This window comes from Falco rusticolus, chromosome 7, assembly GCF_015220075.1.
Source record: "Falco rusticolus isolate bFalRus1 chromosome 7, bFalRus1.pri, whole genome shotgun sequence".
Classification (NCBI taxonomy): Eukaryota; Metazoa; Chordata; class Aves; order Falconiformes; family Falconidae; genus Falco; species Falco rusticolus.
The window spans coordinates 33,367,221-33,439,309 of record NC_051193.1 but is presented as its reverse complement, the minus strand read 5'-3'; the positions used below and the strand labels follow the sequence as shown (position 1 = coordinate 33,439,309).

General features: G+C 40.5%; 2 protein-coding genes across 3 annotated transcripts; one reads left to right on the top strand and one right to left on the bottom strand.

Moving 5' to 3' along the window:
• Positions 1-32,066: 32,066 nt before the first annotated feature.
• On the bottom strand, positions 32,067-61,892 carry EXOC5 (exocyst complex component 5). Of its 2 annotated transcripts, XM_037394003.1 has the most exons (18): positions 61,752-61,892; positions 56,743-56,834; positions 52,296-52,443; positions 51,698-51,892; positions 47,536-47,600; positions 47,083-47,111; positions 46,820-46,929; positions 46,295-46,339; positions 46,055-46,195; positions 44,901-44,983; positions 44,244-44,453; positions 42,907-43,054; positions 40,623-40,731; positions 39,736-39,856; positions 38,881-38,967; positions 36,051-36,159; positions 34,795-35,010; positions 32,067-34,351 (listed from the first exon to the last, which is right to left on the bottom strand). In XM_037394003.1, exons 1-18 carry the CDS (start codon positions 61,776-61,778, stop codon positions 34,163-34,165), a joined length of 2,124 nt encoding a protein of 707 aa, XP_037249900.1. In that variant the 5' UTR covers positions 61,779-61,892; the 3' UTR covers positions 32,067-34,162. The 2 variants fall into 2 exon arrangements, with proteins under 2 accessions (XP_037249900.1, XP_037249899.1); XM_037394002.1 differs by lacking the exon at positions 38,881-38,967.
• A 42-nt stretch (positions 61,893-61,934) lies between these two features.
• AP5M1 (adaptor related protein complex 5 subunit mu 1) lies at positions 61,935-71,509 on the top strand. The gene is made up of 8 exons (XM_037394004.1): positions 61,935-62,071; positions 65,830-66,475; positions 68,000-68,227; positions 68,671-68,810; positions 69,565-69,650; positions 69,754-69,869; positions 70,132-70,228; positions 71,336-71,509. The coding sequence occupies exons 1-8, from the start codon at positions 62,004-62,006 to the stop codon at positions 71,416-71,418; spliced, it is 1,464 nt and encodes a 487-aa protein (XP_037249901.1). The 5' UTR covers positions 61,935-62,003; the 3' UTR covers positions 71,419-71,509.
• The last annotated feature ends 580 nt before the right edge of the window (positions 71,510-72,089 follow it).

Below are 72,089 nucleotides of genomic sequence, written 5' to 3'. Positions count from 1 at the left end.
CCATCCCAACTGGATATTTACAGTCCAGCAGAATGTGCCATAAATATTTTTAGAGCACTTTGGTCACTTTGGAGGGACTTGAAAGAGATTATACTCTTTGCTGCTTGAACCCCACAGGAACTGCTTGATATGATACAGACTTTAGAAGGTGGTTGATGTCTTGGTGTGCAAGACTGAATATCTATTTTTTCCATCTGATTAATATAAGGAATCCACACCTACCCCATCCATCTACAGAGTCTCTCCCTCCAGTTCAGTTAGTGATAACCACAAAAATGCTAAACAGAACAAACAAGGATTTACCCTAAAGTAATCTGCAGGTGCCACATCAGCCAATCTTCCCTTCAGAAACACATACAGAAAAGATAACACACAATATTTAGCAATCCATTTTTCCATTCTGTTTCATTACCACCTCAATGGAAAATATACATATATGGAATATATATATATAAAAATATGTGTGTGTGTGTATATATATATACACACACACGTATGGAATGGAGTGAGGGCAGGAAGAGTGAAGATACAGGAAAACATAACATTTAAGTCCCTATAGTCAAGCTTATTGCTGCATAATCAGAAAGAGAAGTAAATCCAAGAATGTGCAGAAATTCCGAGCTGAGATCAAAACTAGAACTTGTTTTCCTTCCCTAAACATTGTTTGACTTCAGGGCATTGTAGTCTTCCACCTTCTATGTGTCCTCAAAAAACGAATACAAAATTGAACTGTGTAATGGGAACAGGTGTCAGTAATAAAGCTTAGAAACTCTATTTGTCCTCATAAGAAATTGTCATCTCACTACATAAGTACAGCCTGGTACTGTCGATAAATATGAACAGCATTTTGATAAAGATAAATTATAAAGCAGTTCTTTGGTCTTCTAAAGAGACTGGGTATTGTGGGCAGCTGTTTGGCTGCCGCAGCTATGTTTAATGAGATTTATGCACAAAATTGTTTGCACGTTTGAGTGATATATTTCACAATGGCACTGAAAACAATTGGGTGTTGTGGGATAAGTACCTTTTACAGTATATCAAGGTCAAACCTTTTACTTGATGTACTTAACTAACCATGTAAAATATTACATCAGCAAGCCTATGAGGCACTTAGAGATATATTCATATTTGCATAATGTCCTCTGTAAGTTAGTCTGCGGTCCTTAAGGGTGTTTAGAATAACTGCATGCAAGAATATACTTAATCCAATCTCATTTTAGCTTTTGCTCTTTTAAGATTTCAAAATTAATAAATCCTCCTGATACTCCAAATTACCATGAGCTTTTATAAGCATAACTTTGTAACTTTAACCCATTTATGAACATACCCTACAGGCATATGTACTAATGAATAAGAAATAACATTAGAAGTTTAAAGATGGTCTCTTTATGAAGTAATGTAAGAAAATCCTGTTAGCTGGATCAAGTACAAAAGTGTGATTTCTTAAAAATAGAAAATCCTTCACAAAATTACTTGTAATTACAATAACCAAAGGATAAAAAGTAAGAATAGTTTAAGTATTGTGCATTATTTAACTTGGTACATGAAATATGTTTTATGTATATGTATGAAGCATGCAAATAGAAATCTGATCTAAAGTGTGCTTCCATGGCTATGGGATTTTAATTTATTTATTTATTTTCTATTGTGCTTGATTGCTGTCAAGAATACTGACAGATAAAGGATTTCAAATTACCTTAAACACTTGGTGTTTCTTTAAGTGAATTAAGCTCTTCTCTTGTTTGCCTGTAAGACATTTGGAAGAGATGGGGAAAATCTCCCTGGTCAAAGGCTCTCTCAGCATCACACAAGTTCTCCAGGATCCACAAGCTAAACACCTTCTTTGGAGAACTGAAAAAATGAAAACTCATCACAATAAATGGGTCAGGAAGTGACATTTCTCCTGCTTGCCATGGGGTTGAAGCAGCAACCGCTGCCTGCGCACCACCAGGAGTCATTACAACCCATTGAATGAAATAGCCTGGTGACCACATGCCACGAGTAGGAGAAGGGGACTGAGTCCCAGACACTGATTCTGGTGGCTTAGGGGAAAAAAAAGGCCATCTGGGAACTACATGGAAGCGGGAAATAAAGGTTCATTTTGCCCACCACCTACTTAAAATGGGCAGAAAAAGCCCAGAGCATCTCTTGCTTCCCCCCACCCCTTCCCACTTCAAGTTAAACATTAAGTGGCCAAACTACAGGGACCCTCCCCTCTCCCAGTTATTACTTATTATGATAATCCATTTTGTTCTGTTCCCCGATCAGCCTTAATCACTATTCTCCTAGCACAAAATAACTAAAAAAGGGATTTTATCTGGTATGAGCAGTCAGTGTGTATCATCAGAGCTGCTTTAGATCAATGGAGCTATGATACTAAGAAAAGCTGAACAGCTGGCCCTGAGACCTTAGTGTTCCCAATAGATTAACTCTGTTGATTTCCTAAGAGTGGCATTTCAGCATATCGAGAATGTATTGCTTTCAGAAGGAGGACAGGTGCAAGTCCCAGACGTCAAAGGAGTCACCCTTTTATTGTAAGGAAGCTGAAGTGTATTGACAAGTCTCACAACGAAAGCCATTTCATTCATCACATGTTGACTTTGGCAAGTTTTTGCCCTGCTCAGTGGAGCAAGAACAAAATAAATTTAAAGCAATGACAACCAAGATATTGCCAGGTGGGTGTGCTGTAGAGATGCTCTACCCCTCTTCCACTGGATGTCACTCTGACATTGAGCCGAATTCTAGACTTTCCACAGACCAAAGTGGCTTTGTTCAGGGAATAATGCAAGAGCTGAAGGAGAGAAAAGCTAAGTGACTTCTTATTAAAGCAGCTTCAGATACCCAATAACTCTTTGAGAAGTGGGATCGTGCTTTGTCACAGGGATTGACGGGGCAAGACAGCACATAAACAATAATTGTTCAGCCTTAGCAAAACAAGGCTGGGAGGGGATAGATCTGCTGTAAATAAATATGTAGATGTAATGCCTGGAGGGAGAAACTACTGAAGCTAAAGGACAGCAAGGCACATGAGTGTAGGAGAACCTTGATCTTATTGAGACTGGAAATTAGAGGAAGGTTTCGAAGTGTAAGATCAGAGAGGGCATGGAATTGCCTAGCTAAGTGGACAGTTCTCCCTCTCCACTCAAGAAAACAAACCACAGATAGGATTAAAATGGACCTTGATCTGTTTATGAATGGCATTTCATCACTGTATGGGACACGAGATGACCTAACTCTATGACCCAGGAGGTCTCTTCCATTCTTCCGTTAGCAGCAGCACCTCAGCCACTACCCACCTCTACTGCATTCTAAGGCAAAGGATTTTGTATGAGGGACAGTTCACAGCTGGGAATGACTGGAGCTATTTCTGCCTCCTGGTGTTCCCCTGCCTCCTCTACACTTTCTCCGTCACACACAACATGAGGGGACAGTCAAACAGGACTAAAAGGCGTTCTGAACTGGGCAGGTTTCATAGCAACATAGACAAAATCACCAGGAACTGTATTTATCTCAAGTCGTTAATATTTGATCTAGTCATAGGACTGAAAGTGAAGACATGCATTGTACAACACTGTTAGAGATGTTACCTGTGATATCCCAGCAGATTCTTTAATAGGGGCAAGTTTGTTTCCAGAATGATTTCAGATCACTTCCCTCGTGAAGACTCAGAGGTTCTTGGAGGTGATGGTTTAGATGCTCTCCACACTCCTCTTCCCCATCTGCCATGAGACAACTGAGTCTGAGCACACAGGGTCAGAGGTCTTCAGGCCACCTTCTGCTTTCCTTGTGCAAGGCTGCACTGGACTCTGGCAAAGCTCCTCTGCAACAGAAACATCTGGATTCCCACATCTTTGGCCTCTGGCAGTGCATCTCATCTGCTCTGACAGCATGAATGGCCAGTGCCCTTACAGCTCCTGTCCTCCACAGCAATTGCACAAGGGATCCCTGATGTACCTCCCCCTGGTTCTCCACCTTTCCAGGCAGGCTATTGGAAAGACAACCAACTAAATTGTTACCCTAGTAATGAAGAGAAGTCCCATTCACAGAGAAATTCACGCCATATCATTAGAACTATAATTAAGAGTCTAGTCACCTAGACCACCATGTCTCTGCTCTTGTAACCTACATTATCATCATCAGAAGTCTTCTCCTGCCCTTCACAATCAGCTTCCACCAGAATGGCCTGAAGAAATGGCGGAATATGGGTCAGAGTCTGGATAAGCCTATATAGCACACTAACCAAAGGTAATAATTCAGGCAGCTTACATACCCATGCCAATAACAGTTGTGAAAGGGAATGATTTAACAAAAACACTGTTAGTTTCCTAACCACCAAGAACAAAAAATAAAAATCAACTACTCTGCCTCCCGTTTGTGATCATGGATTCTCATGGATCATTAACCCGACCTTGTAAATGGCAGTCAAGATCAGGCATCTGGAGACTACCATCACTAATGCTAGAAAAAGACCGAATTGGAATGCAGAAGGGCTTCATGTTCCTATACGGATGGTTGTATCTGGATGTATACTATGCAAACCCCACCCCTTCCCTTCAAAATACAGCATTGATAGGAATTCCAAGTTCAGGCTGTGTGCCTGTAGAAGGTCTAATAGGAAAGTATGAAAAAATGTAAGAACAGCCAAATATAGTGAGCATAATAAAACTCAAATTGTAGCAATAGAATGCAAATGCTAAGTGTGACTGAGGAATGGCCAGTTAGGTGTCTCTGGGAAGGCCATGTTACAGGTATTCATCCTAGTGAACAACCAGAAGACAAAAAAATAAAATCAAGCATTTAAAAAAATTCAGAGGTCCATGAATTTTTACAGAGAACTGCCAGTATGTCCTTGCCAGAGAGAAGGCAACAACTTTTAACAGCAAACAAAGGTTTCTAGTGTCCACAAAACCAGGAGAAAAAACACCTTGCAATAGAAAGACTATTCTTTAAATCCAACAATAATAATTACTGTCCACAGAATATACCTATTTGTGTTGACTGCGTACATAAAATTATTGTGCACTCAGTGTCAAACATACAGAGAAAAATGTCACTGAACTTCAGCCATATGACAAGTTTGCAGTTACTTTACCACCGTATTACTGAAATTATCAAGGAAAGAAGAGTCTGACATTCCTAAATTTCTTAAAGGATGAATAATTTAATTTAATTCCCATGCAGAATAACAGATTTACTTGTAAATGCTCAGACTTTCATTCTGCACTCAAGGTAAGCACCCTGGCTTTGGGGAAGAAACACTGTATTTTCTTTTATAGACAACAGTATGTTTGAGACAACCCTTCAACTGTAAATCTCAATCCCCCTCATTTATCGGGCCATCACTGATGCCTCCATAACAGCAGAAGTCAGAGATTTGAGAGTTTTGAAAGGGTTTAAACACACAAGTCCCATTAGACTCATGGGAAGTGTAAATCTTTCAGGCAGCTCTAAAATATTTGATTCTCATTTCCTTCCCCCTCCCTCTGCATATTTAAAGAGACTAGACACAGTCCTGGAGAACAGCAGCAAGCACAGAGGAGACTCCATTACCATCAGTGTAAAGCAAGGTAAAACAAGAGAATTGGCTTTGCATGGTAGGAAAGTTTAACAAAAGGCACTTGGAAGTGCCATCATGTTTGCTCTGCATGTGTAGCTGTCACACATGGTATCAAGTGATTCATGTTGCAATGCCATGTATGTACAAGGCAAAGTCAGCTGCATATAGTGGCTGGCCAGAGATGAGACTGCTTCTGAAAGACTGCAAGTTACTACTGAATATAACAAGAAAGCTAAGATTTAAAAGCTGAAGAAAGGAAAGAAATTCATCCCATTTCAATTAACTGGGAAGGCTGAATGGGAATATTTACTCCCAAGTAGCACTAACAGCTTCAAGTCTGATTCTCCTTTAGGGGACAGAAAGTTTGATAAAAATGCAACACCCTGGTGCTGATTATGATAAATGCTCATTGAAGACTTATTTTGGTGGTGATAAGGAGCTGCATGACCTTGTGGAGACCCAGTGCTCCAAGGCAGACACTTGCAGTGGCAGCAGCCACACCTCCATACAGGAGCAGCCCTTCTGCAGAGAAAGCAAATAAAGAAATGAGCTCAGCTCTGACACAAAACATCTTTTAACTCAATTACTGTTTACAAACACAGCCGTGCTCCTGTCTGGGGAAGCAGAGCCCAGTTACTGTCAAACTGGATAATGAAATGGAAAAAGGGAGGGGGGAAGAGGAAAAAAAAAAAAAAAAAAGGCAAAAAGCTTTTACCCCAGCATCCCTCCTTTTCCTAGCCCTGGTCATCCAGAGAAACGCCTCCAAATCCCACCTGGAGATGCAGAGGGGATTGGCCTCCCAAGAGGAGCAGGCAACATAAAAGTCTGGAATGTACTCTGTCCTACACCCATCACGGCACAGCATTTGAATATTGGATTTAGTGTTGTGCTTCCACAGATATAAAATTAGGCCGACAGAAGTCTGGATTCAGGCCCTTGCTCCATACTGCTAACTTGTAGAGAGCTGGTAGCCAAAAGCATTTGGAACGGTTGTCTCTCTCCAGATGCTGCCATTCATTTCTGTGGGAACAAGACCACTTACATCTAATTACAGTTTCTGCTCAAATTAACAGGACAGAAATGACAGCAAAAAACCCCCAACAAACTTCTCTGGACTAACTGGGAGACCTTTTGTCAGCAGGGCTTATAAAGCAGTTGACTTTCAAAACACACCGACTTTTAAGTAATTTAAAGTTTACATGTTTTGACTGCTCAGTTGTCTCATCAGCATATTAAAGCAATAGCAGAAGGGAGAGAAAAGAGACAGTTTTATTAAAGAGATCTCCTGCTTGTGAAAGATTTGTTGAACGACCATGTAGTCAACTGCAGAACTGGGAGCACCACGGCATAAAAGATTTTGTTTTCATTCCAGATGCCAATTGCACGTTACATTATATGATGTGGACCAGAAGTTACACAGATACATATTCTCACCGATACTGCTTATGGACTGAAACATATGTATGTAGTCTTAAACATACATACACACCTGTGGAAATCGGTCTAAATTCCACTGAAGGGTAAGAAAATCTGCAGTTTTCAGATGAGAAGCAAGCCACCCACGTACACCTCTCTTCTTTGCATTATATTTACCATTGGGATCATATTAATAGTACACTGGTCGTGGAGTATTTTTGCCCTCCCAAGTCCATAGGAATTCTGCTATTGCCTTCAGCTGGACTGTGTTATCATCATAGGCATTGACTAACCTTGCTTAGACTGGTCCAGCCACAAAGAGGATGAAAATAGAGGAAAGTGTAAGGCTATGAGGTTCCTTCCCTCTGTTTCATCAGGCAGTACTAATGCAGCAGCTACAGTCCCATAAGGGGTCTCCACATCCTGCTGATGAATCGACATCCGACTCAGGTTTCCTCCCTGCCAAACAGGCAATTTGCACATGAAAATCATTCTGTGCAATTTTTAAATCATTGTTGATTTATTTATTCTGGTCCAACCTTGGATAGCTGCTGTCTCTCTTAGATCTCAATCAATGTGTGGTAGATAAAATAATCTGTATCATTCCAAAAGAGGGGGTTACATCAACCTAGTTAATAGCTTATACGTTCGATGGAAAAGTCTGTTCTTTTTAAATGTAAATTCATCAAAAAGCAGGTTCTTTTGCAGTTCCTTGCCAGCAGTGTTACTGCATTTGGCTATTACATGGATGCCTAAGTGCAGCCCTGTTCTAAATACGAAAGAGGGACACAGAGCAACGCACAGCTGTCATAGAGTGTAGGAACACACATTGCCCCACTTACTAATAAAGACCATTTAACAATTTATAAGCTCTGAGTGAATCTACACCTGATACATGCAGCCATATACAAGCAAACACTTAGCAGCTCAGAACGAGGAAATTAGGGACTTGAAAAGGAATGGACGAATAACCATGCACAGCAGTTGCTGCTAGATATGAGCCCTTTGTCTGATGTTACAGGTAGGTAAGGGCCAAATACAAGCAATGAATTACACTTTACAGGACACCCATAACCCATCTTAAGACCCACACCACTGTCAAAAAAAAATGCAATTACTTTGTAGCTGACTTGCAACACACCAGCTCCTAAATTTTCCAAGTTATTTCTCCCCTACATTTCACAACTGTACATTTTTAAAGGATCTGATAGCCAGGTCCAGCTCCTGACTTGCCCCAAGGGGCAAAGTAAAATCACAGAAACCATCAGACATCCATTTTGTATGTGCCAGTTGTGAAGGCAGCTGATTTATGGAGCAAGAATTTACAGACTGCAATACACAGAATTTGATTTTCCTTCTATTTCAACAGCAGAGCCCTTAAGGCACACAAAACTAAAAATTCTCTAGAAATATGGACTTCACCTCACACTGGATAGACTTTAAGAAACATTTCAAACCTGAGATTAACAGAAGAAAAGGAGGAAATACTACACAACGTGGATCTAGGCCACATTCATAGGAAAAACATGGGTTAGTTTTAACTGAAGCTTTTCTCCCCTATCCCACCTTTCCTTAGTAGAAAGGAAGCCTCTCCATTTTCTCCCACTTAATCATTCCAAACACACAGACACGGTATTTCTGCACATTAAGCCTGTTTAAAAGTGATTTTAAAACAAGCATTGTAAAATCTATTGGACATGCATAGAATTCCTTGCTAAAGGTCCAGCCCAATTTCCACCTAAGTTGGTCCTTGGAGTTCAACGGCAGTTGTGTTGGACCTTTAAGATGAGATTTTCAAAAGCTTCCCAGTCTACACAGTCAGTAAAGCTTGTGTCTGAGCCTGATCCTTAACTCAGTAGTCATCTGCACAGTTGCCCTCAATGCACCTATAGTTTGATGCTTGAAGCCCTTCAGGAAGTGTAGAAGAACCACCAGCCCTTTTGGGGAGCTGCGAGGGAAGAGGATGAGAACTGCTTCCATAGGCAGTACAGTAGAAGCTCAGGCTGAATGAACAGCTTCTCAGGATGCTCCTCAGCCACCTGGCTGGTGATGTTAATTCCACTGTTAAACTTTGCACTGAGGGGGACTGCAAGTGCTCACATGGTTGGTGACAGCAAAGCAGGAACTTAAAAATTCATGAGCTTCTTCACAATGGAAGCACTGTTAACTAAAAGTACATGAGTATGGCCACTAGAGCTGAAACCACTGCATGCTTAAAATTAAGGTATGTCCACCTCTTCTGCTGAACCTAATGTCCAGAATCTCCCTAAAAGTCCTGTTTTCCACAGAATCAATATCCCAGCCTACCCTCCAGGGAGATTCCATGGAGTAAGGAACCACAGTAGTTGTTTGGAGCTGTAACTCCATTTTTATGTATTTTTTAAAACAAGTTAACATAGTTTTAGTTTCCTGGAATTAAACTCACACTGGTAGTTATAAGAAGAAACCAATTGGTATGAACCAGGTAAAAGAGAAAAGAAACCTATCCTCAATCTGCTAAAAGATTCAAAGTTATTTTGTAAGGGACTAGTTAAACATTGGGGTTTTTTTTTTTTTTCTAGTAGAAAAACCACAGAGCATTGAAGTTGTATGACAAGGAAACAGACAACCATCAATTTATGATCAGCTTGCCCCATCCCCGCCTTTCCCAGAAGAGATTTCTTTCTAGCCAAATATTAGGGATATTGTTGGCTGGTTCCAAGGATAATTTCCTGGAATAACAGCCACTAAGTTGTCAGGTTTAAAGCTTTATCTAGAGGGAACACAATAGGGAATGTGCAACCGAACAGATTTTTCACTTGAGACTCATTCCAAGAGCTGCAAAACTACAACAGTTTCCAAAATGTAGGACAGACTTCCTCAGGTTATTGCCTTACACACATGTCCACACAGCCAACAATTAAAAATTCACAAGAACATCTTGTCATACAGCTCAGCATTCAACTTGCTTTCCAGTCGCTGGACCTAATCTTACCTTGAGCATCCCTTATCTCAGAGGAAGCTAGTCTTGCAGTTAAGACTGGACTAGGCTGCAAAGTCACCAGAGTTCAAGTCCTGATCCTGCTTCTGAGTTTTGAAAAACTTGCTTAATCCCGCCAAGATACAGCTTTCCATATGCAGAATGGGGATAATACCACTTTGCTTTTGGTTGTCTGTTCAGTCTCTCCAGATACCTAGTTTTTTAGGAAAGAGTTTCTTTTTGCTTTGTGGAGCAGGACATCCAATGCCGTTGGAGCCCTTAAGAAATGTAGCAATATTAGTGAAAGCTAGTGAAATAACAAGGTAATGCCAAGGATATAAAGGCATACGCAGCTTTTAAAGCCAGCATAGACAAAAAGCTCTCCAGAATGTTTTAAACAAAATTGAGCTTGTCCTGAAGACCACAGTTCAGCTACATCATTGCTTCTCAATATGGTTCACCACTTAAGAACTGTTTCTTCTCTCACCCTGGTATAAGGCTCCTGGATCTGAAGGGATTTCATCTCTAACAACGTTTATTGCATGAACACCAGAAAGGCATCACTTCAGAAAGAAGTCAGTTTTGTGACTCCTACCCTGACAAAAGCTGAACTGTATTTCAACCTACAATTGACAGGCTGATGGAGAGACTTCAGGATGAAATTCTCTGGCTAATATAAGCCACAGCTCAGGACAGATGATCATAGTAGATCCTGCTAGTCTTACAAAAAACTGGCTAATCCACTGTGGCCAACTGTCAGCTCAGGCTTATGAGCAAGCAGTGATTTCTTACTGGATCAACACAGAGGCCACTCAAGGACTAGTCATAGGGAAGCCTCTACAATATTGACGAGCAAATATCGTCCCAAATATTGCAGGCCATTCAATGACTTTTTTTTGCATATCAGAAAAAGGGATGTGTTTGGAAGAATACAGCCTGAAAATCGTTCACCCCATTCCACTAAGCCTACTAAATCATCTGGAGGTGTCCCAGTTAAGCAGAAGTACAATACCTATTAAGTGGCACTCATTGCCACTAAGCATCGTTGGACTTACATGATTTCCCTTGTAGATGTCTGGATTAAGTGATTTTGCCAACTAAGCACCTCCTTTTTCTGATTCAGCAGAGCATACTGAATCATACTTATTTTACTGCTTTATATATTTCAAATAGCATGAAAACTGGCTGGTTTTGTGGAAATTAAAATACAGTTTATCTGTTGCACAAGTTTTCAATACACGTGAGCTCCCAATGCATGTGGAATACATTTCACCCCATCTATATATACAATCCTGCATTATGTATATAGTGGTTTTCAGAGGGCAGCGAACAGCCTTCCCATGCACTTACCCTGGTCTGATAACATTCTTATGAAACAGAAATCATATGCTGAACGTTGGAATAATGTCAGTGCACAAAGGAAGGGAAAATAAAATAAAAGCAAAATCCAGGCACCTTGAAGCAAAGCTCTGAGAAACCGTCTGTCTCAATGGAAAATCCTACGGCTGGTACATTTGGCCGCTTTCAGAGCGTAGTTCAGTGAGTAATGCCTCTTTCATTGGACACTCAAAGCTCTAGAGTCACATCTGTTTGCGCTGGCGTGAGATTGGCACGCTGCTCCCGCTGATGAAAGCTGAAGCGATGGTGCCAACCTACAGGGAAAAGCATGGCTTTCAGGATTTTTCCTTTCTTTCCTTTTGCTGCAACTATTCTCATACAGTGCCAAGGCAGCGAAAGAGGCAAGCGCACACCGGTTTTCTTTGGAGGATGAGGGGAATGGAAGGAGGAGGGGGTGAGGAGTGCGATGGGGGAGAAAGGCATCTTGCCTGAAAGCTGAACCTGTCATAGAGTTCTTTCTTTTTTGATGATAACAGAACAGGTCAACGACGAGCCGGACCATGGAAGGCAACAGAAGGTGTGCCATTAACTCCTCAAAGGCAGCTTCAGTCCCTGTGCCCCTGTGTGGTAAGCACACACAGCCCTCAGCCTTGAGTATGTATTTGCCCAATATTTAGAATACAGTCTTTAGAAATTGCTTCCTTTTCAGGTGAGGCAGATCAAGCACTCACACAGGCCTTTACACTCACAGGTTTGACCCAATGAAGCATTTAGGCACCGATGACTTAGGCAATGCAAAGCCTAACATCCAGACACCTGGCCCCAAGAGACCCTACAGCTTCGTGATGCATGCCTAGGTTCCTTTATCAACAGATGGGGATAGCTGGAGGCCTCTGAATTTGGCTGATGAGTCTTTTGCAGCTCATGCTTAAAACAGTAACTCTGTCACTTTTGTTCAGTGTGGACCAAACAACTCACACTTCCATCTTTCTCCATCCTTTCCTGAGAGTAATCAAGGAACAATACCCACACAGGCTAATCTATAGCCTGAGAGATGCAGAGTAGGTCCAGGCTGCTACCTCCACCATGGGACAGCAGGGATGTATCAGGGACATGCACTTTATTTCTAGGGAGGCTCGGATTAATAGGAATTGACACTATGGCCCCCAATTTGAGTCCTAAAATAGGGCTCATCTAGGAATAAATGTGGGACCCAGGACTCGACTCTTCTGATGAAGCAGAGGCTGCAAGTTGTTTGAAACTCAGGTTTCAAACATCAGGTGGAAAGCAGGGCCAAGAAAACACCACACACCCTACCTGTCAAAACAGCATCACCAGAAGGAAAATGGCATGATTCGTGAGGCCATATCTCAGGGAGGTTTCCAGTGTCTCCACAGGGGAAGATTAAAAGAGAACTTGGAGTTGCAACAGAACTGAGATTTCTGCTAGCTCATTCTCACGCCTTGTAAAATACCTGAGAATAATTAAATCTGTTCCTTTTCTTTAATTAGCTTTGGTTCTCATTAGAGCAGTTCACTGCCATGTCTTTATTTACTTGATTATATCTCCTCCACACCTTTGCCTTCCTTCATTCACCTAATCTTAACATCTCTCTTTTCCTTCCCTTAAAGCTCTTTATTTTAATGCTTTGATGTTATATTGGCTTCCTCCCCACACGCTTTGTTTAAAAGAAAAAGATAGAAAATCTATACACAAAACAGAAGTCAACTACGTCTTGACAAATCACGCTTTTAAAAAGTCAGAAAAAGCAGATTTAAAGATGAAAGCTCATTCTTAACCCAGCTTCCTTCTTTAGAGACCTTAATATGATCTCTTTGTGTAACTGCTTGCCAATTAATTCAAAATACAATGCAAGCTGCAATTTTGCATAGAGACATGCATTCATTAGTTTTGTGGAGAGTATATAGTTTTCAGACTTTGATTGATTTTTAAATCTCATTGAGATGTACAGAACAAGACATCTTTTAAAGACATCAATTGTCCAAACAACTACTGTTTAATTCTACAAATTTACAAGAAACAGATGTTTTTCACATGGGTGGAAAACAGAGTTACCCTAGAAGAATAGTAACAACATTTAATCTTAGAGCAGTGACAACTCCTGTTCAAGTTACGACCTACATATGGAGAAAACAGCAGTTCATCACCGCAGAGTTTGCCTTTCTCAACAGATTGCCAACGCTTATAAGCTGGGGCCATGTCCCAGGCTATGAAAGATCAGATTCCTGAATATGTAAGATTATAACCTGTAAACGTTGTAGTTATCACTTCCACCCTCTTGAAGATGCCCTTGCGTTGCACCTATGGTATAAGGACACGTGCCTTTACAGGTAGACACATACCTAAAGCCAGCCCAAACAAACACAGGAATATGAACGTTTTTCCCCACCAGTTCTGCTTGAGAAATACACATCTTAAACTGAAGAGACAGTAATTGCAGGGACAGAGGCTGAACAGGTTTGAAAGGCCTTTCTGATTTCATACCTAAATAGCGATACTACCCCAAAGTTGTTCAGCTGATCCTTCGTACAACAGCTTGCTGGCATACTCTGAAATACAAGGAAAGATAACAAGAAGCCATAAGCTGTGGAATATGTTGCTAAGATTTACTGGCATGTGTTTCAGGTACCCAGAGTATTCATTAAACAGGAAAGGGTTTAATTGAGCTCAACAGATTTAATTTTCAAGAATTCCTGGGTGGAATCAGGAGTCCAAACCCCGACGCCTTTCAGATCTTTCCAATCCTGACTTATTGAAAGTGCTTCGAAGCCACTGACCTGCTTTGCTTCCAGCCGAAGCATTGTTACTGAACAATGATACTGCAGCAATATGCTGCAGATCCAGCCTGAGGTCCCATCAAAAATGGAGTCACTGCCTGGAAAACGTGACAGATATCCAAATCCTGGTATAAACCAAAGTATTCCCTGAATTTTTAACATGTAAATGGCCTGAAGCATCAACCATGGTCCCATGGTGTCATTTTTAACAGGACCAGGTAGGAAGATGGCCAGAATCTTTCTGAGATACATCACGGTACGCATTGATTAGCTTCCAAGTGAGCCCACTTCTGAAAGCCTCGTGTTTTAAAAATTCCTAACCAGCCATTTTTGTCACATCAAATACATTAGTGTATAGAATACCAAAGCTAAAATAAACTGCTTATTGAGCATTATCACCCATACGATTTAGTTGGAGGCCATACCAGCTCTGCAGGCATAAAGACAACTCTCAGACCCTACTATGTTCTTCAAACACATAATACAGACTTTATGTTAGAAAGGGTACGATAACATGTCTGCAGATAGAGCTCTCAGAGTGTGGTAGGACTCAAACTTCTGATGCCACCGGATCTTAGATGACACGAGCCAGGTGGAAAATTAAAATTAAGCTGAGAAGCAGACTGATGAAGGAAGCGGAGTGACAATGAAAGAGGGGGAACAGTATGAACAAGAAGCAGAAAAAGGAAAACATGTTGCTAAAGTGGTCAACTTTTGGCCAACGAGTAGAAGAGAAAAGGAGCAGAAGAGAAAGTCTGTTATAAACAACTTGGAGACAAGGCACAACACAGAAGTGCTGGGCCATGGCCCAAACACACTCTCCCCTTGACCCAGGAGAGGGCCAGGGGTAATCATACATCTTTGTTGTTCTACCCAGCATTCAGGGATCAAGATCTAATAACAAACATCAAAACTGCAGACGGGTACGCTATGACCAAGTCCCCTTGCTCCTTTGGCCACGCTGTTGTTACCCCAGCACCTCGGTGTGGATGGCAAACACCATTCCATAGGCACTCACCACTTGGATCTCATCTCCTAGGAACAGACCAGACCTCTCAGGGCTTTTCCACCATATGACATCTCACTGGCTGAGTTAGAGGAACAGGAAAAGCGGAGTGCTCAGCTGCAACCCAGCAATTGTGCTTCTCTCAGGGAAGCACAAGATGCTGCAGGGACACAGGACCCAAGCCGCAGTACAGCACCATGGCGCTTCTCACAGCCCGAGACCCTTCTCTCAAGACTGCTACAGCTGGCTCACAAGGTAGGAGAGCAACTGCACTGCACTGCAAGTGTATGAGACACTGGCTTTCAATTTCAGGGGTTAGGAGCCAGCTCCGAGCTTCACATTCGATGCATGAGACCAGTAAAGTAGTAAGGAGGTGCTCTTAGCACAGGAATGAACAGATGACAGAATACAGCCTTAAACCTGGTTCAAGACAGTGTCTAGTGGTGTCCAAAAAATCTGATGCCCTTAGAGGTTATGGAGTAATAAAAAAAAAAAAAAATCAGCAAAACCTGTAACAAGATGACAATATGGATGGGTTCCTCAAGAGTCCCAGATAATCAGGATCCTGGCCCTGTTCTCTTTGCTCAGACAAAACTACTGAAGAGAGGAATTTCCTCTGCAACAGAGTGTGCTGGAAGCATGCCCAGGCCCACCACGGCTCCATCCCAGTAGTTCAGCGCAGAGCCCCTGGTGCTATTCATGATCAAGAGAGTGAATTCTATAGCCCCCTGCTTCCCCCAGCCCTGCTGGCAGCCAAATTCCTACACTGGCGTTATGCAAATCCAACTCAGCCCTCCCGCCCCCCACTCCTTAGTTCTATGCAATATTTTATTGAGCTACTGTATTTCTAGGATAGTACAGAAAACCTCATGTATTGTCCTCCACTGACAGTCTCAAGCCACAGAAGAAAATTTTTCTGCCCTCACAGATGAGTTTTGCAAGTACATAGGACATGCTTACGCCCATTCATGGCAGCACACTCTCACAATGTATGGTACGCCAGATTATAATCAAGTGCAGTCTATTTCCCCAGCTGATGCTACCCTAGGTACCGTCCCAACAGTGGGCTTCCCCCTCAGCCAACTGACGGCTTCTCCAGCATCCTCCAAGGTGCAAAACTGTGCACCCAACATCATCCACTAATTGGCTCATTGCAGTCCACAGGTATCTGCATTCCTGGCAGACGGGGTTGCACAACTAGGGTTTAAACACTATATATAGGAAGGCTCTAGAGTCAGATTGGACAGGCCAGACCAACGGGCCAAGGCAAATTGTATGAAGGTCAACAAGGCTCAGTGCAGGCCCTGCACTCGGGCCACAGCAACCCCACGCCACCCTACAGGCCTGGGGCAGAGTGGCTGGGAAGCTGCCTGGAGGAAAAGGACCTGGGGGTGTTGGTCAGCGGCCGGCTGCATATGAGCCAGCAGTGTGGCCAGGTGGCCAGGAAGGCCAAGAGCGCCCTGGCCTGTGTCAGAAATAGTGCGGCCAGCAGGGCTAGGGAATGATGGTCCCCCTGTGCTCGGCACTGCTGAGGCCGCACCTCAGAAGAAGAGCAACGAAGATTGTGAAGGTTCTGGAGAACGAGTCTGACAAGGAGCAGCTGAGGGAACTGGGGTTGTTTAGCGTGGAGAAAAGGAGGCTGAGGGGAGACCTTAGCGCTCTCTGCAGCTGCCTGAAAGGAGGGTGCAACAAGGTGGGTGTCAGTCTCTTGTCCCAAGTAACAAGTGATAGGAAAAGAGGAAAAGGCCTCAGGTTGCACCAGGGGATGTTTAGATTGGATATTGGGAAAAGCATTTTCACTGAAAGGGTTGTCAAGCCCTGGCACAGGCTGCCTAGGGCAGTGGTCGAGGCACCATCCCTGGAGGTATTTGAAAGACGTGTACATGTGGCTCTTGGGGACAGGGTTTAGCAGTGGGCTTGGCAGTGCTGGGTTAACAGCTGAACTTGATCTTAAAGGTCTTTTCCAACCTAAACGATTCTATGATTCCTACAGCATCAGGGTCTGCCGGGATCCTCTGTCGACTCGAGGAGCCAGTGTGTGCGTCCAAAGCAATTACAGAAGCATGCCTCATCGAGGCTGTTCACTGGTGTAGCAACATTTTATTTCTCCCACCTGACAAAATAAAAAGCAGGAGAGAATTATTTGTCAGCTCAATCCCTGTGTTAATCTAGTTGCAAGTATAATGTGATTTCCCTCCTGCCCCAGTAGTAGGTATTGCAACACCTTACATATGGATCATTTTAATCTAATATAATCTGGCTGGCTAGAAAGAAGGTTTCCCTCCACCACAGCTGCTTGTGATTAATGTTAAATATACATGCCAAGCTTCAGTCAGCAAGAGTGTGCATCTTAGCTAGTCTGTATTTGGTAAATCAACAGTAAACCCTATCAAATGCAGAAGAGGCTGCAAAGCTTTACATGCTTAAGTTATATCCAGCTTTTTTTTTAAATGCTTCCTCTATTTGCCATTTCTAATGTATCATGATTTGTCTTTAAGCAAAATTGATTTAAAAACGGCTGATCACAGAAGATAGGAAGTGTCACCTCATCTTTACAAATAACAAACCGTGGGCAAATACTCATTAACTGTTTCGTCCTCTTCATTTCACATTCACTTACTGCAAACTTCAGCGAATCACATTTCTTTTGAAACTAAGATCAAGCACATATGTTATAATAAAAACCACAAAGCCAATAAATGATAGCTTTTTATCATTATTAAATACAAACATGTATTCTTATTTTACTATAATTATCAAACCAGGATTAATATAATCTTGTATATTGCTTCCCTTCACGGTGAATTAAATTATGTAAAAAGTCTCCCACTAGTATTCTTACCCAGAGAGAGAAACATTTTAATTGTAAATTTGCCTTTTGGAGTCTTTAAATTATACACACACGCACATTAAAAAAAGGCCAGTACTACGGATACTGTGTACCCACTAATCTGTAAATAGACTCCCAGTCCAGGACTCATCTCTGAAATGTGGCATCAATTGCAGAGGCTCCCATTTAGTTTTAGTTGAATAAAGCCATACTAGATACGCAAATAACATCAAACTTGCCGGATTAGAAAGGGGCACCTCGTACTCTAAATCATGATTGTCAATCATCACCCAGGATTAAGGGATATAGTTTAAAAACCTAAAAGCAAGCACTTCCTTTTAACTTCTGCCTACTGTGCATTTTGGATTATCGCCCAGAAACAGCATTACTTGAAACAAGGCTGCCTCCCTTCTCCCATCTCGGGGAAGTACATCTTTGCCATCTCCTAACCTCCGTTTGGGAAAAGAAAGTCTCAGCAAAGCATACAATTTAGATTTGAGATCTACTGCTGACTGTGATTATATTTATAACTCGCTTTTCACAGAAAAATGGGGGGTTATTTTTGGCTTAATAAGTGCTTTCCAAACACAGTCACCATTCTTACCACAAAGATGTAAGGCAGTTAAAAACCAGAGCAGCTACTCTATTCTTACACAGAACTGGCAGCCTTCCGGAATCACTGCCTTTCACATGAAGAATTTTGAGAGAATTACTTGAAATGCATTTCATTGCACTCCTAAAAACAGAGCAGCATCCCATGGATAACTCTGCCTGTCCTCCTGCACATGGGACAGTCGACATTTGGCCTTCCTACTCTGTCCCCCACCTCTTCCTCTGCCATTTCCCCTAAGTTCCCCTGGTTGAGGTACAAGACACTTCGGCAAAGCTAAAGTTACCACTCTGAAAGTCTCTCCTTTGCTGTCAAAAAAAGGTCACAGGAGAGGGAGATTCACCAACCAGTGTTAGTGTTGAATGTGTATGCCAGTTCAGTGAACTGAGCTCAGGACTGGGTCATAAACTGGGAATAATTTATGGAAACAGTTAACAGACTGGCTGCTCTGTTTGGCTCCTAACTCATCACTTAGTACCTGATTTTCCAGTCAAACAGGTATGTGGTTTTCCTTATTTGATGTAAAGTTGAGGTCATTCTTGGGCTTTTGGTTATTTCTGCTCAACAACTGTCACGTTGTAGAGAATGTACCACTGAGGTACCTGCACGTGCAAGTTATAGGGACAGCTGGACACAGATGAGCAGCTGTGGGACTCAAGCGTGCCTGAATCCATGTAGAAGAGAAGGTACACAAGGAGTTGGGCAGAGGGAGTAGATGCCTACACAAATAGGACCCATCTGCTCTGAAGGCATTTTCATCTGTGGTTCTGTGCTCCCCTTTCTTTGGCTACTACCAGAGACAACAATATACACCCCGTCATTCACATCCATCCTCATGGACTCAGCTAATGCTTGCGGAGCACTAAGTTATGAGACCCATTACAGTTATTCAGGCACGTAAAGCCTCTTCAAAACCGTGGGATTTAGATACCTCAAAGCTTTTATGGATCTGAGCTTCTAAACTGGACACTGTAGTGTTGAGTCTACTCAGCTTCCCATTGCAGATACCCCAAACATCCTAGGAGGTGAAAATCCACAAGCAAAGGTTTCTTGCTGCATCTGTTTATGAGTGTGTGTGTCTCCCCTTCTCTCTCTGTACATATGATATGTTTAAAAGTGTTATACACACATGTACATATAAATTTATAAATATATGTAATATAGTCGTTATAAGAAAAAGACAAACTAAAAGAGAATAAAGGATCATCGCTGCTACCCTATTCCATAAAAATAGGATTAGATCAACTTCCACAGCTAATCAAAATCTTTTCAAAAATCAATACTTTTGGAATATCTTTAAAATTAAGATGCTCACCAGAATCTGGGGACAAGGGTCATATCCTCAGATGGTATAAACTGTCACAGCTGCACTGACTTCATCTGTACTTCCACAATCTAAATGAGTCAATGATCTTACCCCTAAGGTACAGCTTATGGCTGCATACTGATTAAAGAAAATATACACTGGTTCTTTAAGCATGAAGGGAAAAAAATACTCAGCTAAGGCTAATCTTATCAACATATAACCTTTTAATCAGATTATTGAAACATGTTAATTTATGAAAAGTTCAGCGTTCTATTAAATTGCAAACAACACAGAGAATTGCAACCCAACAGGCTGCTTCATTGAATTCATGCAGCCACTCCTGGCAAAGGCATTCCGAATTTGAACTTAATTAATATTCCTACTCCTGGTTTCCATAGTTTCTTTTTAAACATGAGTACCAGCAGAAACTGGCAGTAACTTTACCCATATTCTCAATAATAACCCCCCTATGGCTGTCAATATGTATGAAAGGAAAAATTTTTTGCATACCCCAAACAGCCTGTCATTTTCCTGTCTTTTTTCAAAAATACGTTAGCAACTTTTTGCCCCCCCCCCCCCCCCCCCCTCTTTTTTGCTTACACAGCTTAAGATACTTAACTGTTTCTCTCCTTGGGTTACGAGCAAGGTACCTTCCCTCCTTTTCTGTATTGGAAAAAGAGATCAGTAGCCACATTCCTCCAACCTCAGATGACAGCCACACTGCAAAAAAACGTATTTCACAGAGGTATGGAGCGGGGTGGGGGGAAGGTTTCCTTAAAGAATCAGGAACTGAAGTGGCTAAAATGCTTGGGGAAGTGTTTCGTATTTTCCTTCCTTGCCTAGGAACTTCAAAAATAACGAGTGTCCATCTTGGACCAAGAACTTACTATTCCAAATATGCCTTAAAGCTATTTTTCTATTCCTATATAAAAGGGCACCGCCCTTCCTACAAGCAATACCTGAGCTAGCCTGAATACCAGAAACACAGACCAGCAAAGTGTCTGTCTCACCACCTGGACTGAAAGCAGGACAGAAACTCAGCACTGGACCACACTTGCGCAAAGAGGAGGAGGGAATAGACATTTCCACCAGTGCCCCACTCCCATGGGAATCATCCTAGAGGCACAACTACTCTGCAGCTTAACAACAATTCCCCTTCTGCATGATGTGGCCCCAAAACGCATCTTTCACTGTCACGTGAGCCTGTTCACCAAGCAAACCCAGTATCCCCTGACTTTTGGGAGTATTCTTTATCTTCTGTGCTAGGACACGAAGAACATAAATACCACTGGGAAGGTACCCATAGAGCAGAAGGGCCCCATGAAGAATTTCAGGTAAAAATCTGCATAACAAATCCACCCTGAGCTCTATGCTGCTAAAGGACACCACAATAAAGATTAAGATCTCAAGCCTGGGAACCGGTTACTTCAGATTTATGCCTTTGGACTGCTGCACAGGAATAACGCCATTTCACTTGCCATGGGGAGTTCAGAGTCTCTGTTTTATCCGGCCAAGAAACCCCCAATTATTTCAGTCACTGTCTGACTGAACCTACTTACAAACGGAGCTGACCAACTAAGCTTTAAACCAGGTGCAACTGAGGTGATGTTAGCGGGCAGGTGGAAAACCTGGTGAGAACTGGGGATGGGTTGTTACCTTAGGATTCGCGATTTATTCCAGCTCATAAACCAATAGCCCTACAGACTGTGTTTTTTCTAGACTGCTTAATGGCAGCAGTTAACGCACTTTTCAGCAGTTACCTGCTAAAGGTGTAGTGGTTTGCTTAAATATACCTAAAGCTTTGTCCTAAATGGAAACTGGCATGTAAGCACAGGGTCCCACCATGGATATATCCAAACTAATTCTTCTCTCTGATTTTCTAGGGGTGGGGTTTTTTTAGCTCATTGGTCCATTTCAACCAAATGTGGCGGAGGCATAGAAGATTAAAAAAAATTATGCCCCAATAAATTTTGTGCAAAACATTCAATGCAAAGCTCAGAAATACAAATTAGTGCCTCACTATAACAAAGGCTACAGAGCAAGCTCAGCAGTAGTTTGCTGTTTATCCCATCTGTTGACTGGTCAAAATGTGTGAATTGGAGTCAGGTTCACACGTATGTCAGTATCTGAGAAATGTGTGAGATGTTAATGTATATCTCATAAGGATCCACAACACAAATGGCCACTCACCCACCCAGAAGCTGGGGGACACAGCACAGCACTGAAGGTACTCCATAGTGATTTAAGGGAGTCTTAGGAGTCTTTTGGGGGAGGAACCTGCTGGACATCATTCCCCAGGAAACCAGACTTGGTTTATTCTGCTGTTCAAAGAGCAACCCTTACATTAAAAAAAAACAATTAACATCCCCCTGACAAAAGAGGACTTAGATACACACAATACAGCAGATCAAGCTTCTGCACCTCCTTTCCAACAATGCTGCTAAAACCATCATTCTTTATGGCCCAAATTCAATGATGACCCTACTTTAAAAGCAGGGGGGGTAGACCAGATGACCTTCTGAGATCTCTTTCAACCTGAATTATCCCATGTCTGTCATACACCTAGGAATACAAGCAGTGAGACCTATACTTGCCATGCAGCTAAGTACAGCCATAGTTGAATTGGCCAGCTGTAAAGTTTAGACTACAGAAAATCCACGTTAACAAAGATTAAGCTCATATATGATAAACTGGCACAACGAGTCTATGGCATACTCTCAATGAGTACAGGAGACAGATAGTGATGCCATGAACCAACTAATCAAACATTAAACACAACAAGGCAACCTTGGGCTGGATGGGACCCATATTTCATTCCATCAAGGCCGATGACAACCACAATTTCCAAGATTTTGCAAAATATGAAGTCTGCCTTCAGGGTACCACAATGCAAAAATGTGATCTTTCATCCTGTCATTCCAAATTCTTCTGTTTTATTGAGTTGAATTGACTAGGTTCTGTTAGCAGTTGCCTCCTGTGTTGCCAGACGGGGAAGCTCAAAGCCACCTGTGAATCAGGAGGGGACAAGATGACAAGCAACTGCTTGACTGATAAAGATCCTATTCTTGGAATAGTTCCTGTCTATTCTGCCAAATATGCCTTGGCTGAAGAGTGCGTGGTGGCTTGGGAGGAGGGATGAAGAGAAGGGAGGGAGTGCTGAGGATCAAAACTGCCTCCAGGTAAGGTAGGCCCAAGGCAGAGTCATAAGAGAACGGCAGGTCAGATGGAAGCACCCTAGGAGAGACTGGGCATCTGAGAGGATGTCCAGCCAAACCCAGGATTTTCTTCAGAAGGAGATAAAAAATTTCTCCTTGATGTTGGTGGTAGCCTTCAGCTTTAGGGACTTTCAAAGTCCTCATCTGAAAAAACTGGTTTAAAAAAAAAAAAAAAAAAAGAAATAAATTGACCAGGAAGCCCAAGTGGTCCTTTGAGGAGACAAAAAGATGATTTGTGGTTCACAGTTCGTAACAGAGAAGGGCAAATATGATGGCTATAAAATACCATTCATTGTTACACATGAAAAAAATTCTCTAATTCTTCAGCTCCTGGGAAGGACAGCAGACATTGTTTCCGGTTACAACCGGACAAGCGTTAGCTAGAAGATGGATCCTGGAAAACAAGGTGAAAATAGTGAGGACATATGAGGGCAGCTCATAAACAGAGCCCTGCAGGAAGCAGACAGACATGAGGTGCACCCCAACAGACTGTCAGAGTAGCTCTGAAATGTCAAAAAGCCTGAAAGTCACTCAGACCTGGACCAGCACTGCAGCACTCCACCTATGAAGGAAAGTTCAGTGTGTTCAGTGTGGAAGAACAGATCCAGAAAAACCTTCGAGGACAACAGAAGAAAGTCCAAAAGTCCATTTCTATAAGAAGCCAGTGATGGAACAGATGGATGGCATCTGTAAATTGTCTAACTTACATTGTACCTCATTGTGCCATCTTAGACAAATGCACAATCATCAGTCGACCAAACAGTCAGACAGCAGCTGTCACTCATGCAGGCAGAGCTGGGATCCAAGGGGGAGCAAAATGAGAGGGCCTGTTCTTCTCTGCCAAGGACCAGCAGGTGTGGAAGGAGAGAGATGCCAAGCAGAAGGGAACCAAGCTAGAAGAAAACTCATTTTGTTTGAAGTTAGCCAGTGTCAGATTAAAGAAATCAAAGACTTGTTTAGAGTAAAGCAAAGAGAAATAAAGGAAGCATTCTTCAGATTTCAGTCCAAGCCTTTTGTCCAGTTTAACCTCTTTTCTCTTGTTACTTCATTTGCTTGTTTTCTTCATCAGTCACAACAGAATGGCTCCTCCAGAAGAGACTCATCTCTTGGCTTTGAGATCACCAAAGAGACCAATATCAAAGCAATTCATGAAGCAGTTTTCATGCCTGCATTGTCATGTATACTAATGTCCTTCTTCACACAACACTGTCACTGGAGATAAATCCATATACAGTGCTGTGCCATAGCAGCCAGAGTTACTGTGCAGCCTTCATACTAGACACTGAAAGGCAGTATTTGCCCGCTATCAAATTCTCTGTAGTCTACCACTAGACTTCTAAATGAAAGTCAGCTCCAGATTCTTCTGTTTCCCAGTGAAACTGAAATCCAATGAGCCAAGCAAGCTGAAAGGGCTGAAATTACAGTCAGCCTTCAGTGGTCAAAATAAGAAGTATCAGTGGGCTTGCTTGGCCTCTACAAATAGGTGAGGCCATCTTACTCTTTAGGCATCTCAATTTAGCTAGTCTAAACAAGTGGCTTGCGCCCCTTCAAAACTGACGAAGCAACCGAGTCTCTTCTTGGAAGCACATAATCTGTCCTACTTTAGTTCTATGCCAAGATGAATCAGACTTTGGAATAGCTCCCTTCCCTCTTAGTCCACGATATAGGAAGCCTACACAACTAGCACAGTACATATTTAAATTCACAGAATGGGAATTTGGTGCTATCAGTCCCCCACGATGTTACCATGCCTTAAGAACTGCTCTACTTTTGCCTCTTTTGGCTCCAGTTACATCTTGCCTGGCAGTCCAGAGTGTTGTGTTGCCTTCTACAATCTTGTTTCATTGCAGAATTGGCTCTGCTCCATTTCCCCCTTGGAATGCACATAGTTTTGACATCCAAGAATAACATCCCACTAAATTAAAATAAAAAAAAATTTAAAAAAATTACGTCACTCTCCCCTAGCTTCCTTGGCACATCTAGTTCTTAGTTCTTTCTACATCTATTATATATAGAGCAAGTTCTGCTCAAGAATGAGTGCCATTTCTCATCTTCTATGGCATGAAGCAATTTGCTGGCACTTAATTAAAGGAAAGTACACTTCACTTCAAAGTTCGAGACAAGTGTAAGACTGTATCTGACAGCACACTATATAACTCATGCAATTTTTAAAACCAAGTTGACAGATTCTTGCAAGTTTCTAAGAGTAAAGGGCAGGCATTTCCTGAGCCCGATTACCACCTTATTCAATCCTGGAAATAAAGAATCAAGATGAACTCTCTTCTTTAACTGATATTGCTGTTGATTTCTGCCCTCGCAACATGACTGAACAGTTGAACACTAAGCACTCCCATTGAATCATTATTTTCTGCCTTCTCTTTTTAAGCTAGGCCCCTAACGTTGCTAAATGTACCATTTTTACACGAAACAAAACAGAAAACTGCCCACCTTCCCGTTCGTTACCTCATACAGTGGGTCTGAATTAAAAACACCAACATGGAGAGAATTACGCGTTGCACAAAGAATAGCTTGGGTTTTCTCAACGCGCGCAGTGTCTTAAATGGGAAACAAACCACGTTTTGGATCATATCACTGCCACACGAGGCATTCTCCCTCTGGTGGTCTGATCTGAGGGTACATTTTGGAATAATTTCCTAGAGGGAAGCTGACAGCTCTTTCACACCCTTCCCCTGCTCCCTGCACACAAGCGGCAGTATTATTCTTACAAGATTGTTATTTATCAAGATCAAATAAAGCAGTTTCCTTTAAAGCAAAGTGCCTTCATAGTGTAAAGGCTTCAAAGGGATCTTTGCCCATCTTTGTAGGGACTACCACCACCTTGGACATACGTATTTTTGTCCCCCAAAAGCCACTTTAATCTACTTTTCAATTTTTAGAAAAAAAACATTCTTTGTTGCTACCAAAAGCACCACCTTCGCACCTTACTCACCAAAAAATGAAGTGCTATCAGCTAAACACGCTCCACCGTCTGCTCCGAGTTATACACCAGTCATGGTAGGTTTTAATTTGATTAGTGACTGGGCTAAAAGCAGCTAAATAAAAATTATAATGCCCAAGAGCCACTTAGACTTGTTCAGACACTTTAAATACCAAATCCCTTCAGCAATATAATACTATCTTTATAGACAAAACTGAGTTTAAAAGTACAAATCTAATTGATCTCAAGTGCATTGGAATTACTATATTTAGGCACTGGATTATGTACTACAGAAAGCCTCATGCTATGTAAGCAACAAAACTAATTGTGGAAAGACAAAGGTGTGCGTCTAACGTGCTTATGGACTTTTAAAAATTTGTATTTTCATTGAAGCTGGCAAAGTTACAGCTGCTCACACCAGCAGTGAATTTGGCACAGTGCCCTGTATGTAGAATGAACATAAGCTGGATTTCTGGTCTCCTCCAGAAGACCTGCACTTCGAGCCCTACCTCAAAATTATATTTAAGGCTCTCACTGTTGCAGGAAGAAAAAGGTAAATTAAAAATCAGCAAGTTGATTCTCAACAGCTAAGCAAGACTTTCTTTTCTTTAGTCTCAACTGTTCATGCAGGCATTTACGGCAGCTGCTCAGACACCACAGAAGGATGCCAATGCACTTTTAAAGAAGCTTTATATATGTAAAATGCTATTTCAGAATAAACAAGTTACCTAGACGAGAGGAAGGAGCAATCCATCCCCACAGCCACTTCTGCATGTCCTGAAAAAAGGACACAAAAATGGAGAGATTCACTAGTTGAACTGAACTTGTGTCTGGCTGGACAGGGAAGTGCTTTTAAAGTCTTCAGATGGATGCAAGGATTCGGGCTGCTTTGAACTCTGCTGCTGCATGCAACTCGGTCGCCTGCCTGCAGACAGACGTGCCTGGGAGGGAAAAGCAAAAAAATCCATTTTTTCCTGGAGTACAAACCCATACTTGCACCTCAGAACAAAACAACCATCAAGAAAGACTCGCAGACAACATGATTCAAAACATCCCTCTAAAACTTAGTGGCACACCCGACGCTGTGCTTTCTGCTTAACACAGGATTTTCCAGCAACAAGGCCCAGAAAGGAGTCTTCTCTCTTGATCCTCTTTTATAAGAGGAGATACATTCACTGGTTAAACAGACTAATTCGACTGTCAGAGGCTTCCAGAAAAATGCATTAAGAGGGGAAGAGCCAACATAGCAGAAGCTAAAATAGGTCTTAAAAATAAATAAAATAACAGTGATCATCAATTAATTCAGAAAAATCTATAGAAGGAATCCACCTACTAAGCAACTAAACCAAGGCTCTAACCTAGGTATTAATACAAGGGGCTGGGCTGGGTCTTGGAGGTCTTGTTTCAAGAAGTTTCCTAACAGGCTAGGAAGAGCAGGAGTGGATTTGGATCAGAAATTCCACAGAAGAGCAAAAATCTTTCTAGATTGAAGGGTGTTGTTATTTTTAGTTTTAATGAGAAGTTAGAACACACACACTGGGAAACAAAGTTAAGTTAAATCTAGCTCAGCTTTACACATTTTAACAATTCACTCTGCTGTCTGTAGAACACAGCAATATAAATATTGCTATCTCTGTTAAAATGAATTATTGACAATTTTAATACATGTTGCACAGTACATATTAATATAGAAAAATACATGTTATCAGCAGTGCAATGTTGACCATGTACTAATCCATTCCACCTGCTCAAATATTAGTGCAAATAATTATATATTTGTAATGCATCATTGCTGTCTAGTTTGAATCTCTGTCTCCAGAATAAATGTCTCTTCTGTGAAGTTGTTTGCTATTATGAGTAAAATGTTATATATTCATACTCAAATTGACTTTGGGTGGATAAGTAAAATGAGCAACCTTCAAAAATCCACTTGTCTAAGACTTAGCAAGTCATTTTAATGAATTGTTTACAGTAAAATGAATGTTATAAAAATGTTTCAAACACAAGCTCATGTTAGCTGGCTTCTCTACAACACTCAATACCACACATCAAAACAGCGTAGAGTTCAAAATGACCATCTTCAACTGGCAGCATCAACTGAGGTGCACCTTAACCATGTCTTTTAGCAGGAGCTGTCTACCCCGATACCATACAGTTTATCTACCTATGAATTGATTCTGGGGACATCTCTCCACAATCTCACCTATCTCTTCAAGGAAAGAGGTGGCCTTGATGAGGCTGGACACTTGGTAGAACAACAGCTTCTGTCTCCCACAGACTGGTGATCAAAGTGGGAAAAGCAAATGTACAACCAAGACATCGCAAGGGCTCGTTTGTGCCAGGATATATTCTTGGCTCAAAGTGACGTTGGGATGAGGTTGAGAAGGACATGGGCAGCCCTGAGAACAGACGAGGTGGGGTTAAGGTGGATAAATTGCACGGGAAGACTGTGGTGCAACAGCCAGCTGACAAAGAGGCGGGGGTCAAAAACAGTCCCAAAAACTGACAGAGCCCCGTTTTACATGCAAAGGAGAGGGATAAGAAGGACTGACATCTTAGTCCATTCTCTCCTCCATTCTTTCCAAATCCAGGTTTGAGAACAACAAAACACAGTGTGCAGAAGCTTTCAGCAACAGCTGCCGCTGCCATGATGCCTGTTTCCCAAAAAAGCGTTTATTTCTTCACATTCTGGCTCCAGCAGCCTTATGGACAATTTTGGGTTTCAGTGAAAGAAGAGAAACTTTAATACTTCAAGAAGAAAAATTTTAAAATACCAACTTTCAAAGAATAGCGCATATTAGAAGATCAGCTGAACAAGCCAGCACTTGACAGCTACGGGTCTCATGAAACATCACACACGCTCCAAAATTACATGACTAGGGTGGAACAGTTCTGCCCCTCCCAGGATGACAAACTGTAGCTCAGAACTACTGGACCCTTTTGGGCAGACCACACAGGACAAGCAAAGACATCCTCTGCAGCTCAAAGGTGATGCAAAAGCCTCACGCTATCCTATGTGGAGGCTACACAACCAGGGGAGAGTAAGTGAGAGAACACGCATGCTGACCCCTCACAGCAGCCGGAGGCAGCTGCTCGGCTGGAACCAGGGTAGGAACTGCCACAGCCTGCAGCTCAGCCAGCACTGCTGCCTCAGCTCCAAGGTTCCCTCGCTTCACAGAGGGGAAACAGCAGTGCAGATGAGCAGGATTTGGGACCACTATAAGGAAATCTCAAGTTTATTTTCAACCCATACGATGAGGATAAACTTAAGTTACAGGCAAATAAAATTTCAAGATATCTTGACCCTCAAGTGTCAAAACAATTCATTTTGGTTTGTTAAGCTGTTCTCAAAGATACTATTCAGAGATGGCTCCACTTTACATTTCACGTTACTATCCTGGCACATCACCCAAAGGATGCTGAAGCTGAGAGAACTGACGCTCTTCCCCCCATGGCTGGTCCCTTGTATGAAGTTGCAACAATGTACCTTACAGTCAGGTCACGGGAGAGTGTGTGGAAACAGACCTACAAAGATTAGACAATATGGGGAAAGTAGAGGAATAAAGGGGAAGGGAGCTAAACTCCTCCTCCTACCAGGCTACATGTGGATGAAGAACTACTAGATAATATGTAAAGCTCTCATAGAAGCCATGCTGCAAAGTTAAAGGTTTCTTTCTCTGGTAGTGTGGTAACAGAGGGGAAGGGATAGTGCAATCCTGAGATTTGGAAAGGACAACAGGGCATAGGGATGTAAAGCTAATAGAATAAAAGTAGAAACCAAGGCTTCCCCATGCACTAAGGGTTGTATTGACACAGAGTAAGCAGTGCCCCACACAAGAGAAAAGACGACAGGCAAACACAGCTGCTTCCCCACTCTAAGATAAGCAGAAGACATGGTATAGAAATCTCCTACCACCAAAAGAAATTAGAATGGAGGAAAAAAAGGCAAGCAAAGCAGTGAACACGACTGGGCAGATCTGGCTCCCTCCGTGCCTTAAAACAGGTGTGGAAACACCAGGAAAGAATAAAAAAGTGCCAGCCTTGATGTCCAGAATGAAAACACCCCAACTGCAGATAGATTTCTGTTTTGCTATCTCTACTTTCAACTAGCACAGAAGTGCTGGAAATAATGCCTGGAAGCCAATATCCAGCAGAACATCAGGACAGGAAAGGTGCTCCTACCTTTCGGTTGTCTTCTAAAAAAAGAGTAAATTTTGGTGCTGATGGCTGACTTACCCTCCCTACAGCTCCTGGGACAAGAAGCGTAAAGAAGAGCTCCTACCTGCATCTAAAATTAGACAAGCAATTATTTAGGTATCTACTTTCTTAATAAAGGAAAAATCATCGCTTCAGCCCGGTTTCCCTATCTGCAACTGGTTCAGCTCAAGTGCTAATCCAAACTAAGATAGTTATTGCCATGGAAATTTAATACAAAGAGCACCCCTCTGGTTTGGAATTTGTCATGACATCTAAAACTGAGTACATCAGGCTTACTGTCACACACACACTGGATTGAGAAACCTGGAGCAACAGGCTTCTGAAGAACAGGCCAACACATACCCAGCCTGTGAAGGAACCCAGCAGGCCTCACCCTCTTCAGGGCACTTTGTAAAATGCAGCATTTTTGCCACATTTCCTAGAGAAATGGAGCAATCTATTCAAACAACACTCAATCACAACACTGCAGCACCAGCTATATGGTGGAGGATTCCTCCTCAGGCAACTGAAATTGTGAGTTATCTGTGGCAGTTACACGCTGAAGCAACCAGTGATTTAAAATGACTGTGAAAGCTAAGAGGGGAAAAAAAACCCCAAACCCCAACCCAAATTTTCTTATTGTGATATAAACTGACCGGCCACCTGTCAATACCATGCCATTCTCAAATCAAGCAGTCACTTACCATTATCCAGATCACTGCAGGCTTAAAAATAAATAAATAAATAAATAAATAAATCAACTCAGCTCTGGTAAATTCTCCTTCCCTCCGATCAGACTGCATATTGTTGATGCACTTCTACTCCTCACAGTGGAAATAAGCAGCGGTCACATCCACAGCATTGCTACCTATCCTTCACAGCAGACATACTCATGTACGGATAGTCTCTTCCTGTTGAATCCAACGGTTTCAAGATGAATAAACAGCTCCATGGAAAAGTATTTTAGCCAGCTCCCCTTCTCTAGAGCTCACTTCATTTCAGGGTGGGAGACGTAGCTGTGGAGATTTTAATTCCTATCCTGCTGTGATGTGTACGTCGGGTTTCTATTAATCACATTTTAACCTCCTTCTATGTGTTATGCTACTTGAAAACTGCTTGTTCTCCATATCCTTTTAGTTCATGTCTTTACTCCTTACCCTCTATTTCTAAATATCTAGATTTAGTTTTTCCAAGCACTTCCATTTCCCAATTTTTTATATTTTTGTGTTGAGAGAAGTATTCTTACAGAACACCAACTCCTTCCTGCCCTCTGTGCAGATGCAAACAGAATACAATACCAAATCACGTTAATAAATTATAGGACTTGTAAAAACACAGCTTATTTTCCAGCCTACAGCAGTTTACTGCAAAGCCATTTTCAACAATTGTAGACAACATAATTACACACACATATATACACCTCCTCTCAGGCATTCATTTGGCTGCCAGCCTGTTAAATGCCTATGTTCTAGGAGTGAACATTAGAAAAGCAATACTTTAACTCAGTACATGAACATTAAAAGGTGTATTTGTATTTTGGATAGTACTCTATTGTACTCAAAAGCCACTGGAAGTATTTTCCCAGATTACATGCTATAAGAACTCTAAACTTACAAATGTATGAAAATTATAGTTCCCCAGCCCATCCCATTCCAACTTGCAAAGTAAAGTTATGACAACATAGTCTTCTCTAGAAATAGTAACTATTTCAGTGTGCACATGGGGAGGTTTTGTAAAGGAAAGGGAAAGCTCACACCAGTTATAAATTTGGTCAGTAAAATTACATTTTATTCTTTTTTCTTCCCCCACCCCCCACCCGCCACCCCCCCCAGAAGGGCTTATACAATTGAGTATAAAGGTATTTGAAAAACATGGAAATGAAATAAAAAAAAAGTGTCTAGAGGGAATTCTTTTTATTGAGGAAGAGTTTACATATCTAAGTTTAAGTATTCACCTACTTTTTGCTGCCTCCTGTTAACAGGCATAATGAAAATATTGCACTGAGCATATGCATGGAAAACACAGCTAATAAAGCAAGAAATATGGTAAATACACATTTCATACAACCTTAAAAAATTCCAGCAATCATACAAGTTCTGAAGCACTTTTGTGATCTGCAATCTTAAGACGATGTTCACTGTTCTGAAGTGTTTACAAATTGACACTTTTTTGTAGAAAGATTTTGTATTAATAAAACCACAGCCTTAAAATTGTTGGCTTTCAGTTACAGAGGTAACAGAGAGGTATCATCTGAATTCACACCAGAGCTTTTGAAAAACAATGGCAGCAGTACAGCCATGTGCCTCCTCCAGTGTCCAAAACTCTTTGTGGCTTTGCCATGGCCAAGGCATAGAGCTACGCAGCTCAGCAAAGCAGCCAGTCTTCCCAAATACTTTGAGACAGTCTGGCATCTGTTCTCTTTGTTTGCTGATGTAATGCTCTGCTAAATATAAAATGAAGCAGAAGAACATCAACTAACCAAGAGAAGTTCTGCACAAGCCTGTCAATATTGACTACACCTGTGAATTGATTTTAACAAAAGCAGAAAGTAGTTTGATTTGATCAACCCATAAAGTAAATTTATAGAAATGCTGCTCTGAAGATGGGAGTGAAAGAAGTTTCCATAACATATGCTGAGCTCAGAGTAGAAATAAAGTGGTACAGATGATTTGTTCAGGCATGATGTAAGTCAGATTGAAGACACAAACCACAGCAGTTCCAACCTGTTTTCCACAACAGCTCACCCTGAACAAAAGTCTATTTACAGAAATTTCCAACTGCTTGTGGAAAAGCTACCCCAAATATTTCAAACATCACTGTTGCTTCAATTCACTATATGCACACTATGGGTCCATCTCAGAAACACCTTGAAAAAACACTGGAGCGTAATGGACAAAAATAGCCTGTCTCCAATATTAAAATTATGATCGGTCAAAGAGCAGCATTTGCACACTTCAACATTTTATATTGCTCAGGCACTGAGGATCAATTATCTTCAGCACAGGAATTTTCAACTCTAGGTTTTGGCTAGAGCTGCTGTCCATTCCTTTCATATATGAAACACTGGGCTGCATTTTATCCTTTCACTTTGTTATAATTTGAATTTATTTACATACAAAACAGAGACAGAAGAAAGTTCTCATATTAATCCAACAATGGGCACCTTCACCTTGTTATACAAATGCCTTAGGCAAGGCCGCTGCATTTACTTTAGGAGTATATATAAAATTCAGTGTGCCAGTATCAAACAGAAACAATAATGTCAGGTCATACAATGCCAGTATGTTCTGGTAGGCCCTTGACTATTAGGTACGAAAAAAACCCCAAAGCCAAAAGAACCAAAAAAACCCCAAAACTTTTCACCACTTAGTCCTGTTTAGAATGCTACACAATGAATAAATTACATCTTTCTGGGATAATGTTGCTTTTACTCCTACATCTGAAAGAAATTCCAAGCTAATTAATTAGAGCAAGAAATTACATTGAGCAGGATAATGTTTTAAATGAAAGAAATTACTTAGAAACACCAATCAAAGATAATTTGATTATGATTAGCTGTGCTGAAGTCTAAGTCATTGAAATTGATGAAGAATGTTTCTACGCCGGTCTATTCTACGTAATCCATTACCTATGCTATGCTCTGTAGTTCAAGTCTAACAAATGGTATCTGATAATTCAATATTGAAGACTAAAATAATTTCGATGCACCACTTGCTTTCCTATGCCGACATGGTTCCAATAAAAAAAGGAAAAAAAATCAGTAGCAAGTAGACTTGCAAAATTCTTCACTTTGAGAACTTCAGCTTACATGAAATATCATCCAGATTTTTACCTGCTTGCCTTCTACGTAGTCATGTTTAAATATGGCTGCTGCTTTATTCTGAACAGTCATTATCCCATGAAAGTTACAACCACAGTTTGTTAAGAAATCATTCCCTGTGCTTTCCAACAACTGAGGCCTACCCAAAGGTACAACATTTCTTTCCATGCTCTCAACTGAAGTGACGAGCAAGACGAGCAGACCTATAATCAACACGCAGCTGAACAAAGGAGTGAAGGATGTTCTTGTCCAGATTAGCAAGTTGTTCTCCTGAGCAAACCTGCTTTAAATTATCCGGGGCTACAACCAAAAGATTGCAAAGTGCATGCAAGGTATCAAAGAGTTGTAACACCAGCGCAATCTGTGGTTAAGAGAAAAGAAAGAAAAAAACCCAAATATTAAAGAGTTAAGAGTTGCTTGAAGTCTTAATAACACAATGTCAATCTAGATCTTCAAAATACTTCCCGACAGAGGATTCACATCCATCATTCTCTCCTTGTGTGCATAACTATACACACATATAGACACACGCACATATGCATCTGTTGGGAGATATGCACGCACACAGTGCTACATAGAACACATAATAACGCAAACTCAACACTTCTTCAGTATACGTACCTGGCAGGAAACTGCTCTTTAGGACATGATAAAGAACTGCTGGTATAGTAACAGATTATATAACAAAGGTATACAAAATGGTGATGTTAAAACAGAAACAAGAAGAAAAGACATCCAATTAAAAATAAGAGTCTGGCTACCAATTTCAACATGGCTGTACACTACCAACCTGTACAAGCTTACCTTGAAGTCTTTGGCACACTTCCTATACTCAGCCACATCACAAATAGCTAACATGCCTCCCATGCAACTATAGGAGTATTGCTGTAGGTGTTCATAGATAAGTCGATGAAAACGAACTCCAAGCTCCATCAAAACTGTGTCCACGTTTTTGCCATCCATAGAACTTCTAATCTTCTCCACCTGCTTTCTAACATAGCCACAGACCTTAACACAAGCCTAAATAAAATTAAGAAAAGTAATTATGTAACTTACTTTCTAGAAATCTGTTCTCAAAGTGACTTCCACATCATAAACTGAACATCAGTCACTGTCTTTAAAATTCTCACATCACTGAAATTATTCATCCTCCAATTTATTAATTTTCCAACAGGTTTTTTATTTGCTATATAAAGATTCAAAAACATGAGTAGAAAGATGGATTCGAGACAATATTCGATTAAGTTATAGTTCTTATCAGTTCAGAATAGAACAGTTTAATTCTGGCTTTTAATTCAAACAACAATCAACCAAGGGGAGGGAGTGGGGGGACAACGATGACACACAGTGTTTAAAAGCCTCTTGTGAGCTGCAGTTATGAACCCAAATTAACAGCTATACAGGCACCTTCACCCTTCCCACATAGTACCAGAGTGTACATGCTACTGCACCAACTCTCCCATTCCCACCCGGCTGTAGGCATTCAGGCAATGCTCTCACTTCTTCCCATTGACTGTAGTTCTCCGCTCCTCTCTGCATTTTTCCCTGACAAGAGCCTAATGTAACCCAGCACTACAGCTTCTCAGCAGCCACTAAGGCTGGGATTTGGACAGATGTGGTGGTAGAGACAATGTTCTGCAGCAAAGAACGTTCATGCCAAACCTGTGATGCTTCGTCGTGCTCCTGCCATTCCAAGGGGGAAAAGCACCCAGCAACTAGACAGTACCTGATAATTGGTTTTCTGAAACTGATAGCTTAAACCTAATTGTCAGCTAAAACCCCTGTTTCAACTCTGGACCTCCTAGCAAGAACGTGACAGTTCGTCCAGCACCTACTGATTTGTGTCTGACACTAGATACTAAACTGCTAATGTTCCTTTTCAGCTTGAGAAAACACGCCACAACAGAGTTTGGAGGTGCTTAGTGCAAAATGGAATAGCTAAAGTAAATTAATCAGATACACATGTTGTCTAACACAAGTCTGGTAAGGAACATCTTGAACCTGAAAAGACTCATGAGCATTTGAACCTATACTGATGAGCTGGGACTCAGTTTACTTACATTAGTATACTGAATCAAAACATTGTTTTCATCTTCTGGTTTAAAATCTGTCTTCTTTTGCTCTGCAGTCAAGATGTGCTTCATCTGTCCAATCATACAATTCAGCGTCCTTTAAAGTTACAAATACAGATTGGGTTTTGAAGCAAACATTTTAATTTCCTTCATTTTTATATTTCCATATACTAATTGATTCTCTACAAAAGCAAGCAGCATAAAGCAGTGAGGAAAACCCCTGCTACCTAACACTCGAGTAATCTATGAAGATGCACTAAAAGCAAACATTTATTACAAGAAGCAAGCAGTGCTAGGACATGTCAAAGGCAGTACTTCATTTAACAGACATGCACACTCTTTGGAAGTTGCAATGCAATTCTATAGAGAAGATATGCTTGATTTTACATAGTCAGTTAGAAAAAGAACAATCAGTGAAAAAAAAAAAAAAAAAAAAAGACAACCAACAACCCTAAAAACTCTTTCCTCCAAGTTCCGTGTCCTGGGGCACAGCACACAGCATGCTGGCCAGCTAGTTTTAAAGGGGACACATTAATTGTAAGGTAACCCATTCAAATCCAGCTATTCAAGAGAAACTGGATAGCATTCCTCAATGCAGAGGGAACTGGATAGCTGAAGGAAGCATTTCAAAGAGTTTAGTAGCATAGAGCACGTTACTCACGAGGAAGCATCAGAAAACACTCAAACTGAAGGGGTGAGGGGGAAAAAAAAAAAAAAAAAAAAAAGGAAAACCCTCTTCCTCTGCCAAAGCTTGGTATTTCTCTTGTTCTCAGAAATCTAATAGTGTTTTACAGTGTCATTTACTTCTCCTTTACAGGATTTATCTTTTCAGAACACTATCTAAGGTCAAGGCCCTGCTTTGCTTCAAGTCCAAACTAAAGGTCAAACAGCAAAGTAGCAGAGAGAGGCTGCACAGCTCTCTCAATGCCTACCTTCACCAGGAACCTCCCTATCTCTCTCCCCCCCCCCCCCCCCCCTTCCCCTCCTGTTTTCTTTACTTCCCTCACCTCTCCAACCTCCCTGAAGAAAACATGGTCAAGGCAATTACAGGCCTTGAAGGATTCAAGCTGGGGTGAAGGGGAGAAGAAAGTATGTATCCGAAGAGGGAATAAACTCTTTTTCTACACATAGAGCTCAGACTTCCATTTTAGTTGTACTTCATTCAACAATCCACATACCAATAGAAATTTAAAGAAATTCTATCTTGCATTCTCCTGCATTTCCATTTTCAATAAATACTCCTAGAAGGCTGTTTACACATAATACATACTGAAAGAAAACCAGTTGAACTAATTTGTTTGACTAATACTGCCTTCTGCAGAGGTAGACAACTGCTATGAATGGCATTCAAGAAACTGCTATCGGACTTTCTCAGATCTGATAACTGTCAACAGTTAGACATTTGCTTTTTTTTTTTAAAAAAAAAAAAACCCTCAATCATTCCTTTAAGCAAGACAAGTGATGCTCAGCAGCACCAGTGGCACCACAAAGCAGCATGGAATCAGGCACACAAACACATTTAACATGTAACATTTATCTCAAAACTCATCTCTTATTTGTGCCAAAGCACAAATTTGTTTGAAGTCTCCATTCACAAACCTTTGAACATTCCATTTTCCAACAGGGACATGCTCTCTTATGTCTTACTGTCATTTTTAAGGTATTATTTACAAAAACAAACTATTCTGATGCTGATAACTGATCTGTGTCTGTCTAGATCTGAGCTTATGGCCTTTATGGTTCAAGTATTTCAAACTTTGTGTTTAAACCTCTATGGTCACTTCCAGCACAAGCAGCTAAAATCTCAGTTGCCACCTACACATCCCCTACCTCCACCTTTCTTTTTGCACCTACTGAAAACACAGGTGCAAAACAATATAGCAAATCTCTTCCCCTCCCTCTCTCTGCAGAAAATGCTCACTAGGACACAATTGCAATGCCACCTTTTCCTACACAGTGCTCTCTTCATCCCTCTCCAGTACGGTGTGATCCTTACAAAAACCTCAATAATAGTTTAGAGTAGCTCCCATTACTTGCAGGATGGCTTATTTCCGTTACTGCAGAGAGAAACAGGCACAGAATGCTTAGGTAACGTGTGCTTGGTTGAATAATGCCACCTTGAAGTACAGGAACACTACATGCTTCCTGGTTCAATGTCAAGCATTGCACAACAGATCAATTTCCTAATATTAAGCATATTAGTTTGTTATTTTCCTCTACTGCAAACCAGTTATGATTTTAATTTATAATCTTTGTAGCTATCGCCTCATTTTTATTTGGAGAAACAGAGGAAAAAAATAAGATTAAATGAGTTAGTCAACCTCAAAGCAAGTAAATGTCAGAATCAAAATTATTCCAGGTCTACAGATTTCTATGGCTAGGTCTAATCCATAGCACTGCAGAGATTCAAGCAAATCACCTAACCTATTTTTGTCAAACTTTGCTCCTAATGGAAATCCTGCAAGTTTTCCATCTATTTCAATCATCATTCCTCCCTCCTTTACAGTAGAAAAAAGTAGTTTGAGACAATAAGGTAACACTGAATTATTGCACTCTTTCAATGTAACCAAATCCTTTTATGTCCTTCCAGAAGTATTTATGGGTCAGAAATCTGCCATGAAAAATACGACCCTCTAAACAAACAAAATCTACATTTCCTATGCACCACAATGTGTATTTATGGGTTAAAAAAAAAGTTAAAAAATATAATCAATTTTGTGTTCAGAAATAATTAATCCTTAAAAGAAAGAGCTAACATACATCACAAAGGAGTTTTGAAAGAATTTGTGATTAACAGAAAGTTTAAATCTCTACTTGCCTATCAATGCCCATATCCAGCTTCACTTCCATTTGTTCTATGATATCCTTTTTCTTCTGAAGGCATTCAGATAATTTAGGAGAAGAACTGCAACAGTATAGAGGGTTGGGTGTGTGACAGAGTGTTAATACAGCAGAACAAATCTGTCTACAGGGTCTGCTTCTTACACCAGGAGTGTGTGAAGATTTCCCATCCCATCAGAAAGGACTAGTTTAGGTGGAGTTCAGCCAACTCGAGAACAACAAATCAACAGCCATCTGGCCCTGAGGAGGACACACCGCGCGCTGATGGGCAGTGCTGTGATGCACTCCGGGCAGCACTGTGCCCACTAAGCAGTGCCTCTCAGCTGCTGCCAGCCCCTGGGTGTGAGCGAGCAAACTCAGCTTTTCACGCACGCTAACTCACAGCACAGCAGTGTGCTCTGCTTCGCACGTATCCAACCTGTGGCTCCCAACAACATGCAGCTTTCGCGTAGTTCATGTGTGGCTCCCAAGGCATGGCCAGCTGCTCCCTCTGCAGAACCTGTGGGGTCCTCCCAGGAGTCTCAGCAGCCCTGATATTGCCGGCTCACCCCAAGGAGCAGCCACAACCCCCTCTAGTCCTGGCCTGTAATGCAGCAGTGAGGCCTCTAAGGACCGATACCCTTGGAACTCCCTCTCTCCCCTAAGTTCTCCAAGGAAACAATTTGTTTAACAGCCCTTCTCCTGTCCATTACAGTGTTCTGTCTTCCCACAAGATCAAACTGAACCACTCCAAGAACAAACTCCTCTTAATAGAGATGAGGAATGAAAAAAATTGCTTTCTTCACCAAAAGTGACCATTCACAAAAGGAAATGCTACTCAAAATAAAGGTACCTGATCAATGGCATCAGATGATCATTGAACTGCTTGTCAAATAAATGGAAAATAGTATTGGCCTGGTGGACAACATCCAAGAAATAAAGATTTGCATTCTTTGAATCAGAAGAGGGAATGCCTAAAGCAAAGAAGGTTTCATTAGGATTCTAACGATATGCAGTTCCTATAATTAGCATGATTTTTTTTAAATATGCAGAGTTTTTCCATGAATGCTTAAATCACAGGCTTAGAGTTTCAAAAATTTACCATGGTGCCATATATAGAATAGTTCTCATAGCTTAAATCACAGGCTTAGAGTTTCAAAAATTTACTATGGTGCCACATATAGAAGACTTCTCATAGCTATATCAAATAACCATAAGCACAGAAATATATTGCTTTTAAAATTTCTAAAAGCAAAATGGAACAGCCAATTTAAGTATTTCTTCAGAGCATGAGTTTTATGCTTTCATGTAAGAAACATAGGTTCTCACTGTCAAGATTTCAACTTCTTTAATACAAGCAGTTTTCTTATTTACTGTCTAAAATGCATGAGTATACAAACAAACACAGAATTCTCATAAAATGTAAGACACTAAACCTCAATATATGAATATTCTCCTGCTATGGCACAGAGAACAATTAAAAGAGCCTGGGAGCACTAATGGCCCAATTTCTGTGATACAGTTTTTGAAGACAGTAGTGTCCATCTGTGCATCAATTCCCCAAATAGAAAGTACTCTTTAGAAGACATTAAATGCCACCCCCCATATACACAAAACAAATTTCATTTAACCAATACATTCTGAACAAGGCCAATCAATAAGACACAGCAAGGACCTGCAAAGATCATCTGCACAAAAAGGCCAATGGGATGAAACGCTCAGAAAAAAAACTATACTCACCAGCAAGGCCTGTTTCTAATGCATAATCGATGTGTTCAGTACATAAGAACTCTACAAGCATAGAAAAAATTCTGAAAGCATTCTTTGGTAAGTCAGATGGATCAGAGAGCTTTAAAGAAAAAGAAAAAAACACCTATCTTAAAGGTCAGTTCTACATACAGTTGAAAGTTTATCCAATATTGCATAGGGAATAGCTTAAAATGCAACAAGTGTTCCAGAATAACTGGAATTTTATTCTAAATGAAAAGTATCCATAGAGAAAACTATCCAGGAACAGCCTTTAGTATCAATAAACCCTTCAGCATTAATGAGTAAACTGAAGCTAGCGTGCCAAAGGAAGCTACAAAAAGCAAAAATATAAACAGTTTATAGTAATAATAAAGATATTAATTAGTAGTCCTTAAAACACAGTTGTCCAGATGTAACCCCACAAATTACCTAAATTGCATACCACTGGATCCTGGGAAAACATATACAGAAAAGGTGACTCTACCCATACCCTGCCTTTTTTCCTCTTTTACTAAGCTTCTGCCCCTGGCCACTGTGAGACAGGACATTGGGTTTGATGGACCTTCACTTTCACCCAGTGCACTGTTCTTTTAGCACTGCCACAGTACTGCAGAAAAAAATAACACAGACTGAACCTCAGCTACATTTATCACAGTTCAGCTGGAGTCAATGGAGCATGAAAATTTTTATTAAGTGAAGTAATGCCCACATATACACACAGCATCTGTACTTTTATGAGCTGTAAGCAACATGGGATTTTGGACAGCAACCTGTCAGTAAATCCCTTTGCTAAAGAAAAACGTGACAGTGCTTTTGTATATAAGAAATGCAGCTTTGGTTTTTAAGGAATTATGTGAAGACTTTATGAAGCTAGGACTAAGAAAGATTACTATGGCAATTCAAATTTTATGCAACGATGTTCCCAAAGATTTCTGCTGTATTCCAAAAAAACCCCAAAACAACCAACCCCAAATAAAAAAATCCAACAATAAAACACCTTTACAGAGATTTCCAAACACCAAAATGCTTCAGTATATGGTTACATTCAGAATTATTTTATATTATCAGAAATATTTTTCCTAAAGTAGTCACAGTTGGGACAGAGTGTATCTGCACACATCTGTCATCTGACATAAGTATTACCATTAGCCAGGGACACATGTAGCTTCTCTATTGTATAATGAGTTGCCTTAACCACAAACAAAACCCTAACAGCATATATGATACTGCAGAAGTCATACACCTTTAATTCTAAAAATCTCCTTGCACACCAAGATCCATTTAGCATTGGTTTCCATCCCAATATCTACAATTGTTTTTAGACAGAGTATGAAAAAATTGTGCATAATTGAAAAGTTAGTTTATATCATGAATTAATTTAACAACCATTTCTAGCAACTACCATACTGAAAAAAAGAATGATCTATCTGCTCGCCTTGCAGTCACTGACTTTCACCACTAGGAAGGTGGTCATTCCCAATGCATACAGCTAACAGTGCCATATGAGTATTTCATTATATCTTTGATCCCTCTAAGTTTATAAAATGTTAAAATTTCTAAACATCTGAAATGTTATTTTTTGCACTAAGCTAATATAGAATTAGAGGTATTAAAATTTGTTAAAAAATCAAGTGTGTTTAGCTAGTACAAAATCTCTAGCATTTAAGTTTGCAAATCAATTTCAAGGGTTTTCGTTTACACTAAAGTACCAGACAAACAGTAATTGAAAGGCAGAAAAAACAGCAATTTAATCAGAAGGAAAACATATCTTTTTGGTTAGACTAAAAAATTTAAAGAACAGCAGATGGTTACCAAGGTAAACAACGTTAAAGATTATTCTTCTCAGTGTTTTATTGGTGATAATTCTTCAATGCAAGAAGAAATGGCACTAGACACAGGAAAACAACTGTTGAACTATTCTCTGTACTTTAAAGTAGCAAAAAAAATACACTAAAGGCTTCTCAGGTTTTCAGTCTAATTTACTAAGAAAAGCAGCGCAGACAGTAGGTCTTCCAAAAATAGACGGTATTAAACCCCACAAAATACAACTAGATCCACATTTAAAAATCAATTCCTTAGCCTCCATCATGACCCTGCTCCAGTGAAAAATACAAAGTTATTTATAATATAAATATTTTATAATATACATGTTTATTATTCTTTTAATAATGTCCTTCCTTTCTTTCTATCACACTTCAATCAGAAATTGAACCACAAAATGTGATTTCATGCACAAAATTATATCACTAATGGAGACGACAGACAGCAAACTTACCCTGTGACATCTTTCAAAAGCTTGCTTAGTTTCTTGCAAAAGGTTAACTACCACTTCTTGTGACAGAAACGTTTCTCCATGTGTGTCAATACTTGGCCCCAACGGTAAGTTTGTACGTTGCCTTATTCTCTCTTTGAGATCTTGAATACTAGAATAAAAATACACCAAAAGGAGATTTCACTGGATGGAAATTTTGATGCTCAAATTCAACAATGATTTAGGGTAATTTAGTTGTTAACTTAAAAAACAGAACCCAAGACACAGTTTAGGATATGCAAGCATTAAGACAGTCTTGCAAGCTCAAAAAAACATCGCCAGTAAATGCAAAACTACCACCTCTGATTCCATGGTCAACTGTGCTCTACCATGGCACATTCACACCATAGGACCAGCTATTCCCCATTGTGGAATAAATAATTTCAATTGAATCCTATGGCACTTATGCTCTGTGGACAAGGTTTAGCCTCCATACATTCTGTCACATTGTACTTTCAAAACACTAATGAGAGCTTTCTATCTCATCCACGCCCACAAATCCTCTCATCCTCCTCCACTATCTCAGCAGTCCTGATTTACTCAAGCATGCTCTAACACATTTCCATGCATAAAACAACCCATAAAGTTACTCACTACCATAAATTTAATTTTCCCCAAGAAAATTAAATTTTCATCTTTGTTTTTTAATTCATTTAATTACTTTGCTGCTGCTCTCTTTAAATAACTTTCACATTCTTGACACACTGAACCCAGTAGCTCTTTGAAAGGCACAGTAGTCTTATCACCTCTGCTTCACACAAGTCTTAATTCTTCCTTTCCCACTTCTCACTAGTCCTTTATTAGTTCTCTGCCCTGAGGATAATGAAGTCTTGTTTTACCTTTCTCTAAGTCCATTGCATCTTCTGGGCTCATTAAGAGCTTTCTCACTGACATTGCTATGGTCTTTTCCCCTTCCTAGGTCTTGGGAGGGGACCACAAGACCTGGGCAGGTGAAAAAAAATGTATGCTTTTAGATACACACATACACATGCTTTAGGTACCTTAGTTTTGCTTCAGTCCTTTTGTGGATCTGGATCCTAAGTTGAAACATAGGTTTAACTGGTATTTTTCATTTCCCATGAGCGCATAAATACCATGCATCACCTTTCACATGTACCAAGAGCAATACACTTTTTAACAGAACATAAACTGATAGCAAATTATAAAAAGCTGCAGGTTATTTTAGAAGCCTGCACTTTCACAGTTCATCACTGTACATCGAACATAGCAAATACTACGTTTTTTCCCTTTACCACCTCCCTTCCATTTTAAAAGTATGAAACTTCACAGAAGAAACTTACCCTCCAGTGCCAATGGACCTCTTCTGGTGGTTTTTGGAATCATAATAGCGTTGCAGAATCATAGCACTCCTACTTTTCAAATAACCAATTTCGACCTCAATGTAATTCTCCAAGTAGGAAATGAAAATGGATTTGATAAGCTTAGACAAGAAAGTCTGCTTATCAGTACCCAAGTTAAATTCCATCAATTTGCTTGACAGATTAGTAGTTCTTTATGCAAAAGAAACAAAGAAGGGGAGAGGAGGAAAAGGTTGAATTTGTATGAATTACAGCATTACATGTTTGTAAAGTACACAGCACAACAGAATCCTGATTGCGATTAAGACTTCTAGCAGCTTTACATTTAAGTAAAAAATTTTGCATAATTCATGCTTAATTACATACAAGCAAGTAAGTTGCCAGTGAGATACAGAGAACTGGCTTTTACACAGTTTTAAAATTACTCTCAAAGATCACTATAAAAAATACTTCACATTAAAAGTAATAACAATAGGAATTTAAAATTTTCTTTAGGAAAGCAATCATTGTAAGGACAATGGCCATAAAATATTTTCAGGTTTTGAGAAGTTTAAAATTTTGGTTCCTCTTCCTACACCTTGATAATACAACTATTACAAGAGTATCTACACAATAATTTCATCATCAATATGTAAATACCTTGTATATAGATCATAGAGGTTCTTAAGATACTGTTCTGCATCTGATTTCCTGTGTTCTTCTAGCTGGTCCTTTACATAACTCTGTAAAATTTTGATACATCTGTTAGAAGATTAACTAGCATCCACAGGTGATACTATGTGCCAGATTATATGTTGTTTACTGCAAAGTATATATATTACTTAAGGTAATTCATGTTGGGTTTTTTCAAAATCTCTCATTTACATACAGATCCTGCATTTCTTTTAGAAGAAAATTATTTAGTAATAGAAAGCAGTAGAGCATGAAGCAAAGACAAAAGACAGATTGCTTTGAAAATATGCTTGACCAACACACACAAAACTCCCTCTTTTTAAGAATCAAAAGCACTGGAAGCCTAGGGGCATTTACAGTTGACAGTAAGCAAAGGAAATGCTTACATATTTGCTTATCATAATACATACACAAAGCAGATACAAGCTTAGAGCCTTCCTGTCATTGAATACTTGGACAAAAATATTATTTACCATAAAACACTAAGTCAAAACTGACACACAAATTTGAGGCTGAAACACAAGCTCCATCTCTACGCTACAAGAACAACATCTACAGAGAAATTGGTTTTTGTAGCCAATAGTCATGTTGTTGACTTCACACACTTAAGCAAGTGTACTTGCAGGACAGAAAACATAGTATTTTCAGCTGTTCTAGACCTTCATATAAATATTGGATGAGCTGTGAAACAGTACGCACAACTTTGTTATTTTCACTTACTCAGTGCTAACCTTACACATTAAACCCAATTCCAAGAATGAACAGATTAAAGATACTTATTAAATGTGAAACTGACATATTTTTCCTGACATATTCTTGGTAGGGGGCACTCAGAAGAAATCAAATATGCGAATGACATCTTATGAATTACCCAATGAACATAATGATTCCTGTATAATTTCACATACTGGAATATTTTCAGTCATACTGTATTCACAGCACAGACAGTTTTATTCGATATAGGCTTGATTATCTGAATTGTTACAGAGCTATCAGCTATGATTCTACATCCTTATACAAGATTACAAATAATATAAATTCTCATTAATTGTTATCACTAGATACTATGTTTTTGGATGAAAAGTTTCCTCAATAAACTTCAACGTTAAATTTTGAAATACCTGGAGTTTAACTTCAAAGATATTTTGAATGAGTTTGGCTAGCACAGTCTCTGGATTACTAAAGACTTCTCCAACTTGCTTATTCACTCGCTGGCAGAGAATGGCTGCATCTTCGAAGACATCATTCCTCAAGAATGCACCCTAGGGTTTTAGAAGCACATTTCATAATACATTTACAACAACCTATACAACTAAATAAATCAATACCCAAAGAAATACATGTAAAACAAAATGCATTACCTCTTGACACTGTTTTATGTACACATCAACGCAGTGGGAATAGCCCTATGGAAGGAGCAAAACAACTCGGTGTTAAAGCAGGTTGCCCATGCTTTCAGTATAGAATGAAATCAAGGAAATACAATGCCTGTGAAAACGGTATTGCAAAAAACCCAGAAACATTGAAAGTGTAGACTCTTTCAAACCCATTTCCGTCACACACCTAACATAACTACACTTATTACCACTCTACTTGGATATACACCACAGGTTTCAACACTTTCTCAAGCATGAAGGTCAGTTCATACACATACAAGAAAAGATTATCTTAGAATGGTCTCTACTGACACAACCTCCAGTCCATCACCTGCCTCCTTTATTCCCCTGCATTTGATTTCAGATGGAACAACTCAATATTTTTAAAAAGTCATACATGTTATCTGACATGGAGGTTGTGCCCATGCAAATATGTTCACTTAAAACAGGTACTTATTGTATTTTCAGTTGTTTTATTTATGTATTTAAATTTAAACCCTCAGTTTTTACCTTAAAATGAAGCAAAACTGCTGCTACTTCTCTCATTCTGGAGATTTCACCTCTCCGCTGTGCACTGGTAAACTCTTGAATTAGCTGGCACTCTAAATCATGGTACTTACCTGGAAAGGAAAGGGGATAACAACAAAAATCCATCAGGCCACGTAATACAAGCACTGACAAAAAAATGTAATCCTGACAGTATTGCATACTTTTTTAATCATCTTTAACAATTCAAATACAGGAATATGGATTGAACTGGATAGATAACTTACTTGCTATCTTTGATTTTACTTCAGAAAACCTGTAACAACAAAATATGCCATGATTAAATTCAAATCCACATCACAAGAAATCACAGACATCCTAGATCATGACTAAGAAGCACTTTACTTAAAAATGAAAACATGTAACACAAAGACGACAGAAAAGTTATACACTTTACATCCATAAAAACCTACAAGCATCTAATTCAAATCTAGCATTAAGTCAGCACAGCAAAATTATCCCATTAAAAATCTGTTAAGCAGTTTAGGATGTGTATGTAAAGATGATCCTACAACATGAGTGCGTGAACACAAATTTGAGAATAGAGGAGAGAGAATTAAGTACACAATCCGTCTCAAAAGCTACAGGAATCACTAAGTAAAGTACCAAAAAAGTAGAGAAGCATCAGAAAATTATAGCTATAGAAGATCTTTCTTTTTTTAAAAAAGATAGATTTTTACCTGTCAAAAGGTAGCTCCTGTGCAATCAAATGTAGTTTCTGAATAATATCAGCTGCCTCTTTAATCTGTTAAGAGTAAAACAAGACAGAATTAGTAGAGGTTTGTGAGCTACTCCTTTCTTCCCCCTCCATTGTTCAGTTTTTATACACGTAGTTCCTATTCCTAAAGGTGGTTGACTTGATATACCCACAGAGGAAAGCATCCCCTTAAAGTTCCTGTAATGCACTTTCATGATGCTGAAAGTATTTTTTAAAACAAAGTTATATAGGTCAAAACATGATGATAAAAATCTTGTTATATGTTCACATTGGGCATGTATGTGTGTGCACTATACCAACATAGCTATACAGCTTGCAGACCAAAGATTCCTCAGGGCTGATTAGATCAGAACATGGCTAGAGCAGTCTCATGAAAATCTGTATCGTTCCATTTGGGAATAAAATATGTAACTGTAACACAAAGCTCGCTGAAGTGCAACCTTATACTTCACAAGTGATTAGGATAAAAGTGTCGATGACTTGCACCCAACCAGAGGAGATCCCTGTTGAACTCACAAGTGAAATGGCTAGCAACGCTTTCAGCCATGTCAGGAAAAGCATGAGGGAATTCTTTGCAATTGATGAAACCAAATGTATAGCTGTATCCAATAAGAGCCATGTCAGTGCTTGGCATGGAGATGAGGAAGAGGGGAAAAAAGGGGATGAAAGCAGAGCGTAGTTGGAGTAGCTCACATTCTCCCAAGGAAAGGGAAATGGAAACTGTACTAGAAATTATAAACTCCGAAGACCAACGCAAAGATCAAGATGAGTCAGTTAGCCGTGCATCTACAAAACAGGAATACTTGCATGAATAAAGAAGCTAACACAGTTAATGCAGCATGCAAATTTCTGCTCCATCCTCGACAGCAAAACCTTTTATCATTTATTTTTCCGCAATCAATCAGCGTGAGAAGGTGCACCTACACACTGCTTAGTGACTGTTTCACTAGGCTAACTATAGAAAACACCCATTTGAAAACGTGGGTAACACAACTGATTGCAACTGAAGTTCAGTAGATTTAAGGACACAGTGTCAACTGGCCCAAAGCGGACACAGCTCTGGGATGGTTTTACAGGCTTTGTTACGCTGTCCTGGTGACTGGAAGGCACCTTGAAGGGGGTGATGAAAGCTCTAGCTACTACATTGAATCAAAACCTTTATAAGCTGACACAACTGACAACATGGAGAACACGCAGTTTATCTTGTTCTTCCTGTTGTCATGTTCTAGGGAGCTGGAGTAGAGAGGAAAGAAAGTAATGAAATCCTATTCTCCCACCACTTAAAACAGATTGGGATTAAAACTTTTCAAGAACGTAACAAAACACACAGGTAAGAATACAGAGCACAGGCAACATGAGGTTGGTTGTTCAGCAAGAAACGAGGCTCTCAAAGTATATCCATTCTGCTTGTTAAGAGCGGCTTATGTTTTGAACTGTCAGCTTACAATAGCCTGTTAAGTCAAAAGCAGCTACGCTCCTCAAATCCAATGAAACAGCAGTTATTTCTATTAGCTTACAGCAACCTTAATACTTCACAATTGTGATCAATACTGATGTCATCAGATTAGTCTCTATATTAGCAATTATTCACCAATGTTACAAAAAAACCCCAAAACACCCTCACAAACACAACATTTTATTTGTCTCCTCTTCAAATGGTAAGCGTTAACTAGATTTTATTGAATTCCAGGCCTTTACTTATGCACAACAGAAGCCACGATAAATCAGTTCTCTGTGGTTTCTGCTTAAACATGGACATATTCCATTTTGAATTGGATCACACTTCTGTAGACTATTAAATCAAGCATAGATTCTGTAAAATACAACTTCATGGCTATAACGTATCTGGAACAAAAAAATCTGAAAAACCATGGACAAAATGGCAAGAGAGGATTTTAACCAAAGTATTTTTATGAACAATTAAAAGGCATAATGGAATAACATTGAAAACAAAACATAAGTGAAGGAAAGGGTGTAAGAATAACAGGAAATACATTACACACAAGACCATGCTACTGCATGATAAGCAAGTGAGCTGCTAGATCATTTTGATAGTTTGTTTTAACTGGAGCAATTTTCTCACCTCAAGACCCTTCAGTGCAGCAGAGGGTTAGCTGGCAGTGCAATGGAAATTGTAAGAATTCAGAGGATGAAGACCAAAAATACATAGCATGGGACAAGACAGCAATGAAAAACCTTCACAGAGACAGTAAGTCAGAAATTGCTCAGTATGGCTAGGAGGAACTGATGTAAGAATTGACACTACTGAGAGCATATGAATTCCCTAGGAAATAACTGCATTATAACTATTTTCTTGCCTCTCCTTTCACAGCATCCCCTTCCCTCAGTGTCTCAGAAAACCCCACACTTGTGCGGGATGGCATAGTACAAAAAATTGTAATACCCTCCAAAACACTATCTAAAAGCCACATCAGTTTGAAGATCAGAAGACAGTGACAAAGCATTAAGGTTTTACATTTAAGAATAGCTGTTACTATCTCATACTTTAAAACTATTTTTAGTTCAAAGATGCGTTAAGATGCGATAGCACATGTCTAGGCAGGTTCTTTTATAAACACTATTTCTACTTACTATTGAAACTAGAAGGCAAAAAGTTACAGAACAGTACTAACCCACGTTGACTGAAATTTGTCTCAGTAAGACAACTTTTACCCAGAAAATCTTGTGTTCTCACACACTTCCTCTGCAGACCAGCACAAGACTTCTGGCCTTTACTACATTTATCTTCCTCCAGATTTGCTGAATATCTGATTATTCTTTGGGGTGTATAAAGATTAATTTGTTTACAGAATTCCAGGTTTACCCTATTTATCCACCATTTTTTTCAGATCCTTCCTCCAACAGAAAGTATTACAAAACTTTAAGTTACAAGTAAAAGTTGAATTCTATATGAGACTCTTCAGCAGACAACACATAATTCTCTTAAATTTATGCTTTGCTATTTACCATGTTGCCATTAAATAAGTTTTCAAATGCATGTTTTATTTCTACTTAGGAAAAAAAGAAAAACTTACATAGAAGAGCTTTTGTTATGTTGAAACCTTTCTGTTTTTCTTGGAAGTCAGATGATGTGCTCCCTCTTTGCTTAGGGCAAACTATCAACTGGAAATTAACATATATCCATAGACCATGAATCAAAAGCCACTATGCAACTGACTTCTTGGGTATACAACTGTATGAAACTATTAGTTTCTCATTTCCCTGAGAGATACCTTCAGATCAGTAGATAGGGTATGACTATTAACCTATTCTCAGGTGCTTCAAGCACATGGTTTTTGCAGAGTGTGCAAACCGAGGTTTTGCTGTTCTCACATACTGTAATTTTTTCCTGACTACAATCATACCACTGCACAGAATTCAAGGAATATGGGAAGATTCTTCAGGACACACCTCAAAAAAAAAACCACCAAAAAACCAAAAAAAACCAACAACCCAACCAACAACTTTACTTGTCTTTCAAACTGCTTAGGGAAATCTAGTATGTGTTGTTTTGCTTACAGCTGGACACTTTTCCTTCAGTTTATTTCTATTAGCCACGCCACTCAGATTATATTTGCTTCATGAACATACTCTTGAAGCATAAGAAAAACAACATGCTTTAACATTTCTTTGAAGTTTTCCTGCCTGGTTCCTCTAAATTCAAAGGGTGGAGACATAACCACAGGACTATACAAAGCCCAAAGGCATGCTGTGACAAAAAGGTATCCAAGGCCAGTGGACTGACCCAACAGAGTAAAGTTTCACAAAGAAGTTGTATTCAGAAACGTTCTGCATTACGGGGTGGATCTGAGGCAAGGGGTTCAAAGGAAAAAGGCAGATATTGTATGCACTCTAAAGTTGCCCTCCCAGCGTTCCTCAAATCTCTGATAATTTCATAAAATGAAAAATGCCAACATTGCCACATTAAGCATCACTGAATACAAATGCTTTATCAGCAATCTGCAGCCTAGTGTTGTTAATTTACATTTCAGAACAATGAAACTTTAACAAGTCAGTCACTCACTGGTTTGAAGTCTGACCATGGTAAGTCATGGTAGCAGCTTGTAATTAGGGCAGTACTGCTTATTGCTTTGAACTGCTTTCATCCCGCTGACAGCTCTTACCTTTTCAGAGTTTGTAAAAACATCAGACTTCAGCTCTCCATCCAGAAACTCATTAAAGTATTTCATCAGCTTCTGAGCCTCCACAGCCCGTTGCCGTGGCGTGTTTACCCCCTCCAGTTGGTCGCCAAGGTGACAGACCTTAGTTGCTACATAGCTGATGTGCTCATCTAGTTCTTGGAAATGTTGGAAGGCAACCTGGGAGAACATAGACACAGACACAAAACTCATTATTTCCATTTACTGTACTTTAGGAAACACTAGATTTACTTCAGTAGGAAGCATAGCAAATGCAGGCATCAGCTCTCCAGGTGCTGGAACTACAGTAGAACTACTCAGAACTGCTAATTAAGTACACACAACTGCTTAAAGTTTAGTGTCTTCCTTTAAACTATTGTGAAGACTGGCTACTTTCAGAATAGCTAATATTCATTAAGGGAACATGCAGATAAGCCCCCTTTCACAGGGGAAATTGTTTTCTGTCAAACCCTCTTTATTCTTATCTCAAAGAGTAGCAAGCTTTACCAAGAAATGTTAATGGAGCATGTGATGTTTTTAAAGCTTGAACAGCATACCACTGACTATAGTACTCAGATTTTACCTGGTTGCTTTTCTGCAGCTCTTGTACTTTCTTGGCAAATTCCTTTGCTTCCTTCTGGCATTGTTGTTCTAGTTTCTCCACCTTCCTCTGAATCCTTTCATCCATTACCTGTAATTCTTGGATATGATTTACAAATTCTTCCAATAATCTGATTTAAAATAAAACACAAGAAAGCAGAGTTTAGTCTGAAAGACATTGTCTTCTGCAGAGCACCTAAAAAACATCAAAGAACTTGTCTACAAAGCTGATATAGCCATGCCTAACTTACAAATGTTCTTTTGTTTTAAACTACATTGCCCTAGTTGTGTAGAACTCCATGCCTGCATAAAAACTATCTGATCACATAAAAGGTAGGACAGGGAAAAGGCGAATACCTAAATACCCATCACTCAAGAACATGACTCTGCCACAGGTACAAAAATCCTTATATCCCCATCTTCCCTAAATAAGTCTCATACGGACAAAGAGAGCTAAGGCCACTACATTCCTTCAGCGTAAGGGCTATACTGCACCTATTACTGTTAAGCTTGTAAACCAGCATCCTATTAACAGGCAATGAATATAATCATATAGTCTCATAATGTTATTTTGGTTATAACCATGTCACTTTCTGACTTCAGTTCTTTTCCTCCTCTAACATACACCATTTTAAGGGTTTTTTTCCCTGCCCTTTCCAATCACTCCAATTTTTGTTTTAGACTCACATTTTACTCTTCCCAAACAATGTACACCTGACTGCATTCATAAAGTTTCCTCTATTCTTTTTCATTCCATTCTCAATGTCTCTCTTTCCCATTCCTGTTTTTGTCCATTCTGTCCCATTCCAGTCATCTTTTCAGCTTATAATTTTCTAAACATCCCAGTCACTGATGCTCAGGAAATAGATTATTCCCAGGTCCTCCACAGCCATAAAACTTGTGCTAGTAACTGAAAACATATGAAGGATTTGAGAACTCTGCTGTCCAAAGCAGAAGAGGAGAGGAAATGTGAATCCCTTCCAGGGAGCTATTTCTAGACTACTCTGGAATCTGCATTTTTACATATACTCTGTTCAGAAAGTATACTGTGAATGTGAAGCCAGAATGAGCACAGAGTGTGAATAAGCCAGAATGTGAATGAAAGGCAGAGTGAGCACACTCTTCCTCTCCTGGCTTCCCATGCAGGGGCTAGAGACTCTCAGCAACCAGAAGGGAAAAGCAGAATGTATTATTCTACCCTCACGTAACTCCTTCCCAGCAATAACTACAGTACCTCTCTTAGAGAATCATAGAATTGTTTACATTGGAAAAGACCCTTAAGATCATCAAGTCCAACCGTTAACCCAGCACTGCCAAGCCCACCGCTAAACCCTGTCCCCAAGGGCAACATCCACATGGCTTTTAAATACCTCCAGGGATGGTGCCTCAACCACCTCCCTGGGCAGCCTGTGCCAGTGCTTAACAACCAACCCTTTTGATGAATAAATTTTTCCTCATATCCAACCTAGACCTCCCCTGGTGCAACTTGAGGCCATTTGCTCTCATCCTATTGCTTGTTACTTGGGAGAAGAGACTGACACCCACCTCGCCACAACCTCCTTTCAGGCAGCTGTAGAGATCAATTAGGTCTCCCCTCAGCCTCCTTTTCTCCAAGCTAAACACCACCAGTTTCCTCAGCTGCTCCTCATCAGACTTGTTCTCTAGACCCTTCACCAGCTTTGTTGCCCTTCCCTGGACATGCTTTAGCACCCCAATGTCTGTCTTGCAGTGAGTGGGCCCAAAACAACACAATTCAAGCTGTAGAGCGAACATCTAGAGCTTTCTCCAAGCAACACCTAAATGATACTAGTGTGGTTCTCTTTAGTTGCATGAAATGTCACAGCATTTTCAGTCTTAACCTCTGCTGCTGAGATGACTGGCTTTTAGCCTACTGCTTGGAGCATGCAAACTGCCTTTTTGCTCACTGTATTGGTCTAAAACCTGTTAAAGTGATATCTTTACAACACTAAGTGACTTCAAGTCACAATTTATTAAAGAAAACTGGATTGGCACAGATGTTCATGACTACTTCTACTTCCTGCTTGCCAGAAGCTCAAGAGTAAGCATGTTGCGTCAGATTCCACAGAAAACCACAAGGAACAGACTTAAGTTTACAGAAGTATATTTAAAATAAAATTTAAACAACAGTAAGTGACATACAACATACTTTCAAACAAAAGTCTAGAGAAGTGCAGATAGTTTCTATTCATTTTAACAAGCTGATTCAGTTCAGTTCAGGGTTTGTTTTTAAACAGATATAGTACCAACTCAGCTCTTATTCAGCAATAGTACTCAATACAGTGAGACACGAAAGAATGCTCAAGTAGAAGAGGTAGCTGCTCACGAGGTTTCTCAGAACAGAAATAAAAGACTCCAACACTCTTTCTACCAAACAAAAGCATAACATTCTAAAAACAGAAAAGTAAAAAGATACAACCAAAGACCTGTTTCTTTTTGATATTAGTTTTGGCTCCCTGCCCCTTACTAGCAAATCCCAAAAGAAAAATATTTAATGCTGCAGGATTCTTCCACTTGTCCTGAAAATTATGAAAGTGCATCACAGAAGTTAACACAAGCCAACTAGCAGAAATATGGAATATAGGTTAAACTAAGTTGGTATTGATACAAACCATTAGCTACCCTAAAGTACATATTAGGCACAACTGCGGAGAAAGAGCTACAGGAAGAAGTGTTGTGTATTTCCAGATTTATTCCTGCTTAAATCACATGTAAAGCTCTGCATAGGATACAGGCCCAGACTGAACGTCAAGGGTTCGCATCTTGCTAGAACTCCAACAATATCCTTCCTCTCCTTGCACACCTCCGAAGAGCCAGACTGCTCCAGAAGGAATGTCCTTTGACTGTGCTAATGAAGCGTTCTAACTAACAACAGCTTGTCTATGAAGTTAGCAAACCCTAAACTTCTTAAGAGTTCTCTCTTAGGTTACTATAAACAATGTCAATCTGGACTAAGATTGCGTGGATAAATCACTAAGGAACAGCTATTGCACTTGCACATCTCCCAAGTTATAATCATGTGAAAAATGAAAACACATAGATGCAGCGTATGAAAGCATAGACTCCAGTTGTGGTGCAACTAGAGACACTTTATTATACAGAGAAGCTCATATTTATATCTCTGAGCCCAAATACAAATTCCAGCTGTATGTACCACCAGGCTCAGGGCAGAAACCATTCATGCAGTTACATATCACTACAAGCACGCAGACACCTATTTGCTACTAGATAACCATGTTTATCTTTCTTACTTTCCTTCAGAATACCCAGCTGTTCTCTCATCTCCTGCCAAGTCAGACATTCTTTATCCTCCTCTCCCACACATAGAGACGTAAGTTATTTATGTCTCTAGAAAGGCTAACAATACTGATACAAGAGCTAAAAAGTAGCACTATTTGAAAGAATCACTCTTGTCAAAACAAAAGAAGGTCCATAGGTGTGGAGTAAAGAAGCTTAGATGTTGAACACTGCTGTATAAAACTGTGCATCTGCATTACCAATGCACTACCAAATGCTGGGCCAGTAACCAGAGAGCTGTCTTCTTCAGGTGAAGTTTCTCAACAGAGCCAAGCCAGCTCACCACAAACAAGAGAAGGTCCTGCACTACCTCCTCCTTCCCCACTTTCCCTACCTTAGCCTTGTTCCCTTTCCACACCCACATTCTTTCTCACTACCAGCTCATAGACACACCACCTCTTCCCTTTGCATCTGCTCCCAGGCTTTCCCAGTCCTCCAAACTTGCTAACCCAACTAGGAAAAAAAAAAAAAAAGTTTTTTTTTCCTGTCAGGTTAGTTTTCTTACATTTTAGTAAATTAGATTAGTTTACCATGCTAGCTCAAGATAAGCCATCACAGTGTGTAACTAAGAGCAAGGAAGGGGGGCACACACCCATCTCCATTCAGCACCAGCAAGCCATTCAATTGATTTAGACTATCCAAATTCACACAAATTCAGTTCAAAACAATCTAAGTCAATATTGCCATATTCCTACCTTTCTTCCCAATACCTGTTCATGCCTTTTATTTGCACCAGAACTATAAATGACTGGGTTTTACAAGAAGACAGCTCAGGGAGCTAAGTTAGCAAGAAACTCATTAAACTGACTTAACTATCATAGCAGTGAAGCCTCATATTACGCTTTAATCTGGCAACTCTAGTGCTTTGGAACATTCATGTCTGACAAGGACAAACAACATCAATTCTCCTACATTCAAAAGGTCTAAACAGCAAGTGATTTTCCCTACTCTTGTTACTGAATAATTGGCTCATGGTCACAAATTCTAGCAATTCTCCCAAATGAAAACCTCCTTGGACACACACCAACACTACATACAGGCTTTTTGTTACATATGTAATAAAACAGTACAATTAGAGATATATTCACTTTGCCCATTATGCAAGTTTATTTTACCTTTTTGGATCAAAAGCTTCTCCACCTCTGGAACCTCCTCCAGGTGTTCTCCATGCCAGGCGTTCAATGTATTCATCTGCCACAAAAGGCTCCTAGCCACAGAATAAAAACTCCTTACAATGTGCCACAGCAGGGTGTCCCTTAAGCAGCTGCTTACACAACATTTTGAAAGTGTTTAGAAGCTTTACTACAATCAAGAGCAAGTACAGTGTTGACAATTACCCCATCACCTCTTATCTTTACATATTTAATATAGGGAACACTGTTCTTAATATGGTGGGTTTGAACATCTAGTCTAGAGATTGCCAAACTACTAGCAAAGAACTGCTGCAGGTCTGAAGAGCTGGCTCTAAATTACTTGTTCTTATTTCCAGCTGAACTTACAGCTTGTCATTACAAAGCATCTGAGCCATGCAGCAACTACACTGATTTGAGATACTACATCATGAGACCCAGCCATCAGCTGTGCAGCAAATTAGACAGGATTTATCTGTCCAAAAAATTATGTGGCAAAGTAAGTTTCCTCTGCAGTTGTTCAACTCTGATGTAGTTCACAATACAGCATCACAAGCCGAACTGACCAAGGCACTGCCCCCGTGGCAAAACAGTGAAAGTCTGTCACTGGACACTATGCAACATCAAACTGCAGCTGCAAAACCAAAGCCGATAAGAAGAAAAAAAAAACCCCAAAGTAAACACAAAACCAGATGATGGACTTGACTTTCCCAGGGAGGAAAAACAAGGCATAAGTGATGCTAAAAACACAGTTACTCAAATTTCTTTCACAATATTTGCTGGATCATCCATAAAAATACTGCACAGTGGTGAAGAGTTAAGATGTTTCTCCATCCAACAATGTTTTCTGAAGGCAGAGACCTCATTATAAAACCAAGACCTCTTAGTTTGTCTAATATTTAGATTAGCTCAAATATTTCTTCACATAGTTAACATTAAACATAACAAAACACAGGCCAACACCTATCCTTTTAAAAACCTAGTATTTATCAGCTTCATTGGTACTCTAGGAGCATTGTTTAGGTACTAACATCATCACATCTAAGATCACTAAGCAAAGAATTCTCACAACTGTCAGGATTTCATGGAAAGCTTTTAAATTACATGTGGTAATGGTTCTAAAACTGTGAAACACAATGAAACACAACCCAACACGGAGCTGGGAGTGGCTCTGGTTAACAGTGGTGTTTGCAACAACTCATTTCTGATAGCAAAACACTGGAACATGCCACTGGTGCCTTCGATAAAGCTTGGTTTTAAAAAAATAAAAATAAAAACAAACAGCTGTCCACAGGTATCAAATTGGTTCCTGTATCAATAGGTCTAAAAACTTGTCAGAAGTAATAGGGAGGGAAAATCAGCATTATAGTGTTATCATAGTAACTAAAAACATGGGTTGAGAAGCAAATACTGCCGCTTCAAGGTTTGTCATCCCTCAGAAACACATTATATGCCCTATCCAGTCAGGCCCAGCTATTAAACTGAAAGATAACAAGCTTTTTAAATATACTTTGCAACATGCTGAATCTTGCCAGACAGGTTCACCCTTTCAACAGATCACCCAGTAATACCACATTCAAACACTGACCAGAGTAACTCTGTTTTGCTCAGCCTCCTCAGTTAACCTTCAAAAATAACTGGATGATACCACATACAAACAATTTCTCTACAAGTCACTTGTCTCGTTAACCCAGTTCTTCCTGATACAGAATGTTGTTTCCTTTACGTGAATCCTTTCCATCAGAAGTTATAATTCAGTGTTTTCATATCAAGTGAAAATTCTCTCCTTATGTCATTTTTACATCTAAATGTTTGGGAACATTTTTGCAATTTTAGTTATAGGTGAAATGAGCCATTCAATACAGTAACATTCCCTTCAGGGGACTCCTCCAGCTTCCTAATTACCTTATGGCTCTTTGTATGAAAATCACAACCACAGTCTTTCCATTGAAGATCCTGTAATTCAGCTGGAGTACCACTCTAGCTACAAGGATACCAATACAGCACTATGGAATAACCCTGTATAAAGGGTGCACTGCTTGCTGATGCTCTGTGGGTGTATATAACATCTTCTATATTTCTCCCTTCAGATGTTTGCACTAAAAAGATAACTCACACACACATAATGACCTTGATTATTCCTTCTTTTTCTTTTTGCAAAACAACATTTACAGTATTTTTCTGCAAGCCTATCAAAGCCTTCGCTCCTAAGAAAACCTGACATATATGTTCGTAGACCCTCTTGCTCTATCCATTACGGCTCGATACTCCTCTAAAGTTCCCTCAAGTGCATGTGTACTCTAGAGCACCTGTAGCTCCCTCTCCTGCATCCCAAAAACTAGCCAGGCACATGGCAACAAATGCTGTGGTTGACCCCAAACTCTGTGCCACCTGATCAGCCAGGAGGCCAAACTGAACCTGCAGCAGCCCAGTACTGCCTGCGCCCCCGCCCCCCAGTGCGGGAACTCACATGTGTCCCCCTCCTCCACAATCCTCAGCTTGTTGCCCGGTCTGTCTCTCTCCTTCTGCAACATCTGCTATTCTGCAAAAATTACAAACTCGTATTTTGTTTTAACAATATGATACATCAGCACAGAGCATAAATTAATTTAGTCAGAATCACTGTTACATGCAGGTGTAGTAATATTTTAAAGGGATGCAATCTGGAAAAAAACCCCTGTTTTTCAAGAACACTTACATAGGAGACCTGTCCTTCAGTTTTGTAGCAATATAAGCACTGTTCCGTATTATTTAAGAAACAGTAACAGCAGGGGATACTATTATGTGCAGAATACTGACCAACTGAGAAACAAAATGAGCTTTTTCTTCCAAATTTTCACAAAGAGCGTGCTAAAAATAATCTACTCCATTTATAAATGAAGTTCAACGGTGTCTTTTTAAGACATGATTTCACAAGTCCCATTGCAAATTCAAAACTTTTCCATTTTGTTTATATATTGTATCTTCCATATACATTTGCTCTTTTTAATGCTGTCTTGATAATAGGGTTACCTATAGCTGACAGGCTAATTCCTATTTTGAGTCTCCTATCCTGTTCTGCAGAAACTGCTGAAAGTCAGCTATTACAAATGTCATTTGCAAGTCCTTTGCCCGTTATCAGATGAGCCCCAACAGTCAATTTTTTCACAGCTTTGAACTTCCCTCTAGCTCTAGATGAATTAATATGATCCTATCCATTCAGCCAATACTACTGATTTAATAAGAGATATGCCTGAAGTGGATGATAACCTGGTTTGATCTGGTCTGTATAAATGAAACTACACCGGCCACATTAAAAAACAGTTTAGAAGTAATAATTGTTAAATTACACTTTGAGTTACATGAGGGAGAGTTGAGTTCATGTTGTGTCCATTTTCAGCACAGATCCTTCTACACAATGTCACGTATTTATATTGAAAATTACTTTCAAACACACATTCATGAAAAAACAGCAGTCAAACACCAACATTCAGTATGCAGCTAAGGGTTATTCCCATAATAAGCACACTGTCATGTTCTAACCTACATAGCAGTCACTTCAAACTAACATATTCAAACTTCCATATTGGAAAAAATAATTTCAAGCCCTTTCTCTAGCTTTACCTAGCCTCGCCCACTGCAATTTCACCCCCATTGCTATATGCAAAATTGTTGCATGACCCAAAGCAGCCAAAACACACAGTCGTCTTTCCACATCCAGGTTATCTCACATTCATCATCTCACAAAGAACAGAACTACATTGTCATCACGTTGATAAGTCAATGGGCTCCTATGACAGTTAGAGAGGTGTAAAGAGGGTATATAACCTAGCATCTAGCTACTTAGAACACGGTATATTAGTCTTGTCATTTTTTTTTTTAGACCATGCAAGCCAAAAGATGTGAGTCATAACAGTGATTCATAAATACAAGTGCACACAATGTATCTATAAAACCCACAGATATAGGATCTTCCAAAGAAACAGGAAGACCCTTCCTGAACCCTGGGCAAAGCACGTCCCAGTGTTAACACATCAAATGAACGACAGACTGGCTCTTGATTGACTCAGAAAGCATATACAGGATTACAGAATCACAGAATGGTTCAAGTTAGAAGGAACCTTAAAGACCATCCAGTTCCAACCCCCTGCAGGGGCAGGGACACCTTCCACCAGCCCAGGTTGCTCCCAGCCCCATCCAGCCTGGGTTTGGACACTGCCAGGGATGGGGCATCCACAGCTGCTCTGGGCAGCCTGTTCCAGTGCCTCACAGTGTACCTGGTAATGCTACCACATCCCCATGCACTAGCAAGTGGGGACAAACGCTTTCCGCTAATCACAGGTCACACCACAAGACCCTGGGGTCCAGGTGAGGAGAGAATGTGCCAGACTCCTGCTACGTTCTTGTCCTGCTTGTGCACAGCTTTGGGCAAGCTACTTGGTTTCTCACGCCTCAGCGCCACAGCGGCTTAAAAGACAGCAAAGTTATTTCCTTATTTCAGAAAAGTAAATACCGCGCTAACATGCCATGGTGCTAGGAGCAACCGAGCATGTGCCTTAGGGAGAAAGAGAGCGTCGGTCGGGCCTAGCATGGCCTGTCACCCTGCGGAAAGCGGCACCCCCTCTGCTGCAAAGCCCTGGGAGCCCCAGGCGCAAGGGGCGCCGCAAGCGCTGGCCTCGGGTAGGGCGAGGGGCTGTATCCTCCCGAGGCATCGCCCGCGCTCCGCCCCGCTCCCTCAGCCCCCCGCGGCGACACGCCGCTCCCCCAGGCTCCGGCATCGCGCCGCTCGCCCCCTGCACACGCCCTCACGCCGGGCCCCGGCCGGGAGGGCCCTTTGCCTCCCCACCCGAGCAGGAGCTCGCCCGGGGGGCTGCGCCCCGGCCGCGGCGGGGGGAAGGCCGCCGCATCCCTTCGGAGAGCCGGCCGGCCTCGCCGCCGCCTCCCACCCGCGGGCCCGGCGCGGCCCCCTCCACCCGGGGAAGCCCGCGGGGAGCCCCAGCGCTGCCCGCACCCACCTCGAAGAGCTCGGCCGTGGTAGCCATGGCCGAAGGGAGGGCGGCGGGACTGCTCAGCGGCCCGCCGCCACCCCGCCGCTGCCGCCCATTGTGCCCCGCCGGCCCGGCAGCAGCAGCCGCCGCGGCGCCGCCTCCGCCCGCCGGAAATGGGCCTGCGCCGGGCGGCCGCCGCCGCGCGCAGCTCCCAGCCCCTCCCCGGCCGCGGCCGCCCCTCGGCACCGCTGTGGCCGCGCTCAGCGCCGCGCCGCCGCCATGGCCCTGCGGGCGCTGTGGCTCCTCAGGCACGATCCCGGCACCGGCGGCACCGTGCTCTTCTCCAGGTAACGGCGGCGCGCCGGGCGTGTGGAGAGCGAGGGGGCGGGCGCGGCGAGCCGTGCCGGGGGCGCTGCGGGGGCCGGGGCGCGGCGGGGCGGGCGGCAGGCAGCGCTCGCCGGGCGCGCAGCCGGCGCCGGGGTTCCTGGGGGGCCGGGGCTGCCGCGGGACCCCGGCGGGTGCGGAACCACCCGCAGCCCGACGCCGGGTAAGTCCCTCCGAGCGGCCGCTGCGCGTTTCTGAGCCCGGGTCTGCAAATTTTGGGGTTCAGATGTTGTGCTTTTAAATAAAACCGGTTGTTGGTTTTTTTACAACTTCTGCATTTTGCACGTGACTTTTTCTCTGTTCCTCCTTTAGTTACTGCAAAGGTTTTGCCTACCTCTTCTCAATCCTAGGGTGGAAAAGGACAAGGCAGTGATTATGAAATACTCGCAAATTAACAAAATGGGCAAAGTAGAAAGCATGCAATTTTTCATGTATCTTGCTTATGTTCTCTTTGTGGTGTTCTGTGACTGTTCAAAAAGTACGGTATATTCAGGCAGAAATTTAACTTCCCATTTTATTTTATTTTTGCATACAAAGACAGGTTTTTCAAATTCGTGGAGGAGCCCATTGATCAGTCTTCCGAAGGAGGGCTTTTTATTCAGAACTCTTGCGGAGTTTTAAGTAAGACTCCGGGCTAGGCAGGCTGCTTTTGTTGGTCTGGCAAAATTTGTTGCCATTTCTGCGTACGCTTGTGTGATTCCAGAGGACTTGGTCTGGAGAGTAAGAGATAAAACAACCAGGGCTAGGGAGCGGAAAAGTCCTGAGACCTGGGGGTAGGGACAGGACCTACAAGTCTGAGTCTGAATTCAGTGAAACTGGAGAGAGAACACGGGGCTGGGGGTGGGGGGAGCATACGTAGACTATCTTCCATCTTCAGGTGCAGACAGATCTCTACATTGGACATTCCTCTGATTGTTTTAGGATTAGTATTATGGTCCTTGTATTACCTACAAGACTAGAGATGAGGCCTCCCCTCTACAAACACAGAGAAAGAGCCTTGTCCCAAAAAAACGGAGAGTGTAATCGCAGTGGAGGAAGGGGGGGCTGGTGACAGGGATATGTGAAGTAACTTGTCACACAGTAAGCGGCAGAGACAAGGAATAGTGCTCCTTTGAAAAGGGCAAACTATACTTGATACTTCAAGTGATTTCCAGACTTAGATCTTTCACATTCCCAGAGGAAATAATAGGGCTGTAGAAACCCCATGTTTATCCTCCTAACTGACCTTAAATTCAACAAAGCGCACAGACAATATAAAGAATGCCAGATCACATGGAAACTGTTGGTTTCGGGACTTACGCACTCAGCTGGAGATACGTGAGCCCTGATCTTTAACCTCAGAGGAGACATCTGGGACATCAAAGCATTCCTCTTTTTTTGAGCTGGTCATAACTTAATTCAGGCAACAAATATGGTCTGCCTCTTGCATCACCAAAGCTCATTCATCCCTGGAAACTTTTTTTTTTCTTCTTTTTTTTAAAAAAAAAATTTCATCACTTTCTAGAAGGGAATACTGAAAAACTGAGATCTGAAAGGCTGACTAATTGTCTAATGATTCAGCTAAAGCTGTGAAGATTCTTTGGGAGGAGGAGAAGATTGCTGTGGTGTGGGGACAGCTTCAGCAAATGGAGCAGACAGATTAGGACATAAGACAAAACTAGACTGAAATATCTCTGCTTCCTTTGTTTTGGAAATGTTGACCAAAAATAAGAGGTGCTTACCAAGGTTACATGTAGCCACTTACCAACAGCCTTGCTCTGGAAGTCCACGTAAATTTTCGAGCTGCAAAACCACTGTTTGTTCACTCTTCAAAGTAGACTTGAGACTGCAGGGAGGCATTTTACTGTCATCTGTATCCTGTTTACGGATCTCGTAGCTCTAGCTTCTCTCTGCCTATGCTTGCTTTTTCCTTGTTGGGGGGTGTGTGGGGTGGGGGGAAAGCCCTTGGTGCCTGATTAGGAATCAAACAAAAAAGCACAGTCACTGAAAATAAGCCTGAGGAAGCGTAGTTGCCTCCAGCAAGAGACTCTGCTACTCAGTAAAGAAAAGATGGTGTAGGTGGGACTTCAAGACAACAGGGTAAGAACTATGCAAGTGTTGGGGAACAGAAAGGGAGTGTTACACGTGGAGGTCATGGATACAACAAAGTACCACGTTGCTGTGATTACAAGTTCCATAGCAATTTAAGAAACAGACTGTCCATGTGTCCTTAAAAAGATGGTATAAAAAGGAGAATAAATGAAGGCATTTATATATCTGTGCATTTTTTTCTCCCATGGTTATAAGTGTGGCTCTGAGTGCAAACATCCAGCCTGGGAACAGATCTGCTACTAGATGATTCATAAAGTGATTTAACTAGTTGCCTGGTGTGTAACCTGTGAGATGTGCACTTTGAGGGTCCGTGGATAAAGGGAATCCACAAAAGATAATGTAGAAAAGCTAGCCTGTTATCAAACTTAACGTAAGAGAGACTCAGGGGAGTCTGCAGTTCCAAAACAGGATGAAGACCAATGCATTAGTGAAAGTAATAATTTTCCTTTTCTCGGCTATTTATTAAAAGACAGCTCATCAGTTTGTCTTGATAGATTTAGGTTAGCTTGAGAAGGAATTCATCCCTCTCTCCTTTAAAAAAATAATACTACTTCAGAAGAAAAAAATGCCAGATGTAGCATTAAACAGTTAGTATGATTTTTCTCAAATATTATCTCTAGGAAATTTGAAATGAAATATATATGTTAATGCAGTCAAACAATTTTAAAATATACAAAACCTTCCATCTCCATTATATCTTAAATACTTGAAAAAATGAAATGATGAAACAGTCATAAAAGCTTAAAATCACATATATTGAACATGCAGTGTGGAATCCATTTTGCTCCCTCTCCCCACACAGTCCGTGCAGCCTTTTCTGCAAAAATTTGACTGACTTACACTGAAATCTTTTTGGATTTATAATACTGTCAAGATTTTTAATTAATCTTGTTAATCAATTAAAGCAACTGCTGCAGATCAATTGTGTAAGCTCAGAACAGCAATGAAAAACCTGTATACAAATAACTTCCATTACTGTCTTCTAAACATGGTATCTAGTAGAGTAGCAAAGCTGTAGCAATAGCATACTGTATCTCGGCAAAAAGCTGTTGCAGTTGGATTTTATTATGTGGGACATCTGTTTTTTTAAATGTCTGAAAACTTGTCTTCAGTGTGATCTCACCTCTTAGAAATGTTTCACTGTTGAAGTTTCACTGTGCTGGTGTGAGTCATGCTTGGGTTCATTAGTGCCATTTAAATGTCCTATACCTTTGTGCAACTGGAAGGGTAGAGACAGATTCACATTTTGTTAAAAAACCTGAGTGAATGTGTTTGCTCAAAGTGCCCAGTAAAAATCCACCTGCTAGAATGAAGCCTAATTACTCATTAAATAGTTTTATTGACAGTGATTTGGATGCTGATCCTGTCTCTGTTTCTGTCAGGATGCTGCTGGTGTCCACTTACACAAGGTTACTTTTAGGACCAGAGGGGCCTTTGGGAGTTACTTGAATACCTAAGAGAATCCCATCCTTGATTATATCAGTATTCCAAAGATTTTTATAATGCTTTTGCATTTTCCAACAGCCAGAAAAGGCATTGTGCGGTTCTGCTTCTAGGAACATCTGTTGGTATGATATTTTGGGTGGGAAAAGATCCACAGCATTAAGATGTTCTCATTTCTGTATCACAGACGTTACCCCACCGTTGAAATGCGCGCGGAGACCTTCAACGGGTCAACACATGTGCCTGTACCATCTGACAACGCTTTTCTTAAAGCCTTGCTTTTTGAACTGAGACTCATAGATGACGATATTTTTGTGGAGCACCGAGATACTTGTACTCAAATCAATCACTCATCAGTATATTCAGTTTGCACCGAAGGAGGAGATCTCTGGCCCGTGCTTGCTTTTCAGAAGAGTGGTCTGATATACGCGTGTCTTCCACTAGTTGAGGAGACCTTGGAGCCACGGCCACCCCTCCTCACCGTCCGTGGGCTCTCACAAGGACTGGCTCTTTTGTTAGGCATTGTGGACTACATCTCTCCAAGTCGGAAGAACAAAGCTGAGATGAGTGCAAAAATAGGCCAGCTTCGAAATTTGCTTATACAGGCCTGTCCACTTGGCACCCCCTTAAACACAAACATACGCAGCTTGAACAGCTCATTTGATGACATTCAGGAAATGCCCACAGATGAGCATCAGCCAGCCTGGAGATCCAACACATATAAAGGCAAACCTCAGGTTAATGTCTGTATCACTGAAAAAGTCAAGTGTATGCAGTATGACAAAAGAGATGTTGCGGACGTGTGGCAAGTTTATGGAGCTGTAAATTGCAAGGTGAGAGCAAATCTGTGCAAATCTGACCCAAAGTATTTTTCATGCAAGCATGCTGGGGAAGAAAATACTCATGCCATTTTACTTTGGTATGTGATCAGTGAATTTCTAATACCGTAATATTTCAAAGTGTAAGGTACTACTACATATTGGGCTGACAGGTTAGTGTTTTTTGTTTTGACCTTTAATGTTTCTTACCTGCAGGCTTCATGCATTTTTTCATTATTTATGGGAATTATATTTCCAGAAATAGCTACATTGCATGTGTCTTCCCAATTTTTTCTTACTTTAAATGAAATAGAGAAAAATAATGTCATACAGACTTTGTGTATAGAGACTAAGAAATGGTAGTGCTAACACCAAGTGTATTTCCAGCTATATGATAAGCAATGTGTTAAATAATGATTAGAAACAGAATTTCTGAATGAGGCTTCTACAAGTTTCTGTATATGAGCTTTTTAAATTAATTTTTCTACCAAACAAAAGTTTAATCTTCTATCCTACTTTATTCCATTACAACAAGAATCCACAAATATTGTTTGTTTGGCTGACATAAAAACAGTTGATAAAAAATCTAGTAAAATAAATAGTTGTCTAATTAATTTTGAATGTTTTTGCGTGCAATGATGGTTTTCATTGTTTAAAATTAAAAATTGGGGAATATTGACTCAATAATAATTATGAAATACATTGAAAATTGTGTTTTCTCTAATGAATGCATTTAACATTCTTTGTTCTGAATTATGCTTAGGAAGCACATATATTATCACAGTACACTGTATTTGTAACTGCCAGTGTTTTAAGAGGAGAAAGACCTTCCAATAAAGTAGATCATGGTAATGTAATTATTTGCAAGATGTGGGACACTCATCTCTGAAGGAAGCCAACCTAAGTACTGTGCTTCTGAAGACTGGGTTATATCCCACCAGCTATGCTGGCAGGGATTATGGGGGTGAACAGCTTCCTCTCTCAGAGGGACAAGTTTGTAGGTCATCTTGCAGAGTGGATGGCCTTACATAAGAAGAAAGCCCTGGTGTAATTGTGCACTGCTGAGCTGGCACACGGAGGGACGAGACAATGGATGCACTGCACATGGTTGCTGTGAGAAAGCTGACATGGGATCACAGTGGCCATTAATAGCGTACTTGAATCCATTAAGCGGATGTTGTAAAAGTAACTGAATTAATTAGACTATCACCAAGTGCATTTATGTAAAATTCGTAATGATGTAGCTATACAGTAAGTCCTTGGCTTGCTTATCTGCTGTTTTCTTGCTGAAGAGTACTTGTCAATTAAGAGACATTTAGCTAAGACTGCATCACTAACCATACCATGGAAAAGGCTACAGAAATGGGAAAGGGATTTTGTTTTCAAAGTACTTGTCAATATTACTGTTTGAAGCCAGCTGATGATTTTTAGTGTGATTTTTTTTTTAAAAAAAAAAAATCCTTATATTCAAATTTTGAACGTCTGATGCTGACTTGAGGGAGATATTCTAGAATAACTTCTTGACTTCATTTTTTCAAGTGTGACATAGAGGGATCTGCACCAAATGTAACCCTCAGTTTGAATCTCCCGACTAACGGTCCTCCGCTCCAAGATATCGTGGTCCATCATTGTGTGACTTCTGTTGACCCTGCCATGCTGATGTCCAATAGTGCTGAGCCACTGGATGATTCTGTGTATAGTGGACCTTACAAATTTCCTTTCATTCCTCCTTCAGATTCCTTCAACTTGTGTTACTACACTTCCCAGGTAATAACATCCCTGACCTTTGTTATTTTCAGGTCTTCAAACAGGAATAAAAATACCTGTGGCGTTGAATGTGTCTGAATGAGTTTCAGTCTGATACAGGTCGTAAAATGCTTTTTATAATATAAACTGCTTGGATGGCGCTTTAGGACCTGAGTTATCTGAATCATATTCAGGAGGTGCCAGTACCTTTGATTGTTTGGCATCACTGCTCTTACTTCAAATGAACCACTTAGATGCCTGAATTCTACAAAAGATGTTCAGGCTGAGATGTCAAGTGCATATACCACAAATCTATTTATTGCAAGCAGCCTAAAGAGTTTGGTACAGTCGGCAATTAATATGTATTTGTTATTTTTTAAAGTACTTTAGCAATTAAATAGTATATAACTGATCTTATGGTGATGGTATTAATTTTTCTTGAGAATGAATATAGTTTTTTCCAGGTTCCTCTTCCACCAATTCTGGGACGTTATCAACTCATTGAAGAGGGATCACAGTTAAAAATAACAGTGAACTTAAAGCTTCATGAAAGCATAAGGAATTCTTTTGACTACTGCGAAGCTCGTATCCCTTTTTTCAACAGGTAAGAATAAAGAATTCCTAAACAAATTTCTTCCATTTCTCTGTGATCTTCCTGAAATGAACCTATCAGGATGGCAATGTAACAGATTATGCTCCGTCAAAGTACTACCAGTGGACACTGACCTTGCAAATGTTGGGAAGCCTCCTTGAAATTCTAGTAATTTCTATAATACAGAATTTTACTGGAATATTTGGTTCTGAATACTTCTGTTGTGCATCCTGTTTCCCTGTGGTATTTTTTCATGTGAAACGCTACCACAGTCCTCCAGGTGGATTAAGTCCCAAGATCATTTCCAACCTAGGGTTACCTGTTCCTTAAGACTGCTAAGACTGCTAATCCTAGCTACAGATCAGCTTATCAAAAATACAGTTATTTAAAATTAAAATGATAGTTTTCATTTAAGCCTCTCGGACAACTGCCATGACTATGCTGTCACATAATTATCATGAAAATTTAAAGATGAAATGATACAAAGTTGCTGGTGCTGATCATAGTGTTAGTGAAACGCTATCAGTGAACTAAGACAGTAAAATATCAACAGCTCTTTTATGATTACTAGGTTGAGACCATGGTGATTTCCTTCTGCTCTGTAATTTTGATTTATAAATTAGCAGTGTGCTCAGATATGTGTGATTTGTCTATATGCGCATAAATAATGTCTTTCAGCATGTTGTTGCTTTCTTTAACAAAATGGGTGTTAAATACTGAACGATACTAATTCCGATGGTTTTATTTCTCCTCTGTCACACTGTAGGGGCCCAATTGCTCAATTAGAGTACAAAGTTAGTTATGGCCAGCTGGATTTGTCACAAGAGAAGAGCCTGCTGGTTTGGGTCATTGGTGAGCAGAATACCCCTGCGCCCTCTCACTTCCTCCCCTGGGCAGTTTCGTGCAGTGTAGGCACAGCTGTACAATTTCTCACAGATGCTGTTTCTGGCTTTAGGACAGAAGTTCCCTAAATCTTTGGAAGTTTCCCTGACTGGAACTGTGTCTTTTGGCACTGCAGGCAAAGAGCACCCAACTGATTATGTTTGCACTGGGAACACTGCTTATGTAAAAGTAAGTTGCAGGCTCTGTGAAAAGATGCCTTAGTAGTCATTTTTTTATCTTACATTGGCTATGAAGATACGTTGATTTTAAATCAGATATAATTATTAGCCTCTTTGTTCTCAGCATGAAGTTTTCTGTTTTCTTGCTTACAGGATTTGACATCCTGTCAGTTTGGAGTATGCTTGCACACCAAGAGCATGTAACACAGATTGCCAGTATTTGCACAGCAAGCATGACAATACACATCTGATCATGTTTTCCCTCTCTGTAGCTGTATTTTAGGATCCCAGACTTTACACTTACTGGATGTTATGTAGACCAGCATTCTGTTCAGATCTTTGTACCAGGAAAACCCAAAGTTACTGCATGTGAGTTGCTAAAAATGTCATTTTGTTTAACTGAAACGGCGTATTGAAGTTATGGACTGGATGTCAATGACTAAAATTATGTAGCTAAACTTGGACAAAGCTTTTTGTTGGTTTGCTTGGGACATCCTGGAAATTTTGTTCTCTACTTTGATGTTTGGGGTTTTTTTGTTGTTGTTTTGTTTTGTGATTAAAGCATCCCTGGAGTAGGAACTGGCATCTCCCTTTCAGATGAAAGCTCTTATTACGCAGTTACAAAGTCAGTCTCTCTATTGGGCTCTCTCCCCTTTGCTCTGTGATGTTTTACTATGCATAATAGCAGAACTTTTACTGGGGGGGTAGAAAATGCTTCTCTATTCTGGCCCCTTGTTTAGGACACTTTTGTCAAAGATGTAATATGTGGATTGGCAATACCCAGGAGCAGAACTCAGCTCCTGCCTTCAAGGCGAGACTGTTGCTGTCAGTGTCATCACACCAATAGCCCTTGGTGGATGTGGCTGTATATTGAATCTCTGGAGCAGAAACCAAATCTGCTTATTCGTCAGTCAACACAGGAGTACTTCCAAGTCTGCACCAAAAATACACTAATTGGGAACACAGCAGTCACTCGTTAAATCCGAGCAGTACTGTTGAATGGAAGCAATTTTTATTTGTAGCTGTCTATCTCTTGCAGCTTCTGTCAGTTGTGTTAGCAGAAGTCTGTAAATGCCTTTTGAAAACTGTTTAATTTTGTGACAGGTCACATTCAGTCCTAAATTGTAACACAAAAAAGCAAGAGTTTAATACTGTATATTTTATATAGAGTATGCAATTTATATTCATTGAACAAAATCAAAGTCATCCACCTGCTTTTGACTTAACCTATGTTTGAATTTTAAGCTTATGACTGATACATTAGTAAAGATAATTGAAACTGAGACTTTAAATGTCTCATTATCAGAAACGATTTTCAAATAATAAGCCTTACAGTTTAAAGATGCCATTATACCTTCTCTGTAAACTAGTAAGGATGGATTAGTAGTCTCTTAACTTGAATGAAGGAATGTCTGATGGTAAGGCACCCTGTAATGCTTGTTTTTCTTCCCTTTTTTTTTATTTTTTTTTATTTAGCCCGGAAACTCATTTCTACCGATTATTACATCTGGAATTCCAAAGCACCAGCACCTATGGTCTATAAACCCTCACTTGCCTAATCTTCTTGTGAATTATTTTTGTATTTAAACAGAACAGCTAATGAGACCAATGTCATGATAGAGTAAAAATAAATATTCTCCAGCACTTGTACTTTGTATGTTTTCTTAAAAATTTGTCTTGAGGGGAAAAAAAAAAGAGGTAATTTCTCTTAATAACATAGTTGGTTTAAAATTGTTTAGTCCTGATTTTGCTTACAGAAGACAATTTGAAATGTACTTGCTGTGGCCATTTTTACTTTCCCTTCTAACATTAACTGGTACAAAGTAAGTAATAGTGACACAGATACAGACTGGCATGATTGGACGTGTCTTCCAGGAGGACTACCAGTTACTTCACTGGTTTTATAAACCATAAGGCTCATGGAGTGGGAAAGCTTTCAGTGTCTTATTCCAGTCCTGGAGTCACAAGGATCTGATTTAGACCCCAGATTTACAGGCCAGTTAAAAGCAAGAGTTCTGTTATTTTCACGAGATGCCTACAAAATACATACAAGTCAATAATTTACAAGAATTTTAAGAGAGGGAGAATGGCATGAGCGGCACTTGTAAAAACAAAGACGATGCAGGAGTCTTGTATGGCCTCTGTCAGCAGAAGTGGTGAGTTCCCTTTCACACATGCCTGTGAACTGCATTGCTCTGAAAGCCAGCAGTAGGATCCAGAGGTGTGAACC

Coding starts and splice junctions, on each gene's coding strand:
- EXOC5 (XM_037394003.1), bottom strand. CDS start 61,778: ATGGCTACCACGGCCGAGCTCTTCGAG. Junction 51,893..52,295: donor AGCTGCAGAAAAGCAACCAG/GTAAAATCTGAG, acceptor ATGTTCTCCCAG/GTTGCCTTCCAACATTTCCA. Junction 47,112..47,535: donor CAGGAGCTACCTTTTGACAG/GTAAAAATCTAT, acceptor TTGTTGTTACAG/GTTTTCTGAAGTAAAATCAA.
- AP5M1 (XM_037394004.1), top strand. CDS start 62,004: ATGGCCCTGCGGGCGCTGTGGCTCCTCAGGCACGATCCCGGCACCGGC. Junction 69,870..70,131: donor GGAACACTGCTTATGTAAAA/GTAAGTTGCAGG, acceptor CCCTCTCTGTAG/CTGTATTTTAGGATCCCAGA. Junction 70,229..71,335: donor AAAACCCAAAGTTACTGCAT/GTGAGTTGCTAA, acceptor TTTTTTATTTAG/CCCGGAAACTCATTTCTACC.